Consider the following 69,688-nt stretch of genomic DNA (forward strand, 5'->3'; position numbering starts at 1 on the left):
GAAATTCAGATCACTTCAGATTGGAGAGGCGTCGTTAGTGGAATTAGCGCGGTTTAAGCACCAGAGAATATGGAGACGTTTATAAGATAAAACTTTCGATAGTATTTTTACACGCACGATACCAAATTATGAAGCCAGTTTTGCAATCTCGATCGAAGTGGGAACGAACGGAGCAGATGTCAGACTTGACTTGAAATTATGCCATTTTGTACGAATTACGGAGAAGGACACTCATGAAATAAGTTAAAGCAACCGTTGTATCTAGGCAACGTGCGATCTGCAGCTACAGTTCCTCTTCGAACGAGTTTGGTGTAGTGGCTGATAGTATCGGTTAGAGTAAAACACATTCTAAAACATGTTTTAAATGTACTAAAAACTAATTTTTGACATTTGACTTGAAAACATAAGATATGTTTTTTTCATTCCCTCTATCAATACGCTTAAAGTTTCAAAGAAAGGGACATAGACTCTTCTACTATTAGGCGAAACGACCTACGCAGTCATGCTGGGCTATACAGAAACTTCGAAACTTATTCAGTACCACGCAACCGGATAGTCAGTCCTTGCTACGGGGAGACGTGTCATATGAGGCACTAAGGTCATAGGATTTGACGACTGTCCATACTGTGACTAGACCGACTGAATAGAGCGGTATGTTAGTTAATTTCACAACTCAAAGATATTTCTAACTTTTTTATACTTTATAAAAAACAAGAATTTTTTACAATTTATACGATTTATACAAAACAAGAATGATTTTATCAATCAACAACTCACGTTTTATTTTGAAATGTATACAAAATCATAAGACTCTACAATTGGCTGACAGGTACTGCATCAAATTTCGGAATCGGATGTATTCAACGCACTAAAAAAATCACTTCTACACGCTTCTAAGCTCACTTCGAGTGTGAAGTAAACAGGTTCCCACTCATCATAGCCTACTTCGATCTGCAAATGCAACCCGGAACGAAAGACGCTACTGGCACGATACACATTTTCCGAGCTATTCGAATGACATCCTGTGGCCAGTGTCGCTCGCAGTTCCCTGAGAAGGAAACGCCTTTCATGCTGCTTTCCGCAGGGAAGGCGGATGGTGGTTGGTACGCTGGCTGGGTGGCAGACACTTGTCGCCGTTGTGAATGAGGATGTAAGTGTCCGGCAGGACGCGGTTGGACGCCCCGTAACGATGGGACCACAAACATGAAGCGCATGGCATGACTTTATGATTACCACAAATTATGTGTCGCGCGAGCATGACGATCGTGGCGGAGAGCTAGAAGATGTGTACCAATCGTCCACCAGTACCACCGCCTGGTCTGGTTTCTTTCGCTGTTTGCCTGTTGCTTTACTGCTCCAGCGGTGCGCTGCGTGCGGCTGCAACATTACGGAATAACACACCGCAAAGAACACACGGTAATGATGCCCCGACCCCGTGAACAGGGAGCACCCAACGGAGCGCCGGGTTGAAGAGTAATTAAAATCCTTGTGTTGTTATCGTCTTAAAATGTTATGGCGATTAAATTAATTATGTTTTTGATTTATATGAGATGTTGGCCCGGTTGGCCACTGCGTTGGCCGTGGTTCGCTGGTCGTCGGATGGAAGCTGTGAAAATCTGTTGCTTATGCTCTACATTAAATATGATGGACAGTGAGGAGATCCGTTGATCCGTGTGTGCTGTACGCTTGACGATTACATGGGTTGTATTTGACGTCTGTCCAGCTGCTTAATGTGCCTGACCAGAAGGCTTGGGTGATGAGGCGCTGAGCGGTGGTTTAGCTAGCTGACATTTTATGTTTCTCTTGTCGCTTGCCCACTCTGGGGTGCTATGTGTGTCCCCGTGTTTGTGTGCTTTTTTTTTTGTCGTGCTAACTCTGTGTCCCTTTAATTGTTTGTTAATTGCACGTACAACTTCGAAGAAGTCGTATACGAATCCGCTACACATTGTTCATTCCGAGCTAACCGCGGAGCGAGCGAGCGTACAGAGTGTAGGCACTGGAAACACCCTGGCATCCTCTACTCCTATCAGTGCCACGGTTAAATAGAAACCGTTTTAAACCACACATTTCGGTCGGCAGCAGGGAACTATTTTATTACAGCTTCACCTTAACATTAGCAGTACGCGCGTATTTTGCGCATCGTTTTGATTTCAACGCAAAAATGCGTCCGAACAAGTAAGACAGGGTTTTGCTATGACTAGCAGCAGAGGGCCGGGCGCAAAGGAGATGGGAAAAATTCAATCTACCCAAGGCGAGGTTAAGTCATAAGCCGATGCTGCGAACAGATACGTCCGAGTGGGAAACGTGTGAATTTATGGTGTGCTACTTAATGCCGTGACGAATGGTTGCTTGCGTGGAAACGTTAAAATCACACAGGCTGTTGTAAATAAAACGCCAACACAGGTTTAATACTGTTTCATGAAACATTAACATGGTTTAAGATCACTGTTTTGTATTATTTTATTGATTCCAGTTGAGTTTTGGAGCACGATCGCTCCTTCCAACTCATTTGCCGTTTTGTGTTTAAATCGTTTCGTAACTGTTCGTAAAACAACGTAGTCAACGATTTGCTGCTGTCAATTGGTAATTGTTATCCATTTTCTTTTTTGTACAGCTTGATCAACCTGCTACGCGATCACCTTTGTCTGTTTCTGAAGCTCTACCATCCTCAAACTGCAAGGTCCTATATTTTAACAAGCTCAAACCCAAAACCCACTCAAAGCTAATAGGTGACATATGTTGGTAGCTTCTCGGAACTCCTAATAATACCATTCATCTAACCATTTCTCCAATCCAATGAAAACACGTACATCATACTTTAACAAAAGCTAAATGCAAAACCTGCTAATGATTTATCTGACTATCAGTAGATGACGAACCATCCTCATCACGGGTCTCATTGTGGTTCATTCCATCGTTTCTCGCATGTGTATGACCTTTAATTTCACTTCCAGTTCCATTGCACATTGCAGCAAATCATACATTCAGTCCAAAAACCAACCTGCCTCACCGATCTATGCAAAACCGTCTCACATTTCGAGTTGATTTTAATTTCGTATGATAAAAGAAAACACGCTCAACAATCCCTACGCGTTGCGTATGACAGCAACAAAACAGCGCATATGTAGCGTGTAACTGTACAAACGGCATCATTAATGCTACGATTACGATTTACAGCTAAGTTTGAAAACTTTAGAATTTTGTCAGATTTGATAGCTTTTATAGCTTGTTTCAATGAGTTTGCAGTTTTTCCATGTATTTCTTAGTTTACATATTGATAGTGTGAATAGCGCTCACGTCGACTGGGAGCAAACATGGTGCAAGCTAGCGTTGATGAGCGATAGGCAAGAGCAGCATAAAGTAAGTGGTAGAGAGTGTGAAAGTTAAATGCGCAATGCTGGCTTTACCTTCATAGTGTAAGGATCACGCAATAACGCTGTAACTGTGTAGTGTTTTGATTCGATGCCATTTTTATTTTGATTCTAGTGTTCGATAATCAGTGTTCAGTTTAGTGCTGTAACGCTACGCATAGTGTAGGTTTGTAACCAATGTCAACATTTTTGTATGATTTGTTTGCCTGTGGGTGGATTACTGTTGGGTTGGGCTTGTAAAAACCTTCCCACCTGGTTATTGTGTTATCCGTAAAACCGATCCCGCCCTGGACGGGAGTGCATAATTTCTTAATTGACAAGACGGATTGCTGTTTCCATGGAGTATTGAGATTGTGTAACGATTTGTACTGAAAAGCGATCCGATCAGCTCGGCAACGAACGATCAACCTGATCGTACTGTTTGTGGGATGTTTTTTTTTTTGCACACGCGGGCCTGACCGGGCCGAGATCTAATTGAACCTAGGTTAAGATTAAGCTTTTTCCGTGATTGAAGCATACATGTAGCTGATACGCAACATTGATTGGTTGATTATTGTTCACCGCGGTAGCACTCCCCTCTTTCTCTAAGCGTACGTAACTACTTAGTACTGTAAATAAAGCTCAAGTACAACCTTCCATAAATATAATATGTTGTAGCAAAACGAAAGGCAGTAAGTATGTGGCTAGTACACATTGTAAAGCAGCAAACAATACGCTATGCACACTGCATCGGACTGCTATCCTTCAATTTTCACTGCAAATAACTCTAAGTCACAACTATTTCGATATCTCGTTCAGTTGTACTTTATCAGAAGCGTATGATTTTGAAACGTAAATGCTGACCAGATGATGTGTAGGTATAATGCTGTAGGTAAATAATACTTTTTTAAATTTAATTCCTGTTGCTTTCAAACTTTTACAACAATGGTAAGAGTAATTAAATGTACGCTACAAATGGGAGATGCATTGCAACAGTGTCCTAGGATTTCGTCGTCGAATGTACTCTCGCGGCATCTTCTCTCTTGCTTCGGGTAAGGGAAATAAGTAACGATGAAGTGAAGTGTTGTGTTTTATGCGTTTAGACGTTGAAACAAATCGAAGTTGTTTGCACCGCACCGAACAGGGCTTTCATACTAAGGTATTGCACTAACTGCACTAATCTGTACTATGCTATTAGAAGAGAAAGGAGACTGTCACTCTGGTATAATAGTAGTAGGTTGTGATTCAGCGTTAAGGATACAAGGATATCTTCGAAGCAGGTTTGTACAGACGTAGTCATGATCCGGTGAAGCTTACGAGTGTCCATTGTTGTGGCTGGAGGTGTTTCCATGGTTTCGTTGACTCAAAACATCATCCACCTGGATCAGCTGCTCGATCGGTATCAGCGACAGTTCACCTCCGGGTGGTGGAGCAGGCAATGCTTCCTACGGTGTGGAATGGGTAGTAATTTCAACATGTTTCCTTAGCAAACCCCATACAATACTCACCAGCGCCTCAAGGGCCATCTTTTCAGCGCGTTTTGCTCGCTGTTCCTTCAGCTTTAATGAGAAAATAGCTACCGAGCGGGCCCGCTTCACGAGGCTTTGCTTCAGGCGCGACTTTTTGGCGGCGAGCTCGGCCGCTAAGTGAAAAATATGGGGTAAAGTGATTATCACACATTTCAATCTGTTCGTATTAAACTGAACGAGTTGTGAAGCTTACCTTTGGCTTCTTCTTCCGTAGGGGCTTTTACCGATGGAGCACTGTTGCTCGTTCCCGGTTGCTGATCGCCGGCTTTGCTCGCCACGTTCGTCCAGGATGGTGCTGGTTTCAGTAGCTCCGAGTCGGAACCGGTAGCGAGCTCTTGTTGCTGCAATGGTAAATGACTGAGGGTAAGCAATACGCATCTCACACCAGGTTCAAAGGTGGTTGGGATAGGCTTGGCAATGGCAGACAGCGATCATAAACGAACAATGAAATGCAGAATCAATCTATCAACAGCGTTAGCGAATATAAAACATTGAACATTCGTTTTTTTTTGTTTTTTACAATACCAACAAAACACCAATATGGGAGTGTACAAAATTCAATATTATAAATACATCAAGAGGAGGTCAACTTTGTTGGAATATAAATGTTTTTAAGAACCAAAAAAAATTTGAAAAATAACCGCAATAAATATAAACAGCGTGTAATGTGGTACGGATTATCAACAGTAGAAGAAATATGCGTAGATTGATGTTGCGTAGAAGCTTTTATCGCAGATGGTGAACTTACTGCGTCAGAAGTAATGACGCAGGGAGTTAAAGGGTTTATTTTTCTTTAATTGTTAATATTATTAAATCATTTTTAATGCAATCAATAACTTTTGTAAATATACAACATAGTTAACATAGTATTTCACGAAAACAAACGATATTTCCCGAGTGATGAAAAACAAGTAGATACAGAGAAGGAAGCATATATCCGAAATGAATATTGCTATTACTTCTGGCAGCTCATTCAACCACATCTAAGTGGTGAACTTTTTGGAAAAAAACAAATATATTTTGATTATGTAATTGTGGATTGATAGAAATATGGAAAACAAAAATTGAAATCAGCTAATGTAGGGGAAGGTAGGTAAAGACGGACACGTTAAGGGAAATGGTAAAAATCTAGGGATATATAAGTGCAACGACCATGAAAATTTGCATACATTATCTTACACTCATGTTTTATCAGAAAATGTGTTGAAATTTTTAAGTTTCCATCGATTTTTGCGTTTTTTTCATGAATAAAAAACATGTTTTTTTTCGTACAGTTTTGAAATGTTGGGGTAAGACGGACAGCTGATATGAGAAAGATGGACACCATGAAGGGTAAGATGGACACCTGTAGAAAAGGTTAGAAAGTGAAGAGTTTTACAGTATTTTAACAAATTCTATCGCTTTCCACGTCCTGGTACATTTATAAACCAATTCTTGGCCTGTTGCAACGGCGATTCATTCAGCCATGAATTTATGAATTGTAAACGGCTTGCTATTGCTTGTAACATATCGTAGAATGCAGCATCTAAAGCATTATTGACATATCGCGCACTTACAGCTGACGTTGCTCCAGCTTACAGAACAACAGTCTAGAACTTCCTTTTAGGAAATTACTCCGCAAAAAGCCCACGACCCCAGTATTTATGAGGGACTTGTTAATAGTTTTATCCATTTTCCACCATGTCAAAATTCAACATTTGATTTTTGTAATCCCATCGAATTTCTCATCTATTCCTGAACAATGTCGTATTAGTGCCTCATCTTTTTATTGCTTAAAGTTGTCCAAGTCGTGAGAAGATTTTGGATTTCGTGAAGCGCCTCATCAGCGTCGAGCGAGTAATAGCATAACGAATGGCTACTATTTTGACCGGTGTTTCATTTCTCGCTTATTTCAATACTTTTTCTAGTTACTAATTGATTTATAGCATCGGAATACCCTTATTTAAGGTATTTTAAGAAATATATTCATCACCAATTGATATAAGAAGTAAAAAAATCAATAAATTCGGTGTCCATCTTTCTCTACAACAAGGTGTCCGTCTTTCCTGCTTTGGTGTCAGAATGTTTAAACCATCAGAAAACAAGATTTTGTGTTGCTTTCATTCTCGTTCTTTCGCCAGTTTGTTCATTAATGATCACGACAACCCATTCATGAAATAAAACTTCCGGAAATATAAACATAACAAGTTGAAAAGCTTAAGATCGGCAGTAGTCAAATTAGATCCACAAGGGTGCACATGACTGAAAATTTGTTTTGTTCGTGGATTTAACATATTTTATATATATTATGCCAAAAATGTTCTCAAATGTGTTGTTTTACCTGCAGTTTGGATTCTACATATTTGAATTACTCGAAAATTACCTTTTTCAAGCATTTATGAGAAGTTTCCGTCTTACCCGCAGTGTCCGTCTTTACCTACCTTCCCCTATAAAAGTTACATTTGTAATTATGATTGGAAATGATGTAAAATGAGAAAACGATTATGTTGAATTTGGAACATTGGTTGCTTAAATTAAATGCTTGCAACATGATAAAATTATAAGACTTCATACTCAAAATTATGACTCACATGTGATAGTCTGTACGTACCATTGTGTGATTCATCAATTAAACCATGTCGTGATTTTTTTGATATATAAACCATTCAACACGATTTGAAATCGTGTTGAATAAACAATTATTTTATTTTTCCGAGCAATGTTTGATATTATACTTGAATGTTGTGCATACACCATAGCGTACGTAGACAGACAACAAATACAACATGTGGGAAAGACGTTTATACATGCATTCGTAAAGATACAACAGGTGAATATAGGTGAGTATGTTGGTAGGCTATAGAACATATGTGATATAGTGAGGTTACGAACGGCAACAGCAATAGCTTGCTTCTTCTAAACATAACAGCACGGCTAAGGCTCGCAAGAGCCTTATCCTTAAGGAGCATAAATTTCGATTGATGCTGTTTCGACTGTTTCAAAATGTGATGCTGGTTATCCTTTGATGCTATAAAACCCTCTTAATCGTTCTTGGAACACTGCAAGCCAATACTTAGGGGTACACATTTTGAAACAGTTTTCATCGGCTCTCGGCAGATCAAAAGATGACCAAATTGTTCATTAAAGGAAGAAACAGCAAACAAACAGCTAAACAGCGAAACAGCCTCGAGCGTAAATCATCAGAAAGCAAAACTTTCCACTACCGAACGCGGATCAGGCTCGGGTTTTTTTTATTTTGCCCGCCTTTATGTCAAGCATCATAGGGCCATAGGGTGTACGATCGGGGCGTGATAGTTAAAGTTGTGCCTTCCTTAAAACACGTTTCATGCATTGTTTTAAACGCGACCACAGCAGGTTCGCTGCACGGATTTGTGGTTTTACTAGCATATTGGGCGAGTTGAGTGGGTGAGAACAGGGCGAGGGGAGTGGATATTAGAGTGGGTAGGTCGTGTGGTGAAGTGGCAGGGCGGGTGGTGGCTACCCTGTGAGTGGCGCAAGTAGTACTCTACCAACCTTCGCTACAATACAGTCGGTACTTCTGTGAATGATGGAAGGATCGGCTGCCTTCAAGCGTTTTGCCCATTCGGCCCCTCCGCTCGGGCCAATCGTGAGATGGTGCTCGGTGTGCTACGATTGCCGACGTGAGTGACAGACATACACACGTAAACACACATACCCAATGTATGTGCACGCAAGAAGAATGAGAACGCGCGGATGTGGGAATGAATGTAATACGGGCAGAAAGGGAAATGAAGGGCACAGAACATTTTTCCAATACCATTGCCCGGCAGGATGGTGGCAGGGAAACGATTGTAAGGGGGATTTAAGCGCGGCAAGGGAGAGGGCCACGCGGTATGTATCGTTCGAGATGATTGATGTTCAAGATCGTGAGAAGTGTTGGAAAATTAAATGATACAAAATAAAAAAAAAAGAAAAAATATGATGAAAGTAATGAATTGGATGAAAATAAATGATAATTCGTCGTTCAAGCAATTATAGGACAAATTCGCGGATCCAGTGTGTCAAATGGATTTTAAAAAATCATTTCGTGAATAATTTTGCATCAATTGTTGCACCAGCATAAAGGACGACGCAATATTTGGGGCGAAACGGAGCAATATATTCACGCAGGTTGAGTGGATAGGAGAGAAAGGGATTGTTGATAAGACGATGGATAAAAAGAAACGATCAAAAAGAACAAAAATTCACACAGTTAGCAAACAACTGGCCTTGGAACGCATAAGCACTGACCTTCAGTCGACCCACCTCGATGTTGGGCATCCATTCCTTGGAACGGTTGCGCGGCCGGAACGGTGGAATTTCGGCGATCCGCGGCGGCGACGGGTTCGCGGACGACATGTGTGCGGGGTTCTGTGGGCTCTGGTTGACGGGCGAGTGCATCGTGGAGTGTGCCTGCTTGCGGAACGGAGGAATTTCTGGAATCTGGATCGGCTTCGAGGCAATCCGTGGGCTTTGCGATATTTCACTGCCGGTGGAAATAGAGGAAAGTGTTTAAAAACGCGATTAGCATTGAATGATATTTGCCAGCAACCGAACACCACTACCGGGTAGGGTATGCAGGATTAGAGTTTTGTTGTATGCTTTGCTTTATTACAGTGTTTGTGTGTTACTCTAATAGGGTTGCTAGAACCTAGGCAGAGGAATAAAGGATGTCAAGTTAACAGATCAAGAGCCAGATTGAAAAGCTAAGTTTTAAGGAAAAGAGCGTTGCAAGCTATAGCGGTAAGATTAGTATAAATAAGTAATATTGAAGGATTTTTTGGAAAAGCATAAATATAAAGGAATTAAGGATAAATATTAAAAACGATCACATCAGTGACAAAAGTAGTGGCAATAAAATCGAACCACACGAAAAGCTGGAGTAGAAAAAAATCATAAGTAGGACGACCAAAACACGCATTACTACGACAAGAGAAAATCTGTATGTTAAACAAACCGTACCCAAGGTTGATGCTTCGCTTATCGTAAATACTACAGCTGTGCTTCATCGCTTGTCCTCGGAAGGGTGGTATGTCGGCGAGCTTAATGCTTGGCTGCTTAAGACATGCACTATTGTACGGTAGTAAGTGGGAAGAATTGTGGGGAGCCGATTTTTGGCGTACCAAAACAGTTAAACGGTTAAAAGGTAGAAAAAAAATGAAATAGAGATCGAGAAAAACACGTGTGTTTCAGCTTGTTCGGTCATGTTCGACGGGTGTGTCTTGCAGCAACAAGTAACAAGATTGGCGAAGATTGGCTTTCCCAGCTCATCAGAGAAGTTGATTGTGGATTACAAGCATACAAGAGACAAAGAAGCAATGCAATAAAGCGTACATAATGGCGAAAGTATAGATGGTTAACATTTGCGCCAACTAGTGCAAGCATACAACAAATGAATGCATTAAAACATGAAAAAAATCGTTAACTTAAAGAAAAACATCACCAATGTATGAACAAGCAATATAGAAACAGCACAGTGTAAACAGTGTGACTTTCAACGGTTAGTGAAAATATTTAAAATAAAAACAAGTAAGATCATTCCTGGCTGTAGAGTTTGCTTGCCGTGCAGTTTTGAGTCCCTATTTTGCATTAAGTTTACGCATGAACAGAGGCAACAGAGGAACAAGCGACAAACCTTGACGGACGCGAGTGATTTGGGCCGTACATGCTTCTCATGCTCTGTTTGGTTCGGTTTTTGCTACCATCCACCAATCGTTGGTCCAATCGCTCCAAATCACTCTCCGTTTTGTGTGTTCCCTGCATGAAGGCGGGATAACGAGCTGGTGGATCAAACCAATCTTCTTCTTTGGATACAGAAAATAACATTTGAACTAAAACGGAACGTGCGGTACAAAGAAATAAAAAAAAAACGAATAAAACAATGTTTTTATATTTCACACTTGAGAATGGTTTTGGAAAAGAAAGACACAAATACATGCAGGTACGGCACACAACCAACAGTATGAATAGAGTGTCACAGTACACATTTGAATTGAACTTGGTGGGTGAGTAATGTGATAAATTTAAGGAAAATATACGCCCCTACACCGTATATGTTTTTGAACAACTTAAAACACACACACACCAACAGAACAAAACATGGAAAACTTAAACGGAACAAATGGAACACATGAACAAGAGCAACGCACAAACAGACGACAGTTGTTAAATGACATAGAGTAAGTAGAAAGATTCGATATCATACCCTGAATTCGTTTGTGTCGATTCTAATGCAACGGTTTGTGCAGATTGACCACTAAGGGGAGAATCTTGAAGAGGTCGTAATAATACTGTGCTTGTCTAGAGAGGGCAGGGTTTTGTTTCGTTATTAGAATTGACATTTTTATCGTGATGGTTTTGTTGGTTTTTGGAGTGTTTGATGAGAAAACATTCGCAGGAGTAGTGATTTAGTACGTATACAGTTAATTGGGAAACAATTTAAGGGTTAGAGAAAATATGAAGATAAGAAAAACACAATACAAAATGGTATAAGTAGACGTATGAAGAAGGTATTTAGGGAAATGGTTGAGTTGAGTACGATACAATTCTTTCTTTTTTTATTCCAGCAAAAAAGAGTGAAGCAAAACTGAGTGAAGATAAAATGCTAGGTGGAGGAACCCTTTCACAAACAGTTCTGTGACACATTTTCTATGTACAGACTTTGACCGTTTCGAAGCGTTCCTCTGATAAAGTGAACTGCAGCAAAGGAACATTTGAAGATAGGGTAAGAAATGAAGCACACAATATTGTGTCATTTTTTTAAAATCTGCATAAGTAATTGTAGAGAAAATTTTTAAATTAAGAAGAATGAAAAATTAAAAAATACAGTGAAAACGAATTACATGTTTAATACATCAAATGTAAGGGGTTTTCAAACGTTCAAAGTTTTTTTTACATTTAAAATGACTTTGTGGCATTTATAATGCATTGATGGACAAAAGTAGAATTGAAAGTGTAATTTGATAGGAAATAAGATTTATTCACCGTGGAACGTGATACTATTCAATTTGTTTAAAAAATACCTCTCTTTTACACAATGAGTTGAAAAAATGATCATTTCATTTTCATGGTTATAAGAAAAAAGTTCGTTTAGTGTTTGAGCGAAAGAGGTCATTAAATTTATAGGACATCGCACAAAATTGATATCTTAACTTCCATAGCCATTTTCACATACTATTTACAATATATTTCGCAGACATTTCACATCATATATACGAGAATGGCGGAATTACATAATTCATTAACATGTTTCCTACTTGGTTCAAAATATCATATAAAGCACGATATTCCTCATTCAATTGTACTCGACAACTAAACAAACCTTAAGGTGTGAAATGATACAGTGAAGAATTGTTTGCCAAAAGATAGTGCCTATCACAATAAGTTCCTTTGCTGTGATTCGGAAAGCATTCAGTACAAAAACAACCGTCATGATTTGCAAGGAGACATATTGGAAACAACGGAATGTAGACAGGTTATCTGCCACGGAAGAATGTGTCGAGCAGCTAAAGTTGTTATTAAATTGGTGAGCCAGATAAAGTGGAATTGGAGCGAAAAAAGAAGACGGCTTATAGTTCACGCCTACAAAAACATATCTACTACCTGAGAGATCGGTGAATCGGGCGAAACATCGCGCGTGTCCATGGCAAAAATGTCCATATTATCGCAACTGCTCTGGGAGTTTTTGTGCTGTTGTTGATGGTGATGGTGGTGTTGCTGCTGCTGCTGCTGCTGTAGCTGCTGCTCTTGGCGCATTTGTTGAGCGGCGGGAGAAGCCGGGTGAATACCGAGGTTATCCAGCTTGGCAGCTCGCTCTAGTTCACCACTGTCTGGGTTATTGTCATGACTAGGAGATATGTGAAATCTTGGAAGAATGACAAAGAGGTTGGTGCATGAGATGCAGATATCGTTTGTGTGTGATACAAGACACTTGAAAAGACGGGCATTAAGATGTAATTTCACCCCTTTACAACATTTACCTGCCAACAGACTGTTCAGTTTTGTCGAAAATGTCCTGATTGCTGTTGAAGTCCTGATCATGGTGCGAGATGGAAGTAGAGGATGGTGGTGACGGAGGCGTTTGTCGCGGTGAGGGTCCTTTGCATTGCATTTCCCGTCGACAGTGTTCGGCACGGGCGATTTCGGCCGCCAGCCAGGAAGGTAGCTCGGGCAGTAGCCACGTCAACGCGGACCGCAATCCAAGCATGATGTGCTCGAGTGCCACGATCAAAATGACCGTCTGGGTGGAGGTAAGGCCAGGCCATAGGCGAGACACTTGGCCTGAGAGTCCAATCAGGGCACAGTTAACGATAACCGCAGCCAGACCGAGCATACCAAGCGCGTTCTGCCAGGTGCCGATATTTGCTACACGTTGACCAAATGGACGCTGGAGGATTTAGGGACAATTGGGCGAATTAAACTCGTTTAATGTGTGCTGATGAACCACTGCTGATGGTTCTGAATCGTGTTACCTGGTGTACATGCGCCAGTTTGAATGCATCGGAACGGATTTCGAGCAGATTGTTAGCCAATGCGCACAGTCCAGCGAGAGGGAATGCGGCAGAAAACAGTACTACGTAACCCATTTGAACTAACATTTCCAGATGATCGGAAAATGTTCCATCGTACTGTCGAAAAATAAATGCCGCATTATGTGGATAGTTAGTTAATAGATACTTATGGATCGATGATGAAGAGCATTATCGAAAATCAATTACATCCCGTCTTCACGTTTAAATCGATCCAACAGCTCAGGAACCGTGCAGATGTGGGACACACCAAGGTAGTGGTTGGGCTTTTGCTTACCTTGTACAGCGAACTTTCAACTTCTGCCTGCCCGATTGATCGTTTTGGCGGAGTAGAGGAAGCGGAGAACTCAGAGGGGCTTTTGCCTTCATCGTGCTGCTTCCCATCACCGGAGCCCACCGTCAAAGTGCTGGTGCTGGTGGAAGCAGAGGACGCAACATTAGGAGGATGCTCCTGCGTTGGGCTGAGGGCACCCCACATTTTGAAGCTTAGTTTCGCCAGGCGCCATTGCTCCACCAAGTACGGCCAGGCTGACTCGCGTAGATTACCGATAATTTGCCGCGATATCAGCAACCCAGCCAGTTGCTGTCACCCGAGAAAAAACACGATATGAGTCGATGGATGGATATTAGCCATTTAATTTTCCCAAAGCACGAGAGAAAGAAAAAAATCAAACCAGCAAAATAAGTTTAGGCCAGAAAGGGAAAGGAAGCTTGTTTTTGATCGTACGAAAATTAGGTTTAAAATTTCACTCCGCTTGCCACACGCTTACCTCCTTGAGTTTGTCCTGATCGCGCAGGTAAAAGGCGATGTAAAAGAGCGAAAGAAAGCTGTTGACAAACTGGAAAAGGGCCACCTTGGCGATGAGATGATTTTCGTACTTCGACTGCAGCCGATAGTTCTCTGTCGATAGTTGTGCAATAAATTGTATAAATTGGCTTGCCTTAAGCTGTCCCATCCGTCCGCATCAGCCCCACCATTGAATTACCTTTATCGTTCAGCCAGACAGCGAGCTTGTAGTACGCTTCGTCCATTAGTGTAATGGCGCCTGCTAGCAGGACCTTTGGTATAACGCTCAAACAGCTGAAAACGCCCTGCTCCGGCAGCTTTGCATCCCACCAGTCCTGCAGTGATGGTGGTGTCGCAGTGACGCCAGCCGCATCGATGGATCGGAGCACAGGATAAAGGTCGAACGAGTCGAGTGGTATGGGATAAAGGGGTGAACCACAAACAGACAGAATAAAACGAAGAGAGGGAGCGAGAAAGCAGGGCAGAAAGAAAGAGAGGGAGAAAGAGAGAAAAGACATACAGCTATAGAGATGGTTGAAACATGGAATGATAATATGATTGCAGTCGTGTAACTTCAATTTTAAATCGATTTTGTTTCTGTTCGATTGTAATTGTGACTGAAGCTCTATGCCGACAGGACACATTGGTAGGGTTTTTTCATCCTTCCTTTTGAGCAATGCAGCAAATTGCGCGTTAAAATTCACCGTATCGTAGATGGACCCAAAACTATTATTATGGATCAAAATTTTATGATGATGGAAAAATAATAAAACGTTTTTACACACTTACCTAATAGTAGCCTTTTAAATAGATTGGTTTAGTTTCGACCAATCCAATACGACATTGTAAAAGTTTTAACAAATCATAAACATCTTTGGAGCATATGAGACATAATTATGAAACTATTTTGAAATTATGAAATAGCTACACAATTTCTTTATGAACCTGTGTAAATTAAAATGTGTATAAAGACAAAAAGGGCTCGCCAAAATCAAGTGCGTTGCGAACGGCCTAGTATTGAATAATTTAAGTTGAAACTGTCATTCACAAATCAATAACTAACATAAAGCCAATCGCCGACGGTCCTTTTAACCCCTTAAGCGACATACGATACGGTAACGCACTACGATTATACGAAGCATGATGCTTGGTTCGTATGGCAGGCACTAAATCAATGCCCGTGATATGTGGGCTCTTGCCGAAAGCTCGTTGCTAATACTGCTGCTGCTGCTGGTGTTGCTGATTATTATTGATGACGAGGATGTCATCCACCAGGCAACACTTCATTCGATTTCGAGCTATAAGCGCTACCGTCCTATCGACGAACATTTATTGGATTTTGGTGCTATATTAATGGAGCTTAAGCGCAACGTATCGTACAAAACACGTACAGCTAGATAGATTGGGCTTATGGCCAATGACAAAAGGATAGTGTGTGAATTCGAACGTGAAAGGGCAGTGAAGGGAAAACTACAGTCATACAGTCAGGGATTTGGGGAAGAACGTAAAGAACATAAATTTCAGACCTGAGACACTATGCACATGCACTCCCACAGGCCAGCACTGCTATAGGGTAAGTGTTGATCGAGCCAATCCTGTAAATTAGTAGTAACGTAATGTAATGCGCGTGTACGTTTGCGTGTATCTGTGTGAAGTGCTATGAAGTGAAAAACAAGGCGATTAATGTTTCGTATAGAGGTACAACATGGGAGTAGGATAGGGAATAAACGGAATATTACAGTCAACGTATATGAATATTCATGAGAGGATACGATTATGTTTGGTAAAGTGCCACACAAACAGCACATGACGAGGGTATAGGAATGTTTCGAAAGAAGCGTAACCAAAACAAAAAGCAAAGCATAAAAAGTCTAATAAAAAGCACCAACATTCACCGCGACCGATTTTTTGTTTTGCTTTCGGTTCGGGTGATTTGCGAAGCGTGCGTTCCACATAGAAGGACCGTAAACGGGGCGGGTGTCGTATGACGTCGAGATTATGTCTAAATACCTGCAGCCTCAACATCAGGAACATCACAACAAACACCAACACCAGGCAGAGGCCTATAATTGGAAAGCTAACTAGATAACGGAAGGCTCGCCGCTGCCAGGCCGGTGCTTCCTTCGGCTCCAAACGTCCAGTCACGGAACTTTCCTCGAGTGGCCCCTGTCGAGTGAGCAGAAGAGAAAGAGAGTGCGAAAAAAAGAAAAAAAAAGAACACCACATAGATAAAGGATTGTGAGTGAAATGGTAGTATTGTGGGTAGGAGTCGGAACGCAAGTCCTTGACAGACGCCGTAGGGATGTAAAGACCTTGTACAGTGGCCGCGGCGGTTCTAGCAGCTCGGGCGGCGTTGACAATGTGCCCCAGCGGAAAGCCAGCTCGACCGAGTACCGCCTCCACGCTTCCAGGTAGAGTGACGCCCAGGCAACGTTGAAAAGCGAGAAAATGACGTGTCCAATGTCTTGAGCCGTCTGAAACGAGACATAAGCGGTCAAGGAAACGTGTCCAACGTACATGGACACCGACGTGGAGGTTAGTAGTGCCGTCGTAAACGGTATTGTGGTAGATCCGTTTCCATCGATCGGTTCGTACGTCTTGGTCGGTACGTGTTGTGCTTATTATTTATCATACTACCGACCGTTTGCATGCTAGGACCATTTGCCTTACCTGTCCTCGACCCCAAAGCCCTGCGTACAGAATCGTTCCCAGGACGGCTGGTACGCACAGTGCACAGGTGTAGTGTCCCAGCCAGGCAAAGTAGAGCGCCACTTTAACTCCAAAGTATGCCGCTATGTCGTCTGAAAACGAACAGTTTAAATACAGAGTGAATGATACCACCGCGAGCATATACGAAAAAAGAATGAATAAAAAAACACGTAATAATACCAACAAAAAACAGTAGACAAATGAAAGGATAACATGTTTCTTCTTTTACTGCTAGGCGTATCAAATAAGTGGTTAGTAAAAGCACCGGAACAAGCTACATTAATTATTACCTAGGGGCTGCGGTGCGAAGAATTTCCGTACCCAGCTGGATTGTAGCTGCTGCAAGGCGGTAGTCTCGTGGAGCGGAAAAACCTGCGTTATTAGGCCTAGCTCCTGCCAGGCGGCCACTGGAAACCATGCAAACGGTGGTGTTCGTCGTTAGTTTATTAGAAAGAAAATTAAATTAAGTACCGGTTCTGAAAAGTAGGGCTCGGTCTCGGTACAGCCGACCGGTGAGATAGTATCACGAGTCTTTAGATTAATTAACATTCACCGTAGCCCGACGGTCTCACCTGCGAAACCCGAGATACTTCCCATGGAATTATGTCCTGAAAAATGTGTTTGTCTCACAGCTGAGATTGCAGAGCATGTGTCCCTGATCCTGATGTGATTGGTCATTAAAAGCTCATAATGTTAGCCATACCCCACATGTCATTAAGGATATTAAAAGGGAGTAAATCAAGTTTAAAAACGACGTTCGAATAAAGCTGAAGCATTCGCACTGATTTTATATTGATGATACCAAACCTATTTCTTAAAAAATAAGCATTTTTTTATCTTCACTTTAGTTTCCTTTGCCATATAGAGCACATCAAAATGTACCCAGAAAATATGTTAATTGAACATCTACCAGTATATCTATCTCAAAGAAGTATCCTCTTGAAATGTGTGGTAAACAGTTTGCCAATCAAGTACAGGCACTGGCAAAGAGTGTCACAATCACTTAAATGAAAAACTGAATGAGCTCTTAACGTGCCTTTTTCTAGATGAAAAGGAAACGACAAAAGCAGCACCACGATTCCCATAATGTTTTATCGATTAGTGCTAATTGGTTGATTGTTCTTTCGCTTACATTAATGAACAGTTTGTTAGCATCGCTATACTTCATCGATGTGACGTACATACATCGCCGGCGGTTCAGCAAGTTCAACAAGTTGTGTTGTTTTTGCATATCCTATTTTCGTTCTTTTGTTTTGGATGTATCGATTGGTTGACTAAGTAGGAAAAAATGCATCGGGGTATATCAAGGGTGAAAATATACGATCTGTTTTACACTTCCTGGAGTTTACCGCGACTGTTACAATGAGGATGTAAAGCTGTTAACAGTTAAAAATTAATTCCAACGACATAGTAATAAACACTTAAGGGCCCAATATTCTTCCAAAAGCAAGGGAAGTATAATAGCACATCATCCTAAACGAAATCCCAACAAAATCATAACTACTCTTGAACAATTTTTATCTTTACCTAGGACCATTATACTTTCAAAATAAATACAAATATATCTCTTTGCACAACGAGCCCAAAATTGTAACAAATAGCTTTTTCAGCGTTTCAAGCGCATCCTTGTGTGGATTGTGTATTTTCATTGTTGTACTCCTTATCGCCTCATGTCCACCTTCTGCTTTTTCCATCGAAAAAGACGACTCATGACTTGCTATCCAACAATAAACTTTTAACAAGTTTTGCTGAGTGGTCGACTTTACCCGACCGGACTTGATCTCGTTGGAAAGCAGATTAGTGGGATGGCCAAACGCTCCAGCCAATGGATGCGTCCCGAGCGTCCCGAGGCGTTGAACACATGTTGAGCAAAGCCCATGCCATGCACACACGAACCGCATGTAAGTTGAGCAAACAAAATCCTCCCAAAACACTTCTAAAGCAAGGATGCGGCGTTATTGCAAGGTATGATCCACAAACACACAAGGGATGTAGCTGGCTGAAGTTTGATTCACTGGAGACCAACGCTCGGATATCTCGAGGTAGCGTGACTGGCTGTGTGTGTGTGTGTGTGTGTGGTTTGTGAAAGGTTATCATAGCACCAGCCACACCATGCAATGGACACCGAGAAACGTAAAGAGTGGCGTAAAGGGTAAAGAGCTGGGTGGCACAACTTTTCAGTTTCCATCGTCAATCGTAGCCTTTTTCTGGATGGATGGCTAAAGCTCCGTGGTGTCGGTTCAAATATAGCAGAAAGGATAAAATGCCATGCAAAAAAAAAGAAGAGAAACAGCTACTTTCTGGGACACCAAACGCGCCTGGCACCCGCGTATTCGTCCTTGCAATCTCAGCTACAGTCAGTATTAGTTTCACCAGACTAATACGGTAAAAGATTAGGAACGATGGTGTTGATGATGATGGTGATGATGATTTGACATGGCAGTTGACGATGAGTGCTTTTAATGATGGTAACGTTTCGGTAACAGTCCCCAAAATATCTCTACTGTGCGTATGCCACTTACCGATGCTTTGTCCCTCCTCGACCTGTGCCCTGCCCTGCAGTGCTTTTAGATCGAGCGTTCCCGCTCGCAAACCCTGCAGTACCTGTAGCGTTGCGAACGTGAGAGCAACATGATGGATGGAAGTGATGGAGCGTGTATTAGTAAAATATCGATCACTGACGCCATCCCAGCACCAGAGCGTGACAGAAACGGCAGCAATCAGCTGATACGCGACCGAAATGCTGGGATTCGTATCCATCAAAGATTCTGCCGTCGAAGGTGTGCATTTCATATTGATGAGTTGCTTACCTGTAGCACGAGCCATTGCCGTTCCTGGGACGTGAAGAGACTGTTGGCACCCTCGTTGTCCTTCGATTGGGCGAAGCAATGACTTTCCCGTTTGGTGAACTCCTTCAATGCGCCACCGAGGTCGGTTCGCAGTCGCTTTGGCAGGCGAGCATCTTCGGCCGCCTTGAATAATCTATGAAGGGAAAGAAAGGAAACGGGTCTATCACACCGACACGCAAGGCACGCAAGCAGTTTTACGGCATGAGGTCAAAGCAACAGAAGTGAAGCGATCGTTCAGGGGTGGTTACGATTGGAGACCTTTGTGCGAGAGCAATTTCAAACGGAACGCGTTTCACAAAGATTAGATGACATTTCACAGCAAAGGAAGTTTTTGTTTTCAAGTTCTGCCTCGAGCCACTTCTTGCCTTAGCTGGCTTTTGGTGCTGATTCAGATGCATTTTTGCCATCGTTCGCTCTGGTGTTTGATGATAACTTTCTGCAAGAGTGTTGGGGGACGGGGAAACCGATTACTTACACATTCATTGGAGCGGTAATATAGAATGCGGTTCGTTTTGTGCTTTCGTGCGCTCGTACCATCGCTGACAGTCCCAGTCCTTCGGGAGGGTTTGCCTTGATCCTGTTTAGTAGCCATCGTAGCGCATCGTCTGGGGCGTCTTCTGTGGTGAAGGTGAGAAAGGGAATTCATCCGTTACCCACAGGGAGGACGACAAGTGCAGCAGAGGTTGAATGCTTCAGTTCGTAATTGTATTTACCTGGAAATTCAATCACTACGTCACACTGGGTTGGAATTTTGTTCAGCCAAAGCCGACGGGGTGTCATCAAATGGCCGGCACAAGGCACACGTCTCCGTATTAATCTTGATGCTGGCGAGGAGAAATAAAATGCGAGAAACAAATGGAACGGCAATAATGAGCAAAATCTGATATCAGTTTTATTAGCACGACCGGGTCGGTACGTATCCAGCATGATCATTATTTTCAGGTTAGGTTGAGTAAATATACTAAAATTAGTATCTATAACTTGATATCATAGAGAGCTTTTACACCACCGGTCGTTATCGTCTCGATTACCAGGTCTTATGGCATTTGTTTTATTTCGTTCAATACGTTTAAGAGCTTTTACAAATACAAATACGTATATTTTCAAAATCACCTCGTGGAGTTCAGTGCAGTTTAATTTCGTTGATATCTATTCCCCAGGTTTACTTTATATCGATCAAATTAAAAATAAAATTAAAAAAAAACAACAATCCTAATCTTTATTAATGAAACCTGCTTGGGTGCGCTAATAAAAGAATCTTTTGCTTCCATCGCTTTGGTTCTGATTCAGCAAAGTAGTAAGCAATCGTCTTAATCTTCAGAAAGCATTAATTTAAAGTGTCAGCAAAAGGCCAATCTTCCCGCAAACTTTTCTCCCCTTACAGTGATTGTGTAATGAAGAGCATTCGCAAAAATGACGCAACCTTTACGTTGGTGGATCAACTAGGTTGATTGCACTGTACAGAGGGCCGTAATGTTTTACTTAGATTATCGGTTTTCTTTCGATTACATTTTAATAATTGAATTGTACCGTTCAATGCTATCTTAAGATAAGATAAGCAAAAAAGTAACGATATACCGTAAAATGTTTGAAGGAATTGACTTTGATATTGATCTACTTTTTTTTCATACAGTAACCAGTAATGTATAGCCTTTACGAAAATATAATTGATATTTTCAAATTTCAAGATGTCTCATTTAGCACGCCACAAATCTTACGTAGCAACCACCGTGAGCAAATGAAATTAATAAACATCATTCTCATTAGCGCCTATCGGTTTGATTCGTTCGGCTCGTAAAACTGGAACAAACTAAGGGGGGAAAATGGTGCCATGAATCACATGCCAGCACGTTAGAATCAAGGCACCACCTCTCTACTGGCCTCTAGAGGTCTGAACAGCTAAAATATAGACATGCCAGCTGTTACCTTTTGCGCTGGCATCGATTTTGGATCCACTATTTTGCTGACGTCAAACGATGATCCCCTTTCCCACCTGTTTCAGTGTTCATTGTGCGTTTGTTGTGCTTCGCTGGAAAATATCGTTGACGAAGCAACATTTCTGGCTACTACCAGAGCAACGAATGTCTACTACAGTGAGTGCGTTATGGCGAAAGGAAATAAAATAGCTTTTCAAGCATCAAGCAGTTAACGCGATACAAACTTTGCATAGAAGGCTTATCAGGTACATTGGTATCCATTTCACAAAATCAAATGGCCGGAAAAAGCTTAAACCTCCAGCCCAATGAAGGAACAGCCATTCAAGGCGAATTAAGTTTTTGTGCGATGGATTTGTGTACTTTGGGTGAGCAAGAAAAAAGACGTAGAAATAAGTTATTTTTAGAGCTCGTAGATTGAGTTTTGGTTACACTTTCAGGCAACTCGTTGCAGCTATTAAATATAGCTTCAGGGGTATTTGTGAAGAAGAATTAGGCGTCATCCATCAATTACGTAACACAAAAATTGCAAATTTTTGACCTCCTACTCCCCTAGTGTAACAAACTATAACGTTGGAAGAATGTAAAAAATTACGTTACAGATTGACCCCCTTCCTAATAGCTTATTTTATTGAACAAAAACAGATTTTTGTTTTTTTTTTATTTTTTTACTTTATTGTGGTACATGTACAATTTTTGAAATGAAACAAGATAAAATATTGTACATGTAGAAAAGTTGTCCTTTACGGCAATCAAATTTAAAAAGTGCTGTTTACAATGTTCTTGCGTTACCATCATTAGAAGCGTATTTTATCCAGCTATCTTCCTGGTCCTCCATAACTATGTTCATCTTTCCAGAAATGTTTATTTACCTTTAAATATTGTACTATCATTAAATTGATTATTCTCTATCATATAACATGTGATGTTCAATATGTTACGCATGTTTTACAATTTACGAAATTACGAAATCGGTACTGTCAGTACGAGTTTTTGCTGCACTTTCGATGTGTGTATCCATAAAATTATAATCAATGATCATCTTTGGTGAAAAAAGGACTAACTGCATTAACGCCATCTTCAGTTTGTTTGAAACAATTTGGATTTGAAAGGAATTGGATTGGTATTAGGGTAAGTGTACCAATTATGGCTATATTATGTCATCAAGATAATGATTTTATAACTGTAAAAAAAGAATTGGGTAAAACTTTAAACTTTGTTTTCTAGAAGTCTATAATTTGTAGAACACGAGAGTATTTATTATTTTGAATCAATGTTTATCGAAATAAAAGAAAATTTCGATGAAACATTGCATCTGTTTCTAGCAATTTGTAATAGCTGTACCAATTGTGGTTGTAAGCCTAAACTCGTGAATATTTACACCAAAAATTACATTGTGACATTGTTTTAACTCAAATCAAGTAGTAATAAGTTCACTGCTGGTAAATTAGTAAATGAACACGATTAAATAAGTAAAATTAACAGTTTCAAATCTCCGTTTTGTATCACTATTTGTATTGATATCCACGCTCAATTAATCGCACAAGAGCGTACTTGGCTATAGTACAACACGAGCGGCGTTCAGATTACTCCTTATTTTCGTATGAAAGTCATTCAAGACTGCGTTATTTTGATGAAACAAACGACAGTTGTAAACAAAGCATCTATGGTCTACGGCGATATTTGATGCACCAAAGGATAGTTGTACCAATTATGGACTTACGGAAAAATGCATATTTTAGATGAAATGATAGTACATTTTGATGTGAAGGTGATAAATAACTAATATTTTGCACCAAAATGATGATTTTGAGATAAAATAATGGTAATAATGGTTAAAATAATGGTGGTTGAAAATCGCTAATATTCAACAGTGCTGCTCTTAGCAAAATGGAAAGAGATACCAAACATCTTGGCAACACATTTTAAAAGGGTGATATTTAACAAACGGAAGTGACCAGCATGGAATGAATGAATGAATGAAATAATGAAGCACAAATATTTCATTCATTCAAATATTTTAAAATAATCATCATATTCATAAATAAAAAATCCATCCGTGGTTTAAGCATGCAAATAGACCGTTTTAGAGCAAAAATAGTGTTCGTTATAACCATAATTGGTGCTATAGCCACAATTGGTACACTTACCCTATCTGTTTCTAGCGTTACAGTAGAATCTCTTGCCATTTGCTTCGATTTGCAATTTGCATTTGCTATCATCAAAATACTATCAAACCACAAAATAGGAAAACTCCAATCATAAAAAAAAAATTATTATCTGTTCATCAAGGGGCCCATTAGGAGGCAGTCCGTTTGAACAGTCTGATTTTCACATGAGACTTTCGCAAGCGCGATTATTGTTAACAGTAAAAAAATGCTCTGTGATGCTGAAAATTATTACAACTATACAGACGATATTGTAAATTGAATCAAATGAGTTGTATAAATCCAAGCCACATAGTGTCACAAATCATAAACTACGAATGTTGATGCAATCAAATCGATGTGCAACCGTCTTTCTACCACGCATCCTTTCCGTTCATCATGAGGTTCTAGTAGCTGTGTATAACGCATTTCGTGCATTATTTTCGCTTTCCATTCACGCTATGTGTTTTGTTCGTGCTGCGGAATTGGCACTTCCAGTCGGGCACTAGGGATTGCTACTGTTCAGCAATGGTAACGGCACGGTAAACCGACACGTCAATCAATGCCCAACGGAAACAGCATACATTTTCATATGATTATTATTTCATATAAATCAATAAAAACGACACGTAAAGAAATCTACCATTCAATAAACGTCTGAGTATCGTACGCCCATGTGAGAATAATCGACAGCTAATTAGATAATCACATTGCCAGCAATCCAAATGGTTGGCAGGTTTATTTCGCTGGCCATGCGCTGCCAAAAAAAGATGCTCATGCAACAGTTTCGCCTGGAAATATTCTCATAACCGCTTTTCAACGTTGACCAACCAAACGTTCTATTGGGAGAGATAATAAGAACAAGGTATCAAGTGCATGCTAATCGTTTTAAGGGACTTAATTACATTAACACTTTGGCATGTGGACCGGGTAGATAAAAACTGCATGCTCGAGATGTAATCCATGGAGATTGTGGAAGTTTCAGAGAAATGGTAAATCTAGCTGTGACCTAATAATATTAATTCCATCAATGTATTGTAGGTTACGTAAAAAACATTGAAAGTTCACTCAGTGTGATACAGTTTGAAGCATAAATTAAACATTTGCATAACTTTGCATTCAAATGATAAGTAAGTATTTGTATTAAATAACATTAAGTTTTCATTTATATAAGAAAAATAAGCTTGAAAAATTTAAATCCGTAGCTACAACCATCCTACATTGATGTTATAAGGTTCCACCTACTATATTGATTTTACATTGTATGTTACGATTCTTGAACAATAAATATTCTGGTATTGTTTTACCCGCAAGTAATTTGTAAATAAAATTCAATACATACTATTTTTTCGCATGTAATTGTGTAAATGCGAGAGAAATAAATTGTCTGCGTAAAAGAACCCCCCTCCCTATTTCTCACTCACAAGTAAATTGGCTTCTGAATCCTTCTCTGGTTTAGAAATTTCTCAGAAAACATCTGGCTCCAATCTTTAGAAGGGCCTATATTCTCGTGAACGTTTAGGGCCTCCACTCGTGTTAATCCAACGCTTTCAAGAACATAAATATGTACACAAACGCAATTGATGTGTTTATAAGTGTCCCGAAGTGTGCTAGAATCATCCGAGATATTATTGAGTCAAATCTATAGAGATCAGAGATATCTGAAGGCTTATCAGATCCGTCGATTTATGAATAAATATACAAATATATCCCGAGTAAGTTCCATTCGAAGGTTTGTTAAGGATAAGATTGGTAGAAATTGTAAGAGTTTGATCAAAATTTTGCTAAATAACATGGGGCTGCTACATGGGGGAAAAAGCTACAAAAAGGATGAAAACCGCTGCAATAGTGCAACTAGCTGATCTTGTTATCTGGTTGTGAGGCACGAAAAGTCTAGTAGATCCCATGCTATTTAATATGCGGCCGACAACTTTGCGATTGGTCTTGGTATGAATGGTTGAGGCACAAATATTGTAAACTATCTTCTTGCTAAAATGTTTAACCAACTTTTTGTGTACATTGACACATATGTAGCATTTGTACAGAAATGAGTTCAAGGAAACTCCTATTGGATTTATTCACAAAGGGTGCTATGTACGGTAATTCCTATGGTATAAATTTTACCGTTCAAATAGGCATAAAGCGACAACGTCTCGCGCGACAAAATATAGCTCAATTTTGCAAACAGAGCTAGTTGTCTCGCGCTATATTCCTACTTCATCCGAAACAGTAGAATTATCCAGATTGTTTCCGAGCCATACTAATTCAAAACTCAAAAAATAAATTTAAACACATTTTCACTTATTTTTTATGTTTTTAAGCACAAATCAAGCAGGTTGACTGAGTGAAATGTGATATTAAAATATGATTAATAATTAAAATCTCTAGGATCTTAATTCTAATTGAAATTGAAACTAATTTATTACTACTCGATATGGATACTGATACAGATAATTTCTATCTCAAAACCATTTGATCTTTCTTAAGCTTTTAAATTCGGAAGCTCTTTATGCGGAAGCTCAGGGAGTGGTCCCGTGGAACAGTCATCAACTCGTACTTAATAGTATGCCCGTCATGGGTTCAAGCCTAGTATGGACCTTAGCTAGGGCTGACTATCCAGCTGCGTGGGACTAACTAAATCTCTAAAGGTCCGCGGATGATCGCGTAAGTCGTTACGGAAAATAGCATAAGCTTTTAAATTACAGATTAACACTAGGTCTACGGAACCCGTCAATTTGACGGAATTTAAACTTTGTAGTGAAATACTAAAAATACCTTTAGTTTAATTTTGATTTTTACTTTTCGTAAATTTATCATAACATACTTTGAGTTTGTAGCATAAGGTTTATTTTCATAACTTTCATAGATTTTCAGATACATATGTGGTAAACCTATCTTTACGGAACCCGTCAAATTGACGGATTGACGGTTGATTACATTTAGTTTATTTAGTTGAGTTGTAACATGTTTCAATAAAAGTTAATGTAGAAATGAAAGAGAACGATAAACTACTAATTATCACACAATACATATTAATATATGATTTAAATAAAGTGGCTTCAAATGGAATTGCTGATCAACTTATTCCTCGCATTTTTCGAAACTACCGCAGACATTCTGCAAAATGTGGCATCGAAAAGATACCACAATAACACATTTGTTTAATGATCTCAACCACTCGAAATAAGCATTTTTATCCACCCGTCAAATTGATGGGTGTCCGTACCGATAGGTATACAAGAGAAGACTGTAAACGCCCGTAGTGTTAGTGTTAAGTTAACGTTAACGTTAGTTTTATTAAACTAAAAACACGTATTTTACTTTAATTTGTAAGGGAATTGATCTCATCTATTTAATTTGAATAATCAATAATCAATTACATTTTTTAAACTACATTTTGTAGAAAAATATAGTACAATAGCGCACCATCAATATTCCTTCTTAGAGTGTCATAATCAACGTGTGTGCTAAAATATGTAAAACTTTTTCTTCACTCTAGTTTGATCAATGCAACGAACGATTGAGAAAATCTGCTGCAAGGAAAATAAAGTGCTCCGTTAAGCGGTTACATACAGTGCCGAGCGGTTGCCATAGCTTCTGTGTCGAACAGTATTGAGGGAGCAGGAAAATGATGCACACGGACGGGAAACTTTTCCGACTCTGGATTGGTAAAAGTTTTCTCAATCGTTCAATCAATGTCAGCGTTGCTATATGGACCACCATTCAAATGAACGTTACAAGATATTGAAATGCTTCATGCACGAATCCTTATTATGCGTCCTTCAAAAGAATTGGTCCATCTGTGCCGTTGAGCCACCGAGCAGGAATTCATTGCATTTTTTGCCAATGTCGTTGGGAAGGTGAAGCTCATTAACATTCTTCGGAATCCGTTCAGAAACAGATTCAAATTGCACGTTCTGGGTGAATTTGTTTCAACAGTTGAAGTGACATTGATTATTCCAACGAGCAACGAAATACACAAATGGTAGGCGCTATTTGTCAGAGATTGAAATTGTTAATACAGCGTAAAATGCGAAACACCATTTCTTCATCAATTTTACGCACGTTTCCACTTTACGCCCTGTGCATATGGCTATCCACACGGCTACATAAAACATATCCTTTTCCGTTCGATCTGCACGGTCACTGGTGGAAGATTGTGGTGAATTTTTGATGTCTGCCTTTGGATATTTTAGCAATGCAGAGGCATGGTTAGCAGCCCGTTACAAATTCCGTTTCTCATTAAAATGCGTTGCTTGTTCCTGGAATAGCGGGTTGAGCTGATTGATTTTTAACTTTTTTGAGCGCTTTAACTAAAAACATTCAAACGCACAGTCGCAAAATATTGCGCAAAGCAATAAAAAACAATAAACTGAAAGCAATGTAATTTTGATTGAGCTACCTTCTTTTGTTTTTCATTTTATATTCATTTTATATCCCCATCCTAGCTTCGATGAACAGCTTTACTCCCCTGATGGGGGTTTCCACGAATGAAACACATGTTTTAGTTGTGCTTACAGGCATTCATTCAGCTATAAAATCGAGAAAAACGAAAAATAAAAATTGAAAAATGCTCCATATTTGTTTACCCTATGTTTCCACCAAATAAAAAAAAGAACTTTCTTTTTCGGTGAATCGATGGAGCGTCCAAAGGAATCTTACATCACCAAACAAATCTAATCACAACGCTCTGTTTGGTGAGCAAACACAATTTCGACGAAAATCAATTGAACTCAGCCACGCTTGAATGGCTCGCCCGGGCGGCGATGTTGTGCTTTCTTAGGAATTAATTTACCACCTCTGGTAACCTTATGCTTGCGGTTACCAGTAAAAGATGGGTCAAACACGAATGAACGGAAAAGGACCATGGTTTGTGAGTGTTTGTGGGTAAGTGTGTATCTTTTATGTTGTAAAGTAGAAGACACAATTGACATAATGAAGCGGAAGGGTCGAAATGAACAGCCCAGAAGAAGTGTTCACATGAAAAAAGGATAAAAAACGGCAAAATTGGAAACGAGCAAGCGAAACAATACGGCAATCTGCTCGGAGTTCTTCATCCTACCATAAACATTGCGCTGGAAGTTGCCACAGTGTCCGTCTGTTTCCATGTTTTTTGTTGCTCATTATTTGCTCGCGTCTCTGTGTGCGGTAGGAAGTGGAGAGTATCGGTGCGAATTCAATCTTTACCGACAGTGGTTGAAAAAAAAGCTTGTTGCTGTACCAGATTTAGTTTCAAATTGGGTTGTCTGTGGCCAACTTTTTCCCGTGCTAAAACAGAAGCAAACACCACACGGTATCGTAAAATATGAGCATTATTATACAATGCCTGGCATAAGGCTGGGTGGTAAAATAAAAAGTATCAAGCGGGAATTCAGAAACCTGAAGAATGAATAAACATTGTAGAGTACTATACAGTGCATTTCAGTGGTTCATATCTGACGGTTACGGTATCGTACTACTCTGTCCAAGCGCCGGGCGGTTGCAATGCAATAATGCAATTGTTCAACAGTAGTAACCGGACGAGCGTAACCCTTCTCCTCACCGACGCTCCGTACCAGCTTTGTATGGTGAGGCGCAGTTTGTGTGGTGGCGTACCAGCGAAGCAAATCATCGGCGTATCGTCGCACCGTACCGTCCGCACTAGAGCACCGAGCATTACATAACAACAAACCAGCGAACGAACGTAATACCAGGCCAGAGCGTCGGTACCGATTTGGGAAAAATCGATAACTTTGTGCGGTGCTGCGATAAGGGTACCACCACCAGTGGCCCGCGAGAGACTAGGCACCACGCACTCGGGATTTACTCGAGGACGCCCCATCCTGCGACAGCGTCTTGCGTGTCGTCTACAAAAAGTGCAAAAGACGGCAGCATCCATGTGCATGCTGCGAAAGGATAATGACTTTGGAATCGATTATGTAAATTTGACATGCTTTGGTCAGCGCTTTTTTTCCTTCTTCTCTACCCGTAATATCTTTCCGGTGTCACAAGGTTTCGATCTTGACGCCAACGGTAGATAGACTTGGGATGTAATAAAGCGTAGAGCAAATTGTTCCTATTGAGTCTTAGTGAAGTAGATCGTAGCCTTTTTTCTGTGATCTGACGTCACGATAGACGATTTTTTGATCGTATGTTGGCAAGGGGACAGAATTAGCCGCCAAACTTCCACTAAAATAGCGTGCTACAGTCGCGTAATGCTTACCATTTTCGACACAGGAAATAATTTTTCCCTTCCGCCGGCGCAGGTTTGACTCGAGGTTGCTTTCATCACCGTAATCCTCGTTTCCGGTGTCCTCCGATTCCTGGTGTACATCCTCAATGATGCCACTGTCGTGGATGTTTTCGCTAGCGATCAGTAGCGGATGCTGCTGATCCATGGCGGGTGCGGGTATGGGTAAGACGCTTTAAATAATCTTCCTGCCAGGCAGGGGATACACTAAACACAGCACTCGCAGTAGGCGTTAGGCTTTAAACCGATTGCCCTCGCCACGCTTGAACCATTTTCTTGTGCACTGTATGTTTCACCACTGCACGGTAACACTACAAATATGTAGTTGCCTAGATAATGATAATGAGATAATGAGAAAATCGAAGAAAAACGGACTTTTTTTTAGCAGAAGGAGCTCAATTACACACTACACAGCACTTCCTCCATGGGGCTAAAACACCTTCGATAAGGCATTCCTACTTCCGTGTATGTCGTACCACGGAATGTGTAGATTTTGTTTTGTTTTTTGTTTCGAACTCCTTTTTCACACCCGCTGTTATTTTGGTCTGCACCTTAACTGCTGAAGCCCCAACAGCAACACTTTTCTCGGTGAATGCCGTTCCGAAATAAGGGAACTGTTTTTCACGGCACTTCCTGGGCGGATGAAGAGAGGCGGGCGGTCATGCAGCCGTAACTTTTTGATGTTGATGTTGATAATAGCTCCGAGCACGGAGCTGCTGTAGCTTTTCCTCCGTGGAAAGGTAAATTTTCCGTACACGCAATCCATGTCACTACACACTCACACACATACATGCACACTCACCACACGGTCGTTCTGAACCACAGCTCACTACGATAGCAAAATATTGGCCCGCCAGTAGAGCACCAGACAAACAAAGGCACGTATACACTCTTACGCATGTTTGGTAGCCAATACGACGGCAACGAATACAATGCCACCAGCGCGGGTATCGCTATGAGCGGGAGACACGGCGTCCTCCCCGTTTCCTGGCCCTAGTAGTTTATTTCTCAATCTGCTAGTGATAAATTCGCCAATGCGTTTACCTCATGACCTTTCGTCTTACATAGGGAGTGACATAAGGGTACAGAAAATAAGAAAGACGTAATTTCACGATGCAGCAAATTTCATGCCGCAGTTGCTAGCACCAACACCATAAATGACGTTGGTGAAAGTTACATTCTTTACTAATCTTTTCAGCTAATATTTACTTGCCTCGAAAAGATTGATTTCGAAGGTTTATTTTTAGAAACAATAATCAAACTGGCTCGGGCTTCGAACGCTCTAAATCAAGTGTAAAGATGCTTAGCTATCTGCCGTTGACAGAAGAACTCATAGAAGACATAGGACACTTTTTACAGCCCGTTTATGTAACGTTTCATTTCCTTAACGGCAACTCTTTCAGGCTCGTTTGAGGTTGGCAAATGATACGCACACTTTTCACTACGTTCACTACGGCTTTCGTTGGCTTCGCTCCTGAACTCCTTCAAAGGGTGTTATCCTATGTCGCACTTTCAATCTTGGATGCACTACAGGCAGCATTGTGCCGTTGTATGTGTGTGTGTGTATACTCACTGTGTCCTTTCGTGTGTGTGTTTTTTTCTACTGCTTGTGTACCACCTCCTTCTCTTCACTTTATGTTCTCTCCCTGTACCGGTGATCGGAGGAGCTGCGTGACTGTTCCGAAACAATGCTGAACTACGAATGATGGAACCGAGTCAAACAGATCCTTACGAAACCATCCTGATGGGGAGTTGATAGTATTTGTGTAGCGAACGGCACGTCGCTTCTGCGCAGTCGTCGGAAAGCCGGCAAAACCTTCCAATGCCTTTTGGATGACGTTCGCTTGTCAACAATCGCACACTCACGCGCCCACACGAAAAGGATGCAACCCAGCCCCACGTAGCACATTTCCATCCATCCGTCTCTCTAGCCAACGAGCATTCTGTAAACATCTTAGTACAGTTTCAACACAAACACTCATACGAGTGGCACGATGTGTGCAATGTCAGCAGAGTAAAAGGGAAACCATGGAAGGAAGAAGATTGCGATAACAACAAAACTTTGTCTGTGATATCTGTTTAGATTTGGACGGGTCGCTTTGGAATGTTGGTGTTAAAGGTTTTGCCGCGAACATTCAACACTCATTGACTGGTGGTTATTTGGCTCATTTGCTATTGGATATTTTGTTGAACTGGGTGATGAAGTGAAGTTTTCTTTTATGTATTTGCTAAAAGAAACCGTTTTATATTCATTTAAATTAATTTTTTAACACATGAAGACGAGTTTGGATAAAGTTTAAAAATCTAAATAGATGATTGCTTACACGGTTTATCATACAGACAAAATAAAAGGCAATATTGTAAAATGATTCAATATAATGGATTAAGTTATGTTTTCAGCTATTGCTTTCATTGTTTCGTGTATTTAGAAAAAAGATTTACAACTGTTCCAAATATAACAAGTGTAACAAGTAATATAACAATATCGAATTGTAGTTTAGTATCAAGTGTGGTTAAAGCTTCGAATGAAATGAAACATTCCCAACGATGCAGTGTCTCTTGCAAAGGAGCTTTCACTCCTAATAGAACTTTTAGTTGCTTGCACACTGGTTATTGAAAGCGTTTAGAAGTTTCGAAAATGATCATTGTACTGTTTGGTATGTTGTATACAAGATAGATGAGTTGCATATAGAATTCAAAGGAGAAAATTATAAGCTTTAGTAGAACTTAGATTGTGAAGCTCCAGCACAGTAAGTTACATGGACAATTATGATCAGCATTCCTTTTTATGAGAAGCTTTTTTTTAACTTAACGTTAAAGTATTTTCAACAATGAATGGACATGGCAAGCTTTCCTTTTCATGACAAGCTTTTTTTTGTGCTTAATGTTAAAGTATTTTAAATAGTGGAAGGACATGGCAAGCTTTCCTTTTCATGACAAGCTTTTTTTAAACTTAACGTTAAAGTATTTTCAACATTCAAAGGACATGGCAAGCTTTCCTTTTCATGACAAGCTTTTGTTTTTAGCTTAACGTTAAAGTATTTTCAACAATGAAAGGATAGGCGTCTCCATTTTTTTTCATAATTACTTATTTGATCATTCCGTTATGATAACTTTTCACTGCTTTAGTACAACAATCAGAAGAAAAAGAGATGTTACATCAAAAGTGTTTAAACCGCTCACTGTTCAATACAGCTATTCTCTGCTAATCCACCATTCGGACCTGAATAATAATCCCATCCACACTATCTTGCCACCTCACCTTCAGTCTGCCACAGTTCCATACCGAAACATGGCAAGCTTGACACGCAAGATATTTGTTTGTGAGACGAATGCAGACAAAAAGACTTAAAGTCTCTAAAATCAACTAAATATTCGAACAAACACGCAATAAATTAACAATATGCAACCAACAATTTAATCTCGAAGGGTTTCTTAAGCTCAACCACTTTCTTGGAATGACTATTGAATGACCGGTTGCGCACTACTCTACTTCTGTGATGTTGTTGATACTAACCTTTGATTCCAAAACTACATCAACCTACCAGTACGTCACTGCTACGTAGGACTGGATTTGTCGGGATGTTGAAATAGACAGGCAAGCTCATCCCCTTTTGTGATAGCAAGTAGTTCTGAGAGTTTTCCATACATCTTCAACTGGTAGTTTGAGTGGTATTTTAAGAGCTCAATGCGTCATAAAACTTTACAAAGGTTATGCTTTTATATATAAGTGGCTTTGAAATCTATGAGGACATATTTTTCCAAGATCGTCTTCTCCAAAATCTGGTTGATTTTCCTGCCAAGGTGCTGCTGGTATCAGATGGTGCCAAGATGACTCATTTTCATTTTCTGACGTTACTAAATTGTTGCTATAGTTTTTTACCGCTTCGTTGTATGACCGGGCACATGAAATGTGTTACCTTCCCTTGATTTCTGAGTGAGCGTCGTACGTTCCCGCTAGGAACGGGTTCAACGATATCAGCCTGTGTGTTTTCATCATCCTCATTAGTACACTGGCTATGCTACGTATCATAGCAACGAAATAGTGATCGTGTTGAATCCGCGATCTATTCTGACATTGAGTAGACATGCCTATCATCGGCTTGTTGCCAAAAACCTTTCGATCCAGAGTTCGCAAATTAGGGACTCGCCACAACCAGATTGTTATTATTCTCATACAGACTGCCTCGTTCATTGTATTGGCAGTACATGCGCTTCCTATCGACTTTTTATATTGAAGTGCAACAGAATAATGACTTGGGTACGATTGTAAAACAAGTCCTTTTCCTCATGCTCTTGCTGTTGGTAGAGGTAAAGGGTTATGTTGAAAAGTTTGATGTAGTCGACCGAAAAAATCTTCATTGCAATGATGTTTAAAGTGGCAGCTAAATATAACGTTTTAAAAACATTGTTTTTTAACGAATGAAAATGATGAATTAAAAACCTGAAAAATTCAACCTCTTTCCTGTCCTTCAGGAACTAATTCAGATAGCTAGTGTAGTTATTTCATCTACATTGCAAATTGATCATAAAACCCGCTAGTTGATACATGTACACGGTCTCCGCTCTCATCTGTTGCTGCAACCAACTTTGCCACAATCACACGAATCATCATAACGTACCATGCTTTAGATGAACTATAATTATTTCTAATCCGCAATGTTTCTCTTCAAAATGTACCGAAGGGAACAATCCTTTTAGCCATGCTCGTGTGATCCAACCGTAGTTTGTCAAACGGCAGCGGGTCACAAAACTACCACATCCGTGATAATACGTGATGATAGTGGGTTTATCTTTTACTACTGAATGGTACAGCAGTACGACCGTCCACCGCTTTGCAATGTGCCGAATGATGCAGTTTTACCCATTTGCTAGTAACAATATCCACACCCATTCCGTGATCATCCTTTACATCGACGTGGCACGTATCTCTTTCATGTCTACGGAATCTCCTCGAATATTATGCTTGCTCTTTCTCTATTTTTTTCTCTTTTTCCCTCTTGTATCTGTGTTATTCTGCAGCTGAGTTGCAGTTGAACGCGGAAAACTTCCCGACCGAGGCTAATTGTTTTCCATTCCGCAGAGGGTATTGCGAATATTTGCTACGGTTACGATGCAAATGGGATCATTGACTGACCAACGGAGCAGTACGGCATCCATTCGGGGTTAGCCATGCCCGTCTAAGGCCGTGTACGGTCGTGCCAACCATCTGCATCATTTACCACGGTACACACATACACACACACACACACACACACACACGATCAGACGGCATCGGATGCCTGGGTCGTTAGTAAAAACGGCAAAGCTTCGAAAAGACCGCAACCCTGCAAATAGTTCCAAACAAAAACACACCCGTTGACCCTGGTGCATGATGTATGTCGGTGGTATGAACCATTGGGTTTGGGGCACATTAGGTTAATCGATTCTAATCAATTTTCTATGTCGCGTCTCACTATCCGACGTTGCTGAAATTGGATGGTAGTGTCAGATTCTAGGTCAGCAACAGATACTGCTCATTCGGGTGGTCCATCTGTACAGTATTTTACTTGCTATGCATTTAGTTCCATGTGTTGTTGTAGGTTGGTCTGTGTCAAATCAACGAAAGGAGCTTTGATATCGTTTATAGATTGTTAATTACGATATGAAGTATATAGTATTTCATAAAGACCGGTTAATCTAAACATTATTTGCTTTGCAAGGGAATAGGATCAAAAGCCCCTTTGAGGAATAATTCAATTATTTTTAAAAGTGTTAACAAATAATAAATTTGGTTATGAATTCATGTCTTCATCAACAGTTCATTACAAAAGATACATGTTTTTTAGGTTTTTTTAATTTTAGCAAAAATTTAGGATGTTTTGTGATGATTGTTTTTTTTTTTTTATAAAATAAACTAAATGTCCAAAGCAGGAATCTCCAATCTTTTCAGTTCGCGGGCCGTATTGATTCGCATAAAACGATGTTGAGGGCCATTTTATCGTTGTCTTTAGCTAAAGCGAATGTTTCAATATGATTATTATAAGAAAATACTAACAGAAAATACTTCTATCGCTTTCTATAATTGAAGCTTGGTCTATGACTCGCAAAAGCAACAATTACATATTCTATAAAAATAGTATAACTAACTATTTATTTTGACCTTTAAAAAGTCATCGTGGACCGCATAATAAGCTCTCGAGGACCGCATGTGGCTCGCGAGCCTTAGTTTGGAGTCCCCTGGTCTACTCCCGTAGAACACTCCGGTAGTATACAAAAACATGCCTTCGAGTTTATGCGTGATTATTTTTTTAATTCAATAAAATATCATATACCAACAATAAACGTATAAAAGAAACATGTTTTCAAAATTTAAAAGATGATGTTTTCCAAATTTAATGAGAATTCCTATTTATTTTAAAACCCTACAGAAACTTTAAGAGGAGCCGCCGAAGGAAATGATGCAAAAATAGATTAATAATACACTCCACCTGGTTTTACACTAAATTATTATATTATTAAAACACTCCGTGAAACAGAAACGTTAAGTTATAACTAATAAATCTATAACTAGATAATGTAATGTAAAATATTATTCTTATTTTGTTTATTATCTTTTCACATAACAAGTATTGTAAACGTTTTGCATACCTTCAGGCGCTCAACAAGCCCAAATCGTATCATCAATATATTTTTATCTTTATATTTGATTATTCAGATACTTTACTAGTGCTCGTGTACTCTGAACTGATCACTCATATGCGCGATTGCGATTAGATGCTTCATGTTCATGCCGGTAGGTCTGAATAACATTTGAATCCATGATAGCCAACATATGCAGTGCTTGCATAACCCTTGGTTTCGTAAATATAATTTTTGAAGTCGGAGATTTACATAAACTGCATTTCTCATTACAACAGCGATTGGTTTTAATAGCATTCGCTATGAAATAGTGGTGGTGATTTGCAGGAATAATTCAGTCCACCATCATTATTATTGCTTGTACCGTAAACGCAACTATTCCCTTTCCATTGTATCCGGTTCCCATCTGACCATGGCAGCTGTTGCGCTGAAATGATGCATTGCCATTGCACAGTGTACGAATGTGTGTGTGTGTTTGTGTGTCAACAAGAAAACTGCATGTAACCATCGCTATCGCTGAGTTGCACGAGCGCTATCGCTGAGTTGCACGAGGCTGGGAACAGTGGGAGCGGTGATGGAAATCGAGCCAAGTTTCTAATAATCTCACCCAAAATGCGGTGGAAGCGAAGGACATGAATCATTCGTTGAAAGAGAATTGGTTCTCTTTGCTTGATGCATCCTTCCATACTGTTAAACTGTTGTGGGCCCGATAGGTCAGTTGCATAAAGGCTACATTCAACGATTTTTTATTAAATTCCCGATGCGTATCCAAAGTCCGATGTAGAATGTGTCAGCGGAATGGGAACGGTACCGTGTACACCAATTGTATACTTCCGACAATATTATAATGCATTGCCGCAGCACGTCCTACTGCGTACCGGCGGAGCGTAAGTGTGAGCTGAGCTGTGTGTTGCAACAGTTTGTTGCCGTTTGTACCGTGTAAACTATATCCGCTACATCCGGTCACAGTTGGCAGCACTGCACTGACGTGCATAGTTTGTGCGGCCTTCTGGCGTTTCGTATCATGTTAGATAATTTAATAATTAATGAAATTTTCCACTCTGTCTGCTCCAATCGGTGGGTCCGCTATACTGCTGTCAGCAGGTTTTGGGAAAATTCCTCGCACCATATGTGCAGCAAAAGAAGGTAGATGCGTCGGGATAAGGGTGAAAAATGTGTGCAGAAACAATTTCAATCTATTACCAATTATTGTCAACTTTGAGGGGAATTTGTAGTTTCTAATTGAGCGAGTCTATTTTGTACCAGTTACCAGCCATTCCAACCACCACATAACGGGATAGGAGCATATCTATATAATAGAGTAGGAGAAGTTAAATATTGACTGTACCGTGCCCTGGGTTGAGGGCAAATTCTTGCCTCCGTTGTATTTTCTACCAACATTTCATCCACTAATTGGTTCCGTTTCATACACACGCATGCATAGGCACAAACAGACACAATCATTTACTCTTTGCTTTGCGCTTTCGGGCTAGCCCGTCCAACGGTGCTAAATTTGCTGATCGAATAATAATGAGTCAATAGAATTCAATCGTTCTATTTGCGTTGTGTAGATTATTGCATTGCATTATTAGCCAGCATAACAACAAATGCGGATGGTCGGATGATGGTGGTTTGCAATGCGGTTTTGTTCGGAATGAATGCAAATACGGTTTTCCCTTCACACATGCATTCGCTGATCGACACATGATTCTGATCGGACAGGGGCTGTGAATGAAGGGGTTTCAGGGGAAAAGAGAATCAGTGTGATGTGGAAGCCGATCTATATGCATATAATTTAAATAAAACAATCTCTCTTTAAACCACTAGGAGCTAGAAATTTTTTGATTTCCGCTATCTTTTCATAAGCTTACAAGTTGAATATGATAATTAGGTTAACGATACCAAACAAAACACAATATTTATTTAATTTTATAACATTATATTAAATTGAGCCGGTCTCGTGGTACAGTCGTCAACTTGTAGGACTTAATAACATGCCATTTATGGGTTTAAGCCCCAAATGGGCCGTGGCGCCATAGGACTGACTATCCTGCTATGGGGGAAATCCATAAGTCGCCGAAAGACAAGCCCACAAGTGGTACAGGCATGCCTTGACCGACAATGGTTGTTGAACCAAAAAGAAGAAGAAGAAGATTGAATAAAATACTGATTAGATTATAATTGGATATTGGTATTGATTCTTAAATATTCAACAAAACAGTTCTTCTGTAAAGCCTCGGTATGAGATTGTTTTGAATTTGCGTCTTACGCACTTTTTACAAGCTAATGTGTAACTTGTAACTTAAAAAGTACAAGTGGTGGGTATTATGTTATTGGGCTTCAGAATTTGAACAATGGGATGATATGGTGTTAAGCATTTCACGACAATATCATGGATCTTAATGCTGTGAATGTATGATAACTTTCAATATCACAAATCTTAATCCTGTGACACAAAAACTAAACATTCTATAGTTATGATTTATGCACACTGCAATGCACACTATCCGACTACTGCAATTATACTGCAATGCACACTATCCGACGAAAACCATCTAACGTGTTGCTCTGATACCTACAAAACTGCGATTTTACACGTGCACTTCCGTTTGCAAACCCCAATTTTACAAACTACCTGGCGTCTCCATCTTGGGAATTGCAAATGAGATTGGAAAGGAAGGAACATTATTTGCAAACCAAACCTGCGAGATTTGTAATGCTGTTTTCCTTACTGTGGTACGTGCCTGGAGGTACAAGGTTTGAATAAGCAGAAAACACAGAAAAAAAGCTCACATTCAGAAAGTGTAATATCGCGGAAATGTGCCAATTTAATGATGGCGGTTGGGTGATAGAAAGGGAAAAGAAGGAAAATACAAGTCAACAAGGAAATGAAATGAATTTACATCACTATTCCTCACCACTTGCATCATTACGAGCGATGAAAGGATGAAACGTGCTGCGGTCGCACGATCGTGGTTTGAAAAATTGAAGGCAGCGAAGGGTTTCCAGTTTAGATAAAAGCAAATTATGCCACCGTATCATGGGCACCGGCCGGGACACTCCGCTACGATGCTAATGCGCCGATCCCAAGCGTGCAGCATTATGCGATTCACCAGAGGGTCGACAGTGGCAGCGTTAGTTAATGGGAGAGTAATTATCAGTCTCCTGTCTGTACGCCGTGAGGCTTCGCCGCTGCCACTCTTATAATCAAGAATCAGCGCAACCTCTCGCCGGATCACAGAAGCCACTCGCCGGCTGCCCTGCTGTGTTACTTTTGACCAAGGCAAGCATCACGTGCTTGGAGGCTTATTTGTTTAGCATCGTCGAATGAATCATGCGAACCCCACGGTGGTGCGGAGGTCGTATTTGAGCCGACAATGACTGACACCCCGGGACCGGTACGAGATGGTGGATCTTGTTTGGAAGACGGTAGGTAGGCAGTAGTGTGTCTGGCAGTGCTCGTTTCTTAGCATTTGCGGGGTTTGTGGATTTACACCTCACCTCATTGGTTGGTGGAAATTATCTGAGAGTTTATCTTTCGGTTGTGAGACAAATGACTGTCGGAAGGTTCAATGCTGCGACTCGTTCAGAAAGGATTGTTTCGCTGTTGCCGTTATATTATCACAGTGATATCGCCATAGATGCTAAATAATGAAATGATATGTTTAATATGTTGACTTTTATAATTAATTTGCGCGATGTATTAATAGACAAACTTTGCTTGGTCAATATGAGTATATAATTTGTTGTTATTAATAGAAAAAAACATTGTTTGCATAACATTAGTGCACGATTTATGGTTGTTGATTTGTTTTGTTACTTGATTAGATACTATCAATAACCATTAATTCTGTTTTGAGTGTTGTCGATTTCAAAGTGTAAAGTTCAAAGGATGTGTAAGTAAGCATTTCATTTTTAATTTGAAGGTATTGGATTTTTTTTTCAAAAACTAGACGTATAAAAAAAATCAAACACTCTTTATCTTTAATACTGATCCTACAAAATACGAATTCATATCAAGCGTCTTCATCAGTTCATTTTGAATTCCAGTGAATGGGGAAAAACACGCATGCGTTTCTTTGTAGGAGAAAAGTCATACATGAAGACTTCATGATGAATTAACACTCATTCAATGAGAACTCAAAATGAATCACCTTAATTATTCGTTCTTGTCGGAATAATCCTGGTGAAATTGTTCATTTACATTGAATGAAGCATGTGAGAAAACTTGATGAATCAGGCGTGAAGCAAAATCATCTCCTAAGCGTTTCACTCACCATTTCACGTGTAACATTCATTCGTTCATTGAGCAGTTTACCAGTTCACTGCTTTTGGTTCACGATTTTATTCACAATCACTCATTTGTCAAAGGGGAAAATACTCATCAGTTTATTTTAGTGAGGCTGGTTCACTGGATGGTGGAAAGCTTTCATTGGCGAGATTTGTAACAAGCTCACGCTTCCATGGAAGTGGCCAAACATTGCTTCACTCATAATTCACGCTGAAAGAAAGAAATGTGAGAATTTCCGGAATGAATGGTTCATTGATGGGGTTAAGTTAAGAGAAAACTATAAAACAAGTAATCCTGGACTGTTAATCTGGATTGTTGGAGTCATGCATAACCAAAGTTTCACTTATTTTAAAAGAAATAAGGTTTAAAATGAAAAGAAAATTCAAGAGCAATTTTTCATAGAGATCTTTCATCATCATAATCATTATGTGTTTTTCAGGCCGCAAATGATCTTTTTGACATGTGTAATAATAATAATATTTTATCTTTAGACGCTACACTCATGGAAACCATTACCTCGCATATGTCAACACAATATTTCATTTGCTCTGTTCTTATACTTGTAGTTAGCAGCATTTTTCAAAAAAGCTTCCGCTTTTTGCTACTATGCAAAATATGAATCCACATACACATCAGTAAACTGCAGCAATGGAATCTTGTTATGAACTCGACAACTCTTGGAACGTTTACAATAAAAGCGCCATTCCGGTGTGAAACATTCAACCTCAGCACGAACAGGAATACGCGTTTTAAATTATGCGTTAAGGAAGGTACCTCTCCCCGGCCGTGGGATATGCACACATTACACATCGCTTCTTTATTTGGTTTTGGCAATTCCTTTGTCCTCGGTACGATCATAATTTAAGTGAAGCAAAAAGCACCAGTGCACAATGTTTGCCATCTCAAATCATAATGACCCACCGTGCTTTACCTGTTGGCCTTTACATTATGCATACAATAGGGTACTGATGGGCATCATCGTGAACATTGGCGTTGAGTTGCATCGGGTGGCAGGGTTAGGAGACGTGCTGCTGCTATAAGAATTATTCGGCCAAAATGAAAGCCGCAGGTCCCCACAGACCACCAGGTTCCAGCTATGCCCACGTGGAATGAAATCGTGCGATCGAGCATGGAATTTTACGATCGAGTAAAACTACATAATGAGTACATGACGCAGCGATATAAAATCAATCAAGAGAGAGCTTTTTTTTATTTTTACATTATCTTTTTACCCCACCGGAGCGAGCGCACTGCATTTGGCGCGAAAGAAATTAAGCGCCGTGTACACAATAACGCCCCTCTTTTCACCACCGTCGCTGGCCGTGTGGTGTGCGAATCCGTAATACTGGTTTTTTGGGGGGCTGGTGCTTGTTGTTTGTTTAATTTCACCCCACACAGTTTCCCCTTGAGCAGTGGATAAATAATTAAACCGCAGGCGATAAACGTTATTAACAATTAATTGGTTCAAGCGTAGTGGTGGTTGTCGGTGCATACCACACAATTTTCGATTGAACGCAGGCAGACGAACCGAATGGTTGAAAAGCTCGGTTGAAAACCAACATTGACAACTATAACAATGGCACCAATGGACGATATTATGTGGGATACCAAAGATAAGAATTAATTCGGTAAATATTTATCTTTGCACCTTTTTGCTGCTATTGTGCTTTAAAGGATTTGTTAAAACACTATCCTCTTTTGGATAGAATTAAAGTGCATTATTTTCAAATGCATACAAAACTATGAACCACAGCACAAATGACTTCAGACTGAATTTTCAAGCGAATCTTAGAGCAAAGGAAGCATAAGACAACCGTACATTCTTTCCCTCTTAAGTGCAGTGAAGCTTTAAGAACGAAAACAGTCCCATAAAACAATGGAATGGTGCCAAATAGGCGAGCACAACCAACGGCCAGCTGTTGGGCCACTCTGGTTAGTGTGCTGAAAGGAGTAACAAGAACGTACATACTGTAAGTGTAGTATGCTTTCATCAACAATTCCTCTTTGTTTTTGCTTTCCTTTCCGCCCTTTCCCTTACCTTCCCTTCCCTTTCCGTATGTACACTTATGTGTAGCTCGTTGGTAGTTCTTTCATACTGACCACTTGGCAGCCGACATTGCTGTACCGCGGTGGACCGGCAGACGAAGTGTGATAAAATGGCTTTACTGTCGTCGATGTTGATACACTTCCGCATCGAGGCTGGCTGAAAGCAGAATGTCAGAAAGTCAAGCTTTATGGGTTCAAGTGCACCCAATAAATGCGACAGTCCACTTTGCAGCCATTCCCACCGGTGTAGCAATGCGTCCCGGGAACGGTAAGCGGTATTTTCGTGTAAGCAACGGTTAAAACAGTCGTTCCGTCAGCACCAACCGACAATTCAGATGTTGTAAAGCGATGTGTTGTGGTAAATAATAAGCATTTGCCGCTAAGCTGCAGGTGCTATTGATAGTATGAACTAGAGTGTAAAATATGTGCTGTAGTTTGTTTATCTCCGGGGAGTTTCCATAGATTTTATACACAATAACAAAAAAATAACGAGCACAAGGCGTTTATAACTGCACTAATCTTTTGATGTTTTCCAAGAATAATTCCTAGGCTTAAGTGTTGGAGCTGAAAGAGATAATCATGTTTACAAACAACATACTGGATAGCACTCTATCGCTCTATAACACCTCAACACCGGACCTACAAGTTCCTCCCCTCAGCTGTCAAAATTCCGACCAAACTCAAATCGATCACATCACGCGCCTATGAATCCACAGGCTACAATGTACCGCGCAACAAAATGAGCTTGTTTGCAGTTTTGCTGACCTGCTTCAACATTTCCAATCCCGCAGGATGCTACCGTGTCGAATGACCAACTTCAAACTGTGAAAATGAGCATTCTGTGTACCTCGCAGGGGGCACACTCCCCGATGACGCCAGGCGCTTCATTTCGAAACACAGCATACAAGTTGATGTATTACCCTGGGTGGACAGTTCCCGGGAATGCTTGGGAAGCATTACAATGGTAGCCTACTGGCGTACGAGCTGAGCTCCTGATTCCCCAAAGGTACCACATAACACCTGGTTCGATTCCTAAAGACCGTTGGGAATTTACTGTACCGCCCCAAAAACATACTGTCCGGCCAAGCTTAATGAGTAGAGGGTTAGGAAGCTTTGTATCGACTGGTCGATCACAGCTCCATAAACTTTCGGTGCTGCAAATTTTTGCACTGAAGAGCGGAGGTCAATGACGATAATACTGCGTCCATACCATGTACCAAGTCCATGTAATGAAAATGAACGATCATATTCACAGAGCGGATTATATGACCTGAGTCATACCAGAATGCTGAGGAAGTGAACATTGTTGTGAAATAAAACGAATAATGAAACTAGAATCTTAAAAAACATTGCCATTTAAATAAAGCTGACGTTCATATTGTAATATAACATAGTCTAAACTTGACCCACCATCAACCGCCTTAGCAAAACCATCATCGTTAATAGTTGTAACGCTACTTCAATAGTTATAGCGGCGGCTCTTTCCTGAAAACCAACAAAACTACACAATGGGGTGGTCCCCAATCAAACCAGCATCAAAGGGTACTTTAACGTCGTCGGATGGGTCTTTGGATGCGCACAAACATGTATTAATCAACGCTTAAAGTTATGCTACATATAGAAACCCTTTATTTACTACAATCTTGTTTGTTGAATACTACAAATTAAATAATGTATTAAATTATTTACACTTTACATTTACAAAACACTTCGAATGTATATTTTTGAATGTATAAAACCATCAATCATATTTAATTTTTTTTAGATAGTACAGGCTTCTTCTTTTTGATGATCAACGATGATCATGACGGTCTAAATTTTCTTCTTAGACTTATTTATATCACGCAAACGGGAAGTAAGTAGGGGAAAGCGGGGTAAAATGTGATGCAAAGCATTATTTGACTACAAAGATACTTTCCAATGCTCAAAATGTATTCATTAGAGTGTTCTATGAACACCATGTAAGTTTCATAACCCTAACATAACAAATAACCAAGAAAAATGCAAAATAAGGTTTAGTAGCATATTGATGTAATTTTAGCCACTTTTAAAATAAGCTTAAACCAGTGTCACATGATGCGTTGAAGTTTTACATGATATATTTTTAAAGATATGATATTTCTATACAATTTGTTTGAAAAAAGCAAGGCGATTGAATGCGTATTTTTAGTAATATAACAGAAAATACAAAAATGCTTCACGTGGGGCAAAATGGGCATTTACGCTTTAGGCTGCTGCTTAAACTACTTATAATGCCCATTTTGCCCCGCTTTCCCCTACTTGCTAGGAAGAGTAACGTTCCAGATTGGGAATCAACCTATTATAATGAACAACTATTATATAAACATCTGTTATAAAACACTTGAATGTTTTATTTTAATTCATTTGTTTGCCTGATGGTAAAACTATACTGTTTTCTTACAATCTGCAATTTCTGCAGCAGTGGTCAGCTTAAGCCACTAAATGGGATTTGCCATAGAAAGATAGTCAGTTCATTCATATGGGAATCTCGGTCCATAACGGCCTTGTACCATGTGACAGGCCTAGACAGGTTAAATTACTACTGCAGTTTATCGAAGGTGTTACGTTCACTTGCAACACAAAAAACAAAACCATTCCATTTGTCTCAACCTACCCATCCAAAAACATCGCATTAACTATTTGCTTTCAAGGATTCACGCTCTGCTTGCTGTGTATGTGTTTGCCACTAAAGGAATGTTATTAGAACGTTGCATTCCCTTACTGTCGGTGCTTTAATGTGGTTAACTACCTGCACCTAACTAAGACACATACTGCCTACAAACTTCACACGTCCCGTTCTTCGTATTTGCGGCCGCTAGCTCGAACGAAATGCAGAGGGATTAATTTAATCCATTTTAGTATTTTCAGCGTTAGATCGCCACGACTATAGTTGGACCATTACTTACTTTCGCGCTGGTCCGAGAGACCGTGCAAAAGCACGCTGCACACGAGAAATGGCCCTCGCGTGCTCGCGTGAACGCATTTGATGCTGGGCCAAGTGTAACACGGTGATGCCGGCAATCAATAGATGGACGTTTACCTTACGGATTTGCTCTTTTGTATTGCTCGCTTTCTATCGAGTGTGGTAGGTAATAAAGCTATAAAAGGAACAAAGATCGAGTTTTGCTCACAACAGGTTCGAGGTATACACGCCTCCATTAGTCGAACCATTCCTAACGTTACAACTTTTCAATGGAAGGTAGAGCGTAGCGATCGGGCGATTTTTTTTCAATTGTCGTACATACGAACTCATTTGTTCGCGTGGATCTCAATGTCCATGTGTGGATACATAAAAATTGAATTAGTTTACCCATGCATGTGTGTGCATGTGTGGTGCACTATAGCAGGGTATTACACATTGTTTGATCGAGTTAGCTTACTTTTTGAATTTGCATCAACTTAATCCACGACAAAAAGTGATATGTTGTGTAAAACTCGTTGTAGTAGTAGTAGTAGTAGAATTTTTATTTGAACATGAACTTTTTGAATTTGCATCAACTTAATCCACGGCAAAAAGTGATAAGTGGTGTAAAACTAATTGTAGTAGTAGTAGTAGTGGTAGAATTTTTATTTGAACATGAATTTTACTTTTAACGCAGTATAAAGTGAGTATTCGTAATGGGTTCGAACTCGTCTTTGCTCATTATACTTAATATGTTTGTTTCCGTTTCATTTACCTCAGTGGCATTTGGAAGAATTGAGTTGGAAAACTTGATTAAGCAAAAACCCATCTCAAAGCAAAAAATGCTATTTACGTCCTAGATTTAATCTAACTTAGTATACTACCAATCCTATGCAGATTATCTTTTTTGTTTAACCTCATCGTAACTTTTCATTGATCATAAAAGTTCCAAATTTTAGACAGTAATAGGGAGTGGGTAGGTTGTATAGGGATGGTATGAGGAAGGTTAAAATGCTAATTTATACCCTACCGCTGGCTTTGTCCGGTTTTATTTGTTTATACACTTATTTTTATACAATATATTTATTTCTCGCTTATAGTTATACTGACTCGACTTCTATCCGTTTATGTAGGACAGAAGTCGACCTCAATTTAGGGCTTTCGCCAACAGGGATGTTATTGTATTCATGTTCATAATAAAGGATGATTAATAGAGGTAAAACTCATTGTATGAATCACTTATTGATGATATTTATTGTTTTATTATGGTTTGTTTATGAAGCAGTACAAAAAGTTTGTACATCGGTATAAATTGAAACATTCAATGAAATAAAATAATGTTATACTTCATTACATTATACCAAAAAAAAAATTAAACCTGTTTGAAAATATTATGGCAAAACTGTCTGTATTATTCTTCAAATATGTGATCCTCCTTTAAAACATAACCATTTCATATGGCATGATTTAAAACTTTTTTCTGTGTGTTTTTGTTTTTTTTTTAATTAAATTAAAAAAAGCATCTACAACCCACGACGATTTTCATTGCAAACACTAGGGAAACCCGAACAGAAATGCTAAAGCTTACAACTTTCAAAAGCTCACACTTCATCAACCATTGTGTGGGGAACACCAGTAGCAGTACACCACAGCAACCATCACCTGGCCGGCATTAAATGAATACCAGCGCAGGTGATAGAGTGCAACCGGCAACTAAACCAGCAACGCCCATAAACTGCCCCAATAAATGCACCACTGTAGCCACACAGATTTCCACCCTTTTCGCTTATCCTTTTCAATGGACTACTGAAGGATTTTTTGTTGTTCTGTTTTGTTACTTTGCTTCTTCATCTCCACACACTGCGGGTGGGTGGTCCATTTCACCGTCCATTCAAGAGACACTTCCTCCCGGTGCTTCTGTTGAGCTAGCAGAGTTCAGGTATTATGTATCCATTTTTCGCCCTGTCGTTACTTGCGCTTTTTGTTGCGATTTTTGTTACTCACCCGTTCACCACATATCCCCGCGCCCTTCTCGTGCCCCATGCGCAGTGAGTGCACTTTTGCACAGACTATTCATTGCCACCATTGCTTCGGTTCGTAAGGAAGGGTAAGAGAGGGTGCAATTTATGCACACCATTTGCACAAAACCCAAATAGCACCGTTTTTCCCGAATCCATCTTCTGCCCCAGATCTTCAGCACTTCCTTTCATCCGAAATTTCTCTCGCTCTCTCTCTCTCTCTCCAAATGAAGGATATTGAATTCCGGTGCACTTTACTAAAAAGTGCATCTGATATGCTTCTTGGCACTACCAATCCAGGGCACGGTGATAGTGCATTGTAAGTGCAATGTGTTCGATGCTGAAGCACGCTGGGTTGGAGGTTGTCCGATCATCTAACTAACGTTTAATTGCTCTCGGTGGGGCCAACATATTGAAAACACATTTTCACAGTGAAACCCGTTCTGCACTCCCTCGCTGCCTTTCCTTTCCTTACCCTGCATATAGCCATACCATAAAACGGATATTATTATGTTCAATATTGAATATCCGATTCATCGCAATGCACGGCACGCTTGCCCCGCTGAAAACGACGCTCAATTTGTTGCTCCTTCCTTCCGTCGAATGGGGTTTCCCACATTGGCTTTCCGCCCAAGCACACTCACACTAACCTTTAATTGTTTTTTTATGTGCGCTGGTTTACATTTTGAAGTGTTTTCTTCCCGAGAGCGTTTTTTTATATTTTTTTGCCTGCTCAATTTTGAAGGCAAAGTACGTTGTTTTGGTGGCCAGCAATTTGATAAATGAGCGAGCGTTGTTGCAATGGGAAAAGTTCAAAAGTTGCCTCTTGGGTTGCGGTTCGGTGCTGTTCCTGGGTGGTTTGTAATTTGCCAGCCAGCTCTCTGCTGCTGGATGCGGGATGCTCCGGCAGCATGGATGCACCGATGCCCATCGCCCGACCCGCTTTGCAAGAACGACGGTTAGGTATACCGACCCGTGCCCGAGTGCTAAAGTAAATCGACGTAAGAAAGTGTAGCCCAAACTGATAAAACTATGCACTGCTTAAACAACGTTTTAAATTGGTACCCTTTTCGTAAGGTCTTTTCGCAGAGTGTGCCGGGACGCAGTGGGGGGAGGGGGCAAAATGAATGGATACCATATTTTATTGTTGCCTCGCGTTGGTTCCCCACTACCGTGCGCGTTGCGTTGAACAGCCACACGGCGAGCACCGCGCTGGATTAAATGTTTTTCCAGCAAAAGTTACACCTAACACACCGGAGGCTGCAGCGTGTTTCGGGACAGCAAAGAGTGAAAAATTTCAGCCGTCCACCCGTTGCAGATGGTCCATCTTAATCTCCATCACTCCATCATTGGCTCGATGGATGGGGCAACCGACTAGGACAGCCCAGCTAGAACTGCATACAAACTCCTGGATCCTGGACGAACTGCATTATTCACCTGTCGTCATGCGACGGCATGCATCGAGGAAGCAAAGTTTCACTCACGTTTGCACTCTTCCCGTTTAAACATTTTTGCTTTATGCACAATTTTTCTCCGACATAAATCATTCGACTGAAGCCGGCAGACGGGGAGCGGCGATGAAAGGGTTAAGAGTAAATGTGCATCTAGGTACAGGGAAGGGGCTAGGCGAGTGCAATAGACGCTTCAAATCCGGTGATCCGTGTGTGTATTCGTTGTCCTCGTTCGTTCGTCCTAGTGCATACAATTTGCAAAAAAACGTCATCCTATCATCATCAACAAGCCCACCAACAAAGCGACCGAGCCACACATACGTATGGGGTCGTATTTGTGTGTATATGTCTCCTCCATATCCATTCCTTTCAAATCCTTTCCCATCCGTCATGCTTCTGTGCGCTTATATTTTCATCCGTGCAACGAGTGACTCGGATTTTCCCCCCCCTCGCTCCTTTACGACCAAGAAAGCGGAAGTGAAAGTTCCTGAGCAAAGTCAGCCAAACACACTGCTGCTGAGATTGTCTGGTGGCGAGATATTGGCGAGATTTGTGTGGTGCGTGATAGGAATATTTAATACGGACTGCATCTGTTCGAACGTGGCAGTTCGCGTGTACATTTGTCGGCGGACCTGGTAAAGATATGCGCGAAACTATCGAAAAGTTTAAATTGCCACACTGCTAGCGTCTTCCCTTCCGCAAGCGAATGTGCAGAGACTTTAGGCAGTAGAAGAGGAAAAAAGTAGAAACACATTTCTTATTCCAATCGCAAAAGGTACTCGCAAATAAGTTAATGGTTCAACGGAGCGTAAGTAGCTACCGTTATGCAAATGGCAAGGGGAAATGCTTTTACATACAAATATTGTATGTATGATACGCATTACATTAATTAAGTTGTTATTTTCTTGGCATTATGACCTAAATGGTCATTGGCTTCTTGACATGCTGCAAGGAGATGCATTAATTAGGTTTAACTCACAGGGAGAACAGGGGAACAGCATGTTACAAAACCTTGATTTTGGTACTAAATAGGTCTATAATTATGAATATGCAACAAAAGGTTTACAGAGTGTTCACTATTTTTTTGATTATTTCCCGTAACATTTAGAGTTTGTCTCACGAACTCCCATACATCTTTTGATCGTTCCCACGATTTATTGGAATCTTTGCAAGTCAATTCTGATAAACGCCAAATAAATAATGGGACAAATAAAAAAAATGGAAAATGAAAAAAAACTGGAATAAAACATTGGGAAAGCCTGTTACTGTAAGCGGAGTGAGTGGTCTTTTCGTGGGAAAGACTTTCAGCCGAAGTCAATTGTTTTTATTAAAATAAGCGTTTTTTAAGCATCGATATTTTTATTTGCGAAGCTAAAAATCCGTCGCTTGTCTCGGCCTAAGGAGAAAGAATGAACTTTGTTCTCTCCTGCAGCTTCGATCGTAAGCGTTCGGGAATACTCGGCCCGATCAGTGTTGAACGTTGACCACACTAAGCGCGGGCCGTGTCGCCCTCTATCGATAATTACTGGGAACAACATCTTGCGAGCGAATCGGTCGTTAATAATAATTAACAGGTATTATTGTTGTTTTCCTATAATTGTGTCATGCAAGTTTGGTTCAAAATTGATAATACTTACTAATTTTTTTTATATATGTAAAATATAATATAATATAATATAATATATAATAAAAATATAAATCATACAATTTCGTATGCGACCTTCAATTCGATAGTCTTATTGTGGTGTTAAAATAATGTTAATATTACATAACTGTTGCATTAAAAAATGGACAACAATTTACGATTTTTTATGGGTTTATCTTAACTCGCACTAACAAAACGTTAATTGCACTTTGAGTAGTAGTATCCCATTATAAATTCGACACCTCTATCAGTCGAACTCTAACCATGATGGCCAAAAAAGTGAATCAAAAGTGTGCGCGTTCAAAGAATGGCACCCCGTAGCGTTTAAAATGAACTCCGTGCGGAAGGTTGTAGACGTCGTCCCTTTTGGCATTTTGGTCGCCAACATCTTGGCACTATTAGGCAACAATCAAAGCATCGAAAGAAAGCCCTGGTTCATTTTTGGGGTTTCAAAAAAGCTGAAATGAAGACAGAGGGACAAGTGGCTACATTGCTGCGTTAGCTGGGCCGAGATATCGATGCGACCCACCAAATAGTAAAATAATACCTGGGAAACATGAATAAACAGATCAGGAATTAGAAATCGCATCCACTGGCTTCGCAGTGGCAACTTATTAGTGCAAGTAAACTGAAATAAATCCCTTTCAACAGATGTACAGTGTAGCGCCGTTTATCCGGGTACCTTTTATCCGGCTTTCCGTTTATCCGTGCTGTTGAGAAATGACAGTTCAATACAAAAGTGACATTGGGTTATGAGGAGGATATTTGAAAAAGCGGTTATAAGAGCACATTGTCATAACAAAAAACACTATAATTCATGACAAATTTTCAAAATTATCTTTCGAAAAACATGAAGTTGATAAACACTGGGTTATTTTTATCAAAAAATACGAAAAAGTTCCAAAAAATAAACAGGAAATGGTGATAAAATATATCCTTTGACTCATCATCCGTGTTATTCGCTTATCCGGCAGAAGTCAAGTCTCGAGAAGCCCGGATAAACGGTGCTCCACTGTATATGTAAATAAATTATCTTTCCAAGTTTTTTTTCTACAGCCAGCCGAAAATGACATATTTTTTCATGCAATAGTTACGGGGATATTGACCTTGAGTTCGAACATACTGAACGGTCTGTCATTCCATAGTACGTTAATTAAAAGTTGGAAAAATACGATGGTTTAATATGGTATACTAAAAGATCTTCAGTAATTTGTGTACGAATCGTTTCTTCCCATTTTTCAAAAGCAGTCAAATCCTTTCGCGGGCCGGATTGAATGTTGCGGCGGGCCACATTTGGCCCGCGGGCCGGACTTTCTGGATTCGACCTCGGCCGACTCCAGACGAATCCGGACGACTCCGACTCTGGACCACTCCGAGCGACTCCGACTCCGGGCGGATCTAGTGGTTCCATTTTTCAGGAGTCGGAATCGGACTAACAATAGTTGAAGTCGGATCGGAGTCGTGGGTGCACTCCAGAGAGCACATCACTAGTGCCGACCCCTCTGTGAGTTAGTGATGGGCGGGTGGACCCGAACTTAGAGAGCGGTACTTGTTCCGACGCAATGCGTAGCGATTTAGCCAAAATGTATGGGATTTGACAGACGCATGCGTTAACGACGCACGACGCAGCGTCAAAGTAGAAAAATTTCTATTTCGACGCACGTCGTGATGCGTCTGTCAAAATGGTTTAACCATATCAGGTGAAAATCGATATTTTTCACGTTAAATTGTTTCGAGGGCAGTTTTGCGTGTAAATGGACTACTAAATAATTTTATTACAAAACAAAATAAATGTAGAGAAAGTAATTTCGTAATTGCTGCAAAACAAGTGTGTGCGGATCAGTATGCAATATGCAATAAAAAAGCGAAAACATACTTTGCACTGTTTTGAGCAGAACTGGAAATGATTTTACAGTTGTAATTTAACATTATAATCACATCAGAACCTTATTGCTGTTTGTTGATGTTTTTCTTTGTGAAATGTGTTAACATATCCATGCAGAACGCAGCGAACAGATAACAGCGTGCGTCACGCAATGCGTTGCGATACGCTGCGTCGAAACAAATACCAAGCCCTTACCGTATCGGAGCTATCCAAACGCGACCCCTAGCTCCGCGGGCTGAATGATGTTGGTTCCAGTAGGTCCAGTAAGTTTTGTAGGTTCGAAAAGCATATGCGACTCCAACCCGTGGGTGCAACGAGTTCGATAGGTTCGTACAAATTTGGTAAGTTCATACGAGATCAGTAGGTTCATACGAGTTCGGTAGGTACATACGCGTTCGGTAAGTTCATACTAGTTCAATAGGTTCAGTAGGTTTGGTGGGTGCATACGAGTTCAATACAGTTTTGCCAAGTCAGACGATTTCCAAGTCAGTTTTGAATGTAAATATTGTTATTCTCCGTGTGCAAAATGTCATTGCACATCAATTTGACATTTCAATTCAATCATAATGTTGTGCTTGCCACGTTTGCATTTATTCATTACACTTATAAAACACACAATATAAATAATGAAACATATAATAAACAATACAGTTTAAAATATACAAATGCAGGCCGCGCACCAGCCGCACCGCCCCTGCCGAGAGCTCCTGCTCGATCGGCCTTCGTACACACTCTTATCGTGCGGCACTCGGCACACACTAAGCCTTGCGCGCTTAGTGTGTGCGAAAATGTGCGTGTACACACTGTCGTCCCCCTGGACGTTGACCGGTGGCAGCGCAACTGCCACGGCAAGTTCAGGGGTCGGCACGGCTGCCCACAACAGTATCGAACACTGGGGCCCTTTCCGTTTGAAACTCGTAGGCTGAAATTTCAGCCTGTCAGCTGTTTGCATTGTATAGCAGTTTTCGAGCAGCTATCTGAGGGAGTACCCAAGTGCCAAAAATCCACTAAACGACCACTAAACGGCTTCTAAACGACTCAAGTTCTCTACCTAAACGGAATATAGAAAGACTTCGTTTAGCAGACGGCAAACGACTCATGAATTCTAAAAATAGCAAAAAAACTGATGGCGCTATCTGTTGGTGGGATACCCCAACCAGTTGAGCTTCATCGCTTGGAGGAGAGCTTTCTCATTTCCTCTGTACTGTTGTATGGTTTCGCATTGAAGTTATGCATCGCTAGAACTAGAACGGCGATACGATTGTTTAAATACTAAACTCCAACGCAAACCACCAGCACTGAAGCAAGTGATATTTGAGTAATAGTCGTTGGTGTTGATACCCACGTATCTGACCACACGACCATTCATATAGATTTTTGCTCAGAAAGTTATAAGGCTATATAGGTCATGATAAGATGAAACTTGTAGAAACACAATGCAAGAAAAGGATAGCAATATAATGATGAGTTGTAATACGCCATCTATTGATCAAACCAATGAAGCTGTGGAGCTTTCATTTTTTTCTATGGATATTCAATTTTCCAGTCGTTTAAGCTTAATCTGTGGCGCTTGGGTATAATGTACAGGTGGGCTTATCCCAAGGTGTATGAATTTAGAAGACTGATTTTTATCGCTTCTGCTTCTGAATGCAGATTTTAAGAGTGTTTTGAGTATTCGCCAAGCCTCCAGAAAGCTCGTTGGAGCAAAAGTTTTCACTCGTTCTGTCAAAAAGTGATATTCAAATTTGATTATAAAAAAATGCTATGAGACCACCTGGACTACATACACTTTGATTCCAGATTCGATCACCTGATTTCTTTAATGCACCTTGGGATAAATGTAAACAAAACCGTGTTTTCGAGCAGGTACTCGAATCTAATTCTAGCTTTTAGGCTAAAATTTTCTAGACTGAAAATCGCAGGCTAGTTTTTTGTGTGGTTTTGTACGGATTGTTTACATGATTTCAGCCTCCAACTGTCAAACTGCATACAAAAAACTAACTAGAATCGTGAAGGCCCCCACTACTAGACAAATTCGACGGCATTTGAGGAGTTGAGTTGTATGGGTAAGATTTCAACACCAACAGAGTACATTTTGATTTCTGACGATTCGTTCGCACGGTGCGAGAAAGAGCGAGAAAGCTATACGATTTTGAACGTTTCGTTGAACGTTCGAACGCGTACGGTTTATTCAGTTTCTTCCAAAGGTCCTGGTGGTCGTGGTGCGATTCTCGTTAACCACCGGCCACCGTCGCAAAACCGTCGCAAAACGTCAAAACCGACGTCACAAGCAAGGATAATGTATTTAGAAGGTTGATTTTTATCGCTTTTGCTGGGCGACATTGTGGGGGACATCTGTCACTCTCTGCATACAAATTTCATTACCCCGCACCAGCCCTCCCCAATTTTTATACCGGAGCCAAGGTGTTATAAATGACAAGTTGAAGTTGTTCAGCAAGGTGTGTTTATTTAGAAGGTGAATTATTAGCGCGTTTACCGGGCGCCGGGGATATATAAAATTTTTTTGACAGATAAATATATCAAACCGACCTGTTTGACAGATAAATATATGCGTAATCTGAGATTGCGCATCGTCTATTGCTACGGATATATTTGTCTGTCAATGACATGTGTTTTGATAAAACGAATATATGCGCAATCTGAGATTGCGCATCGTGTATTAATACGGTCATCTTTATGACCACCTACGCGGGTAGGTCATACATTTTGTATGGGAGTTTGCATTTCTGGATGGTAAATTGATAATTTCTTCTGTTTTAGTTATTGAAATGACTTCAAATTTTCAGGGAAGCTTAAAACATCTTTCGCTTTCAATTCTTTTAACTCGAATTAAGTTTCGAGGTTTAACCTACCGAAAGCTACCGATAAAATTTTGATGCGCCTACCGAAAACCGCCAAAATAATCTGGCCACACTGATTAGAAATGCAACATAAACAAATCGGTTGTGTGCGTATCGTAAACAGAGTGCCGGTAAAATCAGAAAAATGGTTAGTTTTTGGTTATTTTGTTGAGAAAAAATGTTAATAACCTTCTTTTTCGATTTAATTCCCAGAGCGTAACACTGCACACAGACGTTGGAGACATAAAGATCGAGCTATTTTGCGACGACTGCCCCAAAACTTGTGAAAACTTCCTAGCCTTGTGCGCTAGCGATTACTACAATGGCAATTTGTTTCACAGAAATATAAAAGGATTCATCGTTCAAACGGGTGACCCCACGGGGACAGGCAAGGGTGGCCAGTCAATTTGGAAACGAAAGTTCGAGGATGAGTTTAAAGAAAACCTGAAACATAACGAACGGGGGATGGTGTCGATGGCGAACAGTGGACCAAACACAAATGGAAGTCAATTCTTTTTTACCTATGCCGCACAGCCTGCCTTGGATCTCAAGTATACGTTGTTTGGCCAGTAAGTAATTCGTTGAGTGATCCGTTTAAAAGGCCTTTGATTAACGTAAAAATTAATACCATTGCAGAGTAATAGATGGATTCGAAGCTTTGGATGAGCTGGAGAAACTCACTGTGAATCCCAAAACCTACCGGCCTGTGGTGGAAAAGAAAATTAACAGTGTTACGATACATGCGAACCCACTGGCCGGGTAGATTAAAAATGTATTAAATAAATTTGTAATGCTATTTAAATTGCCATGCTTTGTTCGTTTGCTAAATAGCTAGAATATGAATTGTTTTCATCAATTCGCACCTAAAAAAATGGTGATGTTTTAGATCACATTGAGCAAACCTCCATCTGTCAAACAAACCAAACAAAACATTCTGCGCTTGTTTTGGGAACGGTACGGCATCATCTGTCCGTAAAATTGCCAGTTTAATCAGTGTTAGCCATGGAGCACATTCCATCCATTCGACGACGGTCTTCATTATTTTCGACAAATCAAGGTACAGGCGTGTAAAAGGCTGTAAATTGGTATAACTTTCATTCATCTCTGCTTTTCTGTTGCAGTCAGTGATTCTGGTTCGGTTTCTAATGAAGCCATTAGGTAAGACTGTATTGTTGATCGGTATGAGATTATCCTTTTATAATGATGCACCTCTTGTTTTAGATACGAGAAGCAGCTTAGACAGGAAATAAAAGAGTGGACCAATTTGATTCGGTCAAAGTATGTTAAGTTACAACAATTACGTACGGCGTCCTGCAAAGTTGATCAGTCCATCCTAACAGACGAACAGCGAAGATATCTAGCTGACGGTCCTACGGTGGAAAACTTTATTGCGGAAACTGAGACATTTGATAAAGCTGTTACTGCTTACGTTACCCGCAAATCCTTCCTGATGGAGAGGAACGCATACATCGTCCAGGAAGCTAAAGCATTGGTTGAACTTGAGCTGAAAGACTCAATAGCTGACGAACTGGCCGACAGTATCATTGCATAAAACTGTATCAAAAAAGTATGATTAACGTAGAGCATCGAAACGCAATGAAAACAACGCTGCTTGCCGCATTTCAAATGAGGGGATCCGTTGTGTTTTGTTTTGCATTTTGAACGCAGATGGCCGATGACATTTGCTTGACGCATTTAGATTATTAGATCAGTTTCGCTAGGGCTGTCGTTTTCGTGGCCCAGTTTTTTGACAAGTCGATAATAGCCATAGCCAAGAAAAATAGAAGGCCGCCAAGGGAGGAAACATTAATTAACATACACTTACCAATAATCGCGGTCCGAGTTAACGTAATCAGACGCATCCAACGTAGATGCTTGAAAGTGAAAAATGTCGTTTAAGAAGGATCTAGTGCTGCTACTAAAACCCTATTACTGGGTCAACATTCTGATGAGCATTTCGTACATCGCCGCAAAACGAGCACCGTTCATTTGTAACTATTTATGGACTTATCTGTTTCAACAAGAGGACCAATGCGAACTCGATGGGCGCGAAACGGAGATCCTGTTCTTCCTACTGATCGTGGTCATGATCCGGACGAGAAAAACGGGCAGCGTGACGATGATTAACTATCTTACGTCCAGCTTCATGTACACCAAGATAGCGAACTTGGGCCTGTGGTTCTACAACGATATCCGGCTGGGCATGATCTACTTCGTGTTTTTCATTCTGGTGGCTCTTCTCCTGCCAGAGCCAACCTACACCGGGCCGGAGAATGTGTTGTACTTCCGCACCGAGAACGGATTGGAGGAGGAGCTGGAGAAAGACAAGCGCGTAACCTGGCTGGTAACGTTTTACACGGTATGGAATCCGGCGTGTGTGAATTTTGCTCCCATCTTTTCGGAACTGTCGAACGAGTACGCGCTTTCGAACCTGAAATTTGGGAAGCTGGACATCGGACGATTCCCGAAGATCGGGGAAAAATACCACGTTTCGGACAGTTCCTTCAGTCGTCAGTTACCCACCGTGATCCTGTTTCGCCAGGGCAAGGAGGTGGCTCGCCGGCCCTATGCAGATAGTAAAGGCAAGCTGGTGAAGTTCTTCTTCTCTGCCGACAACATTAAAGCTGCATTTGATTTAAACAATCTGTACAAGGAATGTAAAGATAATCCGATCAAGGCAATCAAATCGGTAGCAGAAAAGAAGAAGGACTAGTACGGGTCAAAGCAGAAGACGGTCACAGTCATACCGCAAGATACATTTGGTGGCATTTTAGTAAAGAGTGTCGTGGTCTGATAGGGATTATCTTATCGGCATGGTCATCGTTTGAACGCAGACAGCTAATTAAACTCAAAGTGAACACAAGCACGTGTTGATCGCTACTGTAGGAATTATTTATCCGTCTATTAGGTTAAATTTGTGCAAAGCAACTATGCTAAAAACAAGACATGGCAGGTGGAGAAGCTGTTTTCAATCTTTAATTTATACCAAGCGCACATCCACGAATACACGATTTTAATTTGTTTAAGTGTTGTAGTTTTCGTAAGCATACTTGTACCACGCGAATAGTCAAATAAAACCAAAAGTTGTAGTTACAATTACTGTGTCCAATTGTTTATTTGTATTATTTAATCATATTTTTATTCATTTTCCATTTTGAAGGTACAATTTCTTTACACTGGTGACAAATCTCGTTTTCGGTCCGTTGATACGGTTTTCGCTGTATTCTTTTTTGGTATCTAAATTAAGTTAGAAATATCATTTCTCAATGAGTTTAAGGCGGAAAGCAATAACAGCTCATGAATAACAATAAAAAAAAGCGCTTCAACTAAATCCAGCTCGATCAATATTTTAATGAACAATTTCATACGGTTTTTATTTAGAATAAAATATATTTTTGGAGCGTTTTAGTTCATATTAAAAAATCCCAATTTTGTATTATCCATCTAATTCGGTCTAAAAGCAATCAGACCATCTTCTAGAGATGGGCACATTCAAGTTTCTTGGCATGCTCTAATGTTGATATTTTTAAATAAACGTGTTTGTTTTTCTATTGAATATTTCACTTGAAATGAAAATATCGTTTAATGATTTTTTCACTCTTTGGACAAAATTTAGACGCTCTATCTATCGTTAAAAAATACATAGAATGTAATGAAATGGTGTGAAACTTCGTATGTGAATATCAAATAATTACACTTTCACTACAAAATTGTGTTTTGTGAAATTTTTTACCACATTTGTGCAGAATTTCACGTTTTTAGCTACCCTGCCGAAAACTGGTACAGTTACCCTACCGAAAATAAAATTAGATGATTTTGCAATTCGGATTGGATTGGATCCGATCCCGGAGCATTTTCGATTTCCGTAAATATGACAGCCGCCAAACGTCAAATGGCTCTCGTTGACACGCTTCCTGTGTTCGTTCTCTCTTTTTCGCACCGTAAAGATGGCTGATCAGGTAGGTTTCTGTGGCAGCGAGCAACAAAATGTGAATTTTGTGAAGAACAAAACTTTGGAGCTTCGATTTTCTAATCGAATGTGTTACCGGAACTACTGTAGTGCCTGGGGTTGTAAAGGAAATCGAATAGAATAGCGTTATAATGGTGTTTGAACCCAGTTTAGGCATCCATGTGTTAGGAGTGTCTGATGGGCAAGCCGATGTGCTGTGTGCCGCAGCCATCGGATTGCGGTGAGTGCTTGTGAAACGAGCTTAAGATGTGATCAATTTGTATGCACTAATATGATGAAAAAATCATGACGGTCTGCTGACACAAACGTGAAGAATGTCAGATTGCAACCCAAAGTTAAAAATCATTGCTGATCGTGCATTGCAAAACGCAAATGATACAATACCCTATGCGGCAGCTCAACCTTGTTTACCTCCGGTGGCGACAGCATTCAAGTTAACCTAACTTATCGTTTTCCGTTTCTTGTCCACAGCAAAATATCCGCGCGTTCCAAAAGCAGTTGGGTATCAACCTAAACCGCAAGAATGTGTCCAGGAAGAAGGGGCTGCGTATGCACCATAGCATTGGTCTCGGATTCAAGACTCCGAAAGAGGTACGTATCGCATCTCGGGATGCCGAATTAGCGACTACAGCAAATAACCCATGATGATACCCTTTCACGATGGTCTTCCGATACAAAAATGAGGAAGCCTTTTTTCTAAACCCTATAATTCTATCTGATTCAAAGTAGCGTGTATCGTTATTTGCGGATGTGGAGCACCGGTACGATGAAACTAATTGGTGGTTTTGTTCGTTTTAGGCCATCACCGGAACTTACATCGACAAGAAATGCCCATTCACGGGACACATTTCCATCCGTGGTCGTATCCTGACTGGTGTTGTGCGTAAAATGAAGATGCATCGTACTATTGTCATCCGTCGTGATTATCTGCACTTCATCCGTAAATACGACCGTTTCGAGAAGCGGCACAGAAACATGAGCGTGCATCTGTCGCCCTGCTTCCGGTAAGTTTCGTGTTCGATTGTTACCACCTAAGACTGGTACCGGTTTTCAATGTGCAGTATTAGGCAGGAAGCAAGTGCACTTAGCATCTTTCGTATCTTGTTAGAATAGATCGATGCCATTTATAGCTTGCAATAGTGAATATTATGTGATTTCATATTCCCGGTGCCATCATGTGATGGCACCGATGCAAATGGTCCCAACAGTACAACGTGCCCCGGATATCAATGTGCAGTACTTGACAGGTAGCAAGTAAACTTGGCATCTATCGTAACTTTTTAGCATAGATTGATGCCATATACGACTTGCAACAGTGAATATTATGCGATAACATGTACCCGATGCCATCATGTAATGGCACCGATGCATATGGTCGGTCGCAACAGTAGACATTTCCGGTTATCAGCGTACAGTATTTGATAGTAAGCAAGTGCACTTAGCATCTTTCGTATCTGGTTAGAATAGCTTGATGCCATTTAAAGCTTGCAATAGTGAATGTTATGCGATTTCATATTCCCGATACCATCCAGTGATGGCACCGATGCAAATGGTCGCAACAATGCTATGTTTTGTTCAAGGCTTCCAGCAATCGGTTTGCATCTATTGAGCCCTTTGTAATTTTTGTTATTCATTGCCTAGATGAATTATAGTTTCTTTGCTTAATGGGCCATAGTTTGTTGAATGATAGCCTTTTTAACTGTCTCTTAAGAACCCAAGACACTAGCGCCCATAAACGACCTATAATCTAAAAGCTATGTGATTTCGGAATCAGTTCATTTTAGGCGAAATTTGTTAGATTGGACCTGAATTTATTTCGTTCAACCGATTCAGATTAAAAGGTTGTATTTAGCCAATAAGGGTAATATGAATTCAAAGTTGTATGTTTTCGAAGTATCAATATGCTTGTTGGTACAGATTTTGTATTATTTTCTCCATGCATTATGTTGTAGCAACGAATTTACACCTCTTATTGTGTGAAAACCCTCTAAAGTAATATTGTTTGCCACGTTGTCTGATCGAATCCGCTTTGTGCGGGGTATGGCTGTACATTTATACGAAATGGTTGACAAGCCGTGACCGTCTCAACAAGGCTATCTAAGCTAATATTTATTTCATATCTGCCTTGTTGATCATGATAATTTGATATTTTGGTGGAAAAGTTAGTAACTCCTTTTTGGGATGTTCGGATTAAGCTGATTTGAAATTACACACATCAAATACTTAACACAATCGCTTCGAGTTCGGCTATAATCGTCACAGTTAAATCGACTCATTCCGCTATTTTTCTCTTTTTTCATTCAAAACAATACAACGAATTAAGATGTATATCGAATTTCGGAAAATCTCGTCAAATTCTTGCTATTTTTTCATTTTTTCGGAGCTTTATGGTAAAATTTAGGTAGAAAAAAAACATGATTTCATGGTATTAATTAAAAATTAATATTTAAACGTGTATACATACCAGTTACAACATTACATTGAACATTTATTTTACTTTAAAAATTATATGTAAATTACTACTCTACTACTGCCTTGTATGAAAACCTTGTTTCCACCTAGTGTCTGTTGCGATATGTACTGATGCTCAATTATGTTTTTTTTTCTTCTCTACACCTACAGTGATGTCGAAGCTGGAGATATCGTGACCGTTGGCGAGTGTCGGCCGCTTTCCAAGACCGTGCGCTTCAACGTTCTGAAGGTCAGCAAAATGGCCGGATCGAAGAAGAAGTTCAGCAAGTTCTAAGCGCTGGTTTGCTTGGCGTGTGGTATTCGCCTATCAGCAAAGAAGGATGTATGAGTTGGACGGAAGGAATAAAGAATGATAACCAACTACAAACTGTTGTATGGCTTGTTATATTACTTACTCCAGGTAGATTCTGGACATGTGAGAATGGATCAATGGATGTTTTCAACGTGCGTTCCTTCCTTATTTAGGTGTTCACTTTGTCTGCGTCAAGCGATCGAATTCTAGACAAGTTAGCTTTGAGTGCAGAAATGAAAGCATTTTTAGCACTTTGTCGTAGTAAGGTCAATTTGAACTGCATCAAAACGACCAAATACGTCGCCATGAAGGATATGTTCTGTAAAGAGAGGGAACAAATGTATGCTAGTACTTCCATTTCAAAAGCTGTGCGTAAGGATCCGCGCCTTACCGATGTGATGAGTCCGCGATTGATGTTGGCGTACCCGTCAAGATTCATCGTAGGGGGATTTTTGTCGATGGCAACCAGAAACATTTCTACCTCCTTTTGTGTAGCCTTGTCCACCGTCGTTAAATTTACATTCAACAAACGTTCCTGAAAGTTCAATCCGACCTGCAATTGTGCCATTTCGAAATCCAAGGGTGGTGAAAAGATGGTAAAACTAAATTATGCCACAGTAATTACGACCGTTCTTTACAATCATTGTAACGGACAATTGTACCGTAGCACCGCAAATTAACCTTGTTCGCCTTGGGGGGGTGGGCACCTCACCGCGTGTTTTCTGTTCACAGACCCAATCCGGTCGTGAATTCCGTAAGCGGGCAAAAAGCCCTTAAAAACACTCCGCATGCGTACGCATACCTACCCTTTTGGATGCGTGATGAGCTTCGTTGCAAATGATGAACAGCAAGCTCATACAATAGAAAACAATGACAAATAAACCCACTTCCTTATACGTGGCACCGTGCTCGATAATTTCGCTCAGCGAGCCGTAGGTGGCGATAATAGTGGTGAAGAATATCACCAAACAGTAGATGCCGTACATGTTGGAATATGCTTTACCTGGGGAAAGCAAGCGGGTGACGAAAGGAACCAACATGCATGGGTCAGTGCAATGTAAAGGGGAAATTGTACGCATCCACAACCGCCAATACGGACGTACCCAGTTGTTGCATCATATGGCTTAAATCCACCCACAGGTGACGATATTCGGTCAGCTTCGCGGCTGGCCGTTCGGTCGCCAGTACGTCTGTTAGTTCTTTGGCAAAGGCCTTACTAGCCGTCCCAAATGCGGTGCAGTTGACGAACCTGTTGGGAATCCGAATGAAGAATTGAGGTCGTGACATACGCTTTTGTATTGTGAACCTGGACAGAAATGGAATCGATTTTCATAGCAGAGCGATATGCTTACCAAAGGCTACAGAACCCGTTCAACATTGCAATGATGTGGTAGTAGGCAAAGGTGTGACAGAACTGAAAGTCTGGCTGCAGGTAATATTGCGACAGGATGATCACCAAACTCAACGACCACGATACGATGCACAAGGTCCACGTGATCGGATACAGCTTCGGAAAAACGATGGGCTTTCCGGTGACGATGAGATACTTGTACTGAAAATCCGTCCACATGTTTTTGAATTTTGCCACCTCCGAACCGTTACGCCAGCTTGCTACGGGAAGCAAAAAATGGGGCACCATTATCGACATAAAGATGATGTTGTAGATCACCTCATCGAACCGCTTGTCGCTGGTTGAGATGAACTTGTTAATGCGCTCCCGGGCCACCACCAGCACAATGACCGTTTCGCAGGCGTAGATAAAGTACGCCCAGAGAAACGCCTTGGAACACCAGGTAAACGTGGTACGGGGCATGTCGACACCTTTCGGGCTGCGCATTATCGGCATCACGCCCATAATTTGGAACAGCACCAGCAGACTCTTGGTGGTGTGGTAGAACGAATCGTGCTGGTCGAGCAGGTTTACATCGCTAGCAATCTTCAGCTTACGCCTGTACATGTGCGTCGGAGACTCGTTATCCTGTTCGAGCTGATGCAGTTGCTCCTTGATGCGGCGCCTGTCCTCCAGCTGCTGACGTTGATTCGGATTCAGCACCTGATGGCGAATCTCGTACTGAGCATCTTCCATCTGTGAGTGAATCATGGTGGAGAGCCGTCGTTCGTACAGCCACTTCTACCGAGAGATTATGAAATTTCCCCACCGGCTGTATGCGTAGTTTTCACTTTTATCTCACAAATTTATCTCAAATTATGTGCGATTAGCGAGTGTGTGTGTGTGAGTGTGTATTGACGCTTCTGTGGCCCTCTCGCGAACACTTGCTTGAACGAGCTTAGAATTTCCTCACTCCGGACGCAACAGTTTTAAGATAAGATTTTGAGGTCGATTTCTTGCCCGGTTTCGTTTGCTGTTCTTCAGCTTCACAGATTAATGTTTTCACTACTGAGGGAGAGAAATGTACGCGGTCGGGAAAATAGCTGCGGCTGACCTAAATGACCCAGTGCTGCGGTGTTGACTGACCCGACGGAGCAGCGGGCTCCGGCAAACAGAAGGTTTTCTAATGAACGGCCAGAAACAATAAATGACGGCGGCGATGTGACATCGATGTTTTTATAGTAGTTGATGGTAGCGCCGGAACTGTAATTAAAATATTATTACGATCGATGTTTTTCTGTTTACTTTCGATACATAATGCATCATGGAAGGAGGGCGACCCTTGGCTGGCTTGAGTTCGTCTTTGTTAAAGGCAATGCGCTATGTGGCGTTCTAAACGATGACCGCCTTTGGTACTTGATGTCAGTGCAATTTAGATTGTTGCCACTATGGAACGGGCATTATTAGCACTGCCTGAGGAAGTTTATTGTTCTTTCAGTTATTTAACAGTCCCTTTGACTTGCGGTTTCGCGTGATGTAACCGCCGGAACATGGATCAGATTTTAGAAAAACCATACTATGAGCTACCAAACCTACGCACGTCAATTAGTATGACAATTCTGTTTTCGCAAGTAACCATGGTAACCAAGAAAAGGATATGACTACGTTGCACAAGTTTACGTGATATCCATCACGTTATCCTGGCATAGAAAAGTCGATGGACCAACAGAAAACCGTAGACTTTGTTCTGGTGCAAACATGTTCGAAGGAAATACCAACCGCTATAGCCGGGTATCGGCATACATTTTTCCGCAAAACATTTCTATGGAACATCGGATTTCCCAGCGCGACGATTCTACTGGATTCGAAGTGTCGGACCAATTGGAAGGTAATATGAATATAGAATTATTGTACAACTACTTAAGGTTCTTTAAGGTTCTTTCAACACAAACTTCTCATTCCCATGGCTGTGTTGCAGATGATGATCACGTACTAACAGCACGTATTGGCAGTCGAAAGAGCTTTGTCTATCGTTTGCGCCGCCTGTTCCTTATCGATAGACAACATCCAAGTTCCGCGCTGCACTTCCGATCGCACTGTCTGTACCGACGTGAGCTGGCGCGCCAAGTGCGCAGCGACTTTTGGTACATCATTCACCCATTCAGCCAGTTTCGGTTCTACTGGGATGTTTGGCTGATCTTCTACTTTTACGCAGTTTCCATGCTATGTCCATTCCTGTTTTCCTTCACGAATTTGGTCCGAGCCAGTGGTAGAGCTTACATAATATCCATGGTTCTTAATTTTATTGCTACTTTGGACTTTGTGATCCATGCGTGTACAGGCTATCTGGAAGATCAATTGAACAGAAATGTCGTTTTGCACCATGGAAAGATTCTGCTGTGAGTAGAAGAGGTGCTTCATTCATTGCTGGATAGATGTTGTTCGATCGATTAATTGCAGAAAATATTTGAAGAGCGACATGATCGTCGACCTGCTGGTCATGGCACCTTTAACCCTATCTGTGGGAGTGTACTACAACAACGCTACGCACGCCATATCGCAAACAGTGGTAATGGATATAGTTCACGGTATGATGATGCTGAAGATCATTTCATTGAGGCACGTTTGGGGGTATTTGGAAAATGTGTTTGAGGTAAATAGTGCACGGGCTTTGCATTGTAAACATTACATACCCCACAAGGTTCTTTCCAGCGTTACAAAATTGAGTCGCTCAAATACTACATTGTGCGGATCGTTATGACTTCCGTGCTGATCGTGCACTGGTGCATTTGCTTGTACAAAATTACCATATTCGAATGGGAAGCTGAGCGTACAGGAGTAGCCATATCGTACATGGAGGCCCTTTACCAGTATGGCGTGTGTCTTTATTCGGTGTCCTGGTTTATGTTTGCCTACAGCTTTATAGATCGCGAAATTCCCAGCGATCCTCGGGCGAAGGCATTTAGTACGGCGTGTATTGTGATTGGATATATGTTCAAGCTTTTCATATTTTGTAAGTACTCCTAGAGTGTTCTTCGGTATTAGTTTTGCCCGAATGTTAATTTCGAAACGTATAATGCAGTGCAAATTATTAATCTGGTCGAAATAATGAGCTCAATGGATCGCAAGTATGCGGAAGTCACGAATCAGCTGCAAACGTACGTTCGTACGAAGCAACTTCACACGGCCGATATGAAGCAACGGCTGCTGTATTACTACGCCAAACGGTACGAACACTGCTTTTTCCAAGAAGACATCATAATGGAAAGCCTATCCGGTAATTGCTCTGGCAAACTTTTTTTTTTGTGGGTGGAATATATGCTATATACAACAATTTTAACCTCGCTTTAACAGAATCCCTTAAAAAACGAATCACAGATTACAGTGCGACAAACTTTTTGAAAACGGTAAAAATATTTGATGGCATTCCAAATGATCTGCTGCTTCCGTTGGTGGAAAGGATGACGAAAGAAATCTACTTACAAGATGATCTCGTAAGTAATCTGACGCGTGTTTCTCTTTTACTTCGCTTTTCTCTTATATTAGTGCTTTGTTTTGCAGATCATTAAGGCAGGATCATTTGGAGACAAAATGTACTTCATCATTGTTGGCATGGTGGCAGTCTATACCCACAGTCGTAAGGAAATTTGTCACCTGTCGGATGGGGATAACTTTGGTGAAGTGTCGATGTTTACACGTAAAAAGGTACGTAAGTAAGGTACAATAAATAACGTAATTTTGGAAGGTTTGTACCTTTGTGAATAACTGCCCCCGGAGGGGTTCACTCATTACTTTCTTCCTGAAGCGCCTTGTCAGTGTTGTGGCGGTAGAGTTCACACAAGTGTACGTTATCGACCGAATGGCGTTCAAGAATTTGTTTCCCGCCGATCATGTTGTATACCAGCGCCTGCAGGAGATGGCCAATAAACGCATGCAGATAACGCTAGTGTTCGAAGAACAGCACAAAAACTATCTGCTAAAGATGGGAATGAGTCAAAATGAGATCAAGATTGGGATATGATTCCAGAACGAGAAGAGTGGTCAGGCTTGCTCCGGTATCGTTTGGAAGAAAGCTCCAGCTCGGTTGGTTGCCAATGCTCAGTGTATTTCCAGTGCTTAATTTTGCTTCGGGTGTAGCCACACTTGATGTGTAAAATCGATAATGTTTTTGACACCTTTTAGGCATGAGCATCGAAATTGAACCAGTTTGTGTACACGAAGCAAATGCAATCGTTGCAAAAGCATAATTGAGGATGTATGCGTTGGGGCAACTGGTTTTTGGACTGGAGGTGCAGTGCGAACCGGAAAATTAGTCAATTATAAAAACACCTGGCGGGTGTGAAATCATATCCTATGCCTCTTATTTGTTGTTTAAATGAGCATAATTGTAAATGAATATTATCATAATTTATATAAAATCATAATTTCCTATTTGTTCCATAATATTTTTTTTTATTTTAAGAAGGAGTTGGTTATTTTTAGTTTAATTTTTTTTTTTCACTAAGAGGGAGATCACGAGTTATATAAAAAATCTTATTTTTTTACTTTTTTGCGAAAAATGAGCTAAGTGCATGGCGGTCTTGTGGTAAAGTTGTAGAGCATACGACTTCAATAATATACATACCCATGGATTCAAGTCCTCTATGGACCAAGCTTTTCATATGCAGGACTGTCCATCCTAGAATGGGGACTGTACAACATAATCAGTCATAGATGAACAGTCCTCTAATATCTTCGATTGTTGTGCCAAATAAAATTAAAAATAAATAGAATACACCGCCTGCCAATCTATCTCAAATCTATGGTGTCTAATATCTTCGATTGTTGTGCCAAATAAAATTAAAAATAAATAGAATACACCGCCTGCCAATCTATCTCAAATTTATGGTGTCTATTCAATTCTACTCTCGTTATATCAGAGTAGTTATTATTTTCTTTTTATCCAATTAGCCATACATTGTCATTAATTTGTAAGCCAGACAAAAATATAAAAAAGGATTAGAGAATTTACCTCATTTCCATATTAAATTTATTTCGTGGTATGGATGCACAAAATACAATAAAATATACAAAAGTACTTTCATACAGAAACCGACCCTGTGGTCAATCTGATAGAACGCCAGTTTATACAAGGCCGGACGGGATCAATTCTCATTCGAGACAGTTTTCCCGTAGCAAGGACGTTTTATATGCGGTAGGAAATGGCACTAAATAAGCCTTAGTAAAGTCAGCTAGCAAGCTAGTAGTAATATATGTATTTGAATCAGCACCTGAGAACCACGTTAGCTGTAATGCCAAAGAAAGAATAAAAAGTAGTAAGTCCTTTGAAATTCCAGAAATATTTAAAAACTATATTAAAAACTCATGCAATTTACAGTTTTTTAAAAACGGTGTGGCAAGGAAATGTTGTATTTTTTAGAAGTAAGAAAATAAGTAGAAATTGAATCTTGTTAAATGCTTTAGACGGTGAACGTGTTAAACACGAATAAGAAAGCTTAGTACAAAAATACCATTTTTCATGAACCAAAATTCGACGGCGTGAATTATGTTGATGTTTTGTTGCTTCGTCACTCGCGATAACCCGTGCGTTTACGCCACACTCCAGCGCCGACAACGAGACATCAGCTGGTTCCGACCGGCTCTTCTGCCGCACAAAAATATGGTGCTCAGCATAAGTTCAAAGCGGGCGGGAAGATTTCCGCTCCCTAAGACCGTGGTGCGGCCGATGGCGTTTAGTTATGTTTGAAATCTCGCCGCGTGCAGTGTGTTTTTCGTCGTGCGATGGCAGCGTGGTAGTTGTTCGATCGATCGTCACTTTCCT

The 69,688-nt window shown here is 40.5% G+C and overlaps 8 protein-coding genes across 21 annotated transcripts in view; 6 read left to right on the plus strand and 2 right to left on the minus strand.

Annotated features, from left to right (window-relative positions):
* Positions 1 to 2,409: 2,409 nt before the first annotated feature.
* LOC120901813 (anoctamin-8) lies at positions 2,410 to 31,756 on the minus strand. 12 transcript variants are annotated; one of them, XM_040310096.1, is made up of 24 exons: positions 31,715 to 31,756; positions 30,036 to 30,391; positions 20,466 to 20,576; positions 20,228 to 20,369; positions 19,714 to 19,885; positions 19,426 to 19,507; positions 17,194 to 17,310; positions 16,865 to 16,995; positions 16,507 to 16,668; positions 16,205 to 16,360; positions 15,721 to 15,789; positions 14,394 to 14,529; positions 14,178 to 14,308; positions 13,685 to 13,990; positions 13,351 to 13,506; positions 12,859 to 13,265; positions 12,482 to 12,743; positions 11,085 to 11,179; positions 9,842 to 9,949; positions 9,131 to 9,365; positions 8,393 to 8,506; positions 5,073 to 5,220; positions 4,859 to 4,992; positions 2,410 to 4,795 (listed from the first exon to the last, which is right to left on the minus strand). In XM_040310096.1, the coding sequence occupies exons 2-24, from the start codon at positions 30,208 to 30,210 to the stop codon at positions 4,664 to 4,666; spliced, it is 3,681 nt and encodes a 1,226-aa protein (XP_040166030.1). In that variant the 5' UTR covers positions 30,211 to 30,391; positions 31,715 to 31,756; the 3' UTR covers positions 2,410 to 4,663. The 12 variants fall into 12 exon arrangements, with proteins under 12 accessions (XP_040166030.1, XP_040166029.1, XP_040166035.1 ...); XM_040310095.1 differs by having other exon boundaries at positions 31,681 to 31,754; XM_040310101.1 differs by having other exon boundaries at positions 9,146 to 9,365; positions 31,636 to 31,749.
* A 24,078-nt stretch (positions 31,757 to 55,834) lies between these two features.
* LOC120901821 (peptidyl-prolyl cis-trans isomerase-like 3) lies at positions 55,835 to 56,605 on the plus strand. The gene is made up of 3 exons (XM_040310113.1): positions 55,835 to 55,951; positions 56,017 to 56,372; positions 56,440 to 56,605. Exons 1-3 carry the CDS (start codon positions 55,949 to 55,951, stop codon positions 56,564 to 56,566), a joined length of 486 nt encoding a protein of 161 aa, XP_040166047.1. The 5' UTR covers positions 55,835 to 55,948; the 3' UTR covers positions 56,567 to 56,605.
* An 89-nt stretch (positions 56,606 to 56,694) lies between these two features.
* On the plus strand, positions 56,695 to 57,433 carry LOC120903573. The gene is made up of 3 exons (XM_040313090.1): positions 56,695 to 56,860; positions 56,925 to 56,961; positions 57,025 to 57,433. Exons 1-3 carry the CDS (start codon positions 56,806 to 56,808, stop codon positions 57,353 to 57,355), a joined length of 423 nt encoding a protein of 140 aa, XP_040169024.1. The 5' UTR covers positions 56,695 to 56,805; the 3' UTR covers positions 57,356 to 57,433.
* A 118-nt stretch (positions 57,434 to 57,551) lies between these two features.
* Positions 57,552 to 58,899, plus strand: LOC120903572 (thioredoxin-related transmembrane protein 2 homolog). Its single transcript, XM_040313089.1, has one exon. It carries the CDS (start codon positions 57,692 to 57,694, stop codon positions 58,514 to 58,516), a length of 825 nt encoding a protein of 274 aa, XP_040169023.1. The 5' UTR covers positions 57,552 to 57,691; the 3' UTR covers positions 58,517 to 58,899.
* Positions 58,900 to 59,750: 851 nt separating this feature from the next.
* LOC120903222 (40S ribosomal protein S11) lies at positions 59,751 to 62,612 on the plus strand. The gene is made up of 4 exons (XM_040312509.1): positions 59,751 to 59,762; positions 60,245 to 60,364; positions 60,572 to 60,777; positions 62,396 to 62,612. The coding sequence occupies exons 1-4, from the start codon at positions 59,751 to 59,753 to the stop codon at positions 62,517 to 62,519; spliced, it is 462 nt and encodes a 153-aa protein (XP_040168443.1). The 3' UTR covers positions 62,520 to 62,612.
* Positions 62,613 to 62,649: 37 nt separating this feature from the next.
* LOC120903221 (gustatory and odorant receptor 22) lies at positions 62,650 to 65,457 on the minus strand. The gene is made up of 5 exons (XM_040312508.1): positions 63,890 to 65,457; positions 63,641 to 63,786; positions 63,344 to 63,540; positions 62,929 to 63,090; positions 62,650 to 62,856 (listed from the first exon to the last, which is right to left on the minus strand). Exons 1-5 carry the CDS (start codon positions 64,636 to 64,638, stop codon positions 62,707 to 62,709), a joined length of 1,404 nt encoding a protein of 467 aa, XP_040168442.1. The 5' UTR covers positions 64,639 to 65,457; the 3' UTR covers positions 62,650 to 62,706.
* A 119-nt stretch (positions 65,458 to 65,576) lies between these two features.
* LOC120904287 (potassium/sodium hyperpolarization-activated cyclic nucleotide-gated channel 2-like) lies at positions 65,577 to 68,216 on the plus strand. 3 transcript variants are annotated; one of them, XR_005739736.1, is made up of 9 exons: positions 65,578 to 65,755; positions 65,846 to 66,266; positions 66,328 to 66,520; positions 66,580 to 66,880; positions 66,950 to 67,144; positions 67,222 to 67,361; positions 67,429 to 67,572; positions 67,673 to 67,950; positions 68,050 to 68,216. XR_005739736.1 is itself a non-coding variant. In XM_040314177.1 (8 exons), the coding sequence occupies exons 1-8, from the start codon at positions 65,626 to 65,628 to the stop codon at positions 67,886 to 67,888; spliced, it is 1,716 nt and encodes a 571-aa protein (XP_040170111.1). In that variant the 5' UTR covers positions 65,577 to 65,625; the 3' UTR covers positions 67,889 to 68,216. The 3 variants fall into 3 exon arrangements, 2 of the variants coding, with proteins under 2 accessions (XP_040170111.1, XP_040170110.1); XM_040314177.1 differs by having other exon boundaries at positions 65,577 to 65,755; positions 67,246 to 67,361; positions 67,673 to 68,216; XM_040314176.1 differs by having other exon boundaries at positions 67,673 to 68,216.
* A 1,397-nt stretch (positions 68,217 to 69,613) lies between these two features.
* The window catches only part of LOC120901723 (thrombospondin type-1 domain-containing protein 4), a 90,127-nt gene continuing 90,052 nt past the window's right edge, over positions 69,614 to 69,688 (plus strand). Inside the window, exon 1 of the mRNA XM_040309877.1 lies at positions 69,614 to 69,688. This exon is cut by the window's right edge and continues 15 nt beyond it. The gene's annotated coding sequence lies outside the window, so the exon portion shown is untranslated.

The sequence above is a fragment of the Anopheles arabiensis genome, chromosome 3 (genome assembly GCF_016920715.1).
Source record: "Anopheles arabiensis isolate DONGOLA chromosome 3, AaraD3, whole genome shotgun sequence".
Taxonomy (NCBI): domain Eukaryota; kingdom Metazoa; phylum Arthropoda; class Insecta; order Diptera; family Culicidae; genus Anopheles; species Anopheles arabiensis.

What these genes read in the sequence shown, in the direction of transcription:
- LOC120903573 (XM_040313090.1), top strand. Translation starts at nt 56,806, where the DNA reads ATGGAGCACATTCCATCCATTCGACGACGGTCTTCATTATTTTCGACA. An exon ending in ATTATTTTCGACAAATCAAG is followed by an intron (nt 56,861 to 56,924) that starts GTACAGGCGTGT and finishes TTTCTGTTGCAG; the next exon opens with TCAGTGATTCTGGTTCGGTT. An exon ending in GTTTCTAATGAAGCCATTAG is followed by an intron (nt 56,962 to 57,024) that starts GTAAGACTGTAT and finishes CTCTTGTTTTAG; the next exon opens with ATACGAGAAGCAGCTTAGAC.
- LOC120903222 (XM_040312509.1), top strand. An exon ending in GATTCAAGACTCCGAAAGAG is followed by an intron (nt 60,365 to 60,571) that starts GTACGTATCGCA and finishes TGTTCGTTTTAG; the next exon opens with GCCATCACCGGAACTTACAT. An exon ending in CATCTGTCGCCCTGCTTCCG is followed by an intron (nt 60,778 to 62,395) that starts GTAAGTTTCGTG and finishes CTACACCTACAG; the next exon opens with TGATGTCGAAGCTGGAGATA.
- LOC120904287 (XM_040314176.1), top strand. Translation starts at nt 65,626, where the DNA reads ATGTTCGAAGGAAATACCAACCGCTATAGCCGGGTATCGGCATACATT. An exon ending in AGTGTCGGACCAATTGGAAG is followed by an intron (nt 65,756 to 65,845) that starts GTAATATGAATA and finishes GCTGTGTTGCAG; the next exon opens with ATGATGATCACGTACTAACA. An exon ending in ATTTGGAAAATGTGTTTGAG is followed by an intron (nt 66,521 to 66,579) that starts GTAAATAGTGCA and finishes GGTTCTTTCCAG; the next exon opens with CGTTACAAAATTGAGTCGCT.
- LOC120903572 (XM_040313089.1), top strand. Translation starts at nt 57,692, where the DNA reads ATGTCGTTTAAGAAGGATCTAGTGCTGCTACTAAAACCCTATTACTGG.
- LOC120901813 (XM_040310096.1), bottom strand. Translation starts at nt 30,210, where the DNA reads ATGGATCAGCAGCATCCGCTACTGATCGCTAGCGAAAACATCCACGAC. An exon ending in ATTACCGCTCCAATGAATGT is followed by an intron (nt 19,886 to 20,227) that starts GTAAGTAATCGG and finishes TTCCCTTCATAG; the next exon opens with ATTATTCAAGGCGGCCGAAG. An exon ending in TCGAGGTGGGTCGACTGAAG is followed by an intron (nt 8,507 to 9,130) that starts GTCAGTGCTTAT and finishes CGGCAATCGTAG; the next exon opens with CACACCGAGCACCATCTCAC.
- LOC120901821 (XM_040310113.1), top strand. An exon ending in AAGTATACGTTGTTTGGCCA is followed by an intron (nt 56,373 to 56,439) that starts GTAAGTAATTCG and finishes ATACCATTGCAG; the next exon opens with AGTAATAGATGGATTCGAAG.
- LOC120903221 (XM_040312508.1), bottom strand. Translation starts at nt 64,638, where the DNA reads ATGATTCACTCACAGATGGAAGATGCTCAGTACGAGATTCGCCATCAG. An exon ending in AACGGGTTCTGTAGCCTTTG is followed by an intron (nt 63,787 to 63,889) that starts GTAAGCATATCG and finishes GATTCCCAACAG; the next exon opens with GTTCGTCAACTGCACCGCAT. An exon ending in CTCATCACGCATCCAAAAGG is followed by an intron (nt 63,091 to 63,343) that starts GTAGGTATGCGT and finishes GCACAATTGCAG; the next exon opens with GTCGGATTGAACTTTCAGGA.